Source organism: Pinus tabuliformis, chromosome 2_1, assembly GCF_031772625.1.
Source record: "Pinus tabuliformis cultivar Carrire ecotype Pingquan chromosome 2_1, CPIR1, whole genome shotgun sequence".
Lineage (NCBI taxonomy): Eukaryota > Viridiplantae > Streptophyta > Pinopsida > Pinales > Pinaceae > Pinus > Pinus tabuliformis.
Window position 1 is genome coordinate 549,227,678 of NC_142299.1, and position 72,089 is coordinate 549,299,766.

A 72,089-nucleotide genomic window follows, 5' to 3' on the forward strand; every position below is an offset into this window, starting at 1 on the left:
TTGTGTAAGGTTGACAATGTTTAAATTTGGTAAAAATTTATTGACTTTGGTAAACAATGGTTGACTATAATTGAATGTGGTTGATTTACATTGACTGAGGATGATTGCGAGTGAAAAATGTTGACTATCATTAAAAATGGTAAACATAGGGTTTACAAAGCTTGATCATGGCCAACTATTTAAAAAACGACTATCAAGGTTGACATTGGTTGACTATTCTCACTAATGTGGTTGACTATGTTTGACTATTAATATTAATCAATAATAATGATAGGAGATTATGTTTGACCAAAGATGAGTAGTGATGTTTTCTAAGACAAAAAAAATATTTTTTTTAATATCAGAGATTCAATGTTTATTTAAACTTACTCACTTAGTTTAATACTTAAATTATTCTTAATGATATAAATATTATAATTATAATAATTAATATAATATTAAATTCGTACCGTACAACTAATAATTATTAATGTGGTTGATATACGCCTATCAAAGTATATAAACCGTATTGACTAATGTGAATGTGCATGCACTTGATGTATGCCTATCGATGTATATCAACACATACACTAATGTTATTGTAATAGTTAATTAGTATTAGAATAATTATGATTAATTAAAATATCTAAATATAAGTTGAATATTATCTTTATTAAAGAAAAACCATGTTACAATGAATTCTCTACTTATTGTCTTTGCTTAACAAATAAATAAAGCCCTATCAAATAATCTATTTGTGGTTTTTTTATAGGTTTTCTCTCTAGAAATGTGCCTCTAAATTAATGGGTTATTAACACATTTACTAACCTCTTATAAAAATAAAATCTTAAATAAATAAAAACATTTTTAATTTATATATTAATACTAATACTAATGTAACCTCATATCTTAAAACAAAAATACATATGGACACTATTTCTTTTCTGTAAGTTTATTTCTTTGATGTGTTTTTACTTCTATTATGAAAAGGAATAAAACGTTCTCAAGTTTATCAATTATATTATTTTTCCTCTCCTATGATGTAGGAAAAGAAATAGAAAAAATCCAAAAGAGATCAATCTAATTCTCATCTAACATCCAAACGATGAGCCACTTTTAGCATAAACTTCCTTTTCTACATCTGGATGAAGAGAAGTTGGGCATTAAATATAAGGTCAAAATGAAAGGCTAGTAGTTAATCTCTTAAAAACCAATGGAAACACACTTTATTAGAAGGTCCAAATGAAAAATGAAATATCAATCTCTAAAATATTGTGAAGACATGGAATATTTACTTTTGAAAGTGATCCAAAAATGGATCCTGGATAAACATCTAAGTCTAAAAGACTTCACATAAGAGGTGAAAGGTGCCAAATGGTACAAATCCTTTATAAATCAGAGGAAAATCAAAACCATAGGCTACTCTTAGAAATAGTCTCATTGTAGAGATCTTCTCATTCTGAATCCAACACTATTTGAACAGACCAAAATGGACTCCGGATGAAGGATTTATTGTAAAATGAAAATTTCCCAATGTCCTCAGAAAAGGAGGCAATTTCATTAACTTTTGCACTATATTGAAAATTTTGATTTTTAGTATAGGCTCATGGACCAATCCATAGCTGACACATGGCAGGTTGAGATTGGGTCACATGTCATTGTTTGATTGGTCTAAGAGGAAATATCACATCGGAGATATGTATTATATGGGGTCGGATCGCAAGTCTTAAGGACATGCGATATGTGATCATCATAAAATATCGCATCGCAATTATTTCAAAGGGGAGGACCTTGGGTCATCAGTGATTGCGATAATCGACTACCACTTTATCGCATCACACGTATCCATGGGAGAAGGACCAGTGCCCCGAGGCCTTAGGATGTGTGATGGGCCAATCTCCATGAGCGAATTATAGCCATCGAATTGGCAAAGGGAAGAAACAGTCAAGATCTAACCACTGATTGGCGATAGGGGAAGCTTAAGGGTTGTGGACCATGGAACCGATGATATGTCGATGGGCCGATACACTGAGATGCGATAGTGCTCATCAGAGCGATCGGAGATCGGAAATCGGATCGGAGCAAAGAAAAAAGGGAGCATTAGGCCTTTAGACCATGCAACATGCAATATGTGATGTAAACCAGACCTGAAAGGGTTCTGGAATGGAAATGTATATAATTACAAATCCGCCCAAAGCTATTTCTTACGTTAATTTCACCATTTTTAATATATTTCCAAAATACAAAGGGACGGACCGTTTCGGCATGCAATAGCGGCTTGTAAGAGGACCTGATAGGAGAATAAGGTGGATTTAAGGACTTTTGAAGTTCAAAACATTATTTTTTGGTGGATTTTCTTCGTTTAAAATGCATTTTCTCGTGTAAAACAGAAGGTGACTACGTTTGGGATTTTGAAGGATATCAAGATGCGCGAGGCACTCTTATGTTATATAAATGGTGGCCACCTCCCATTTTGGCCTTAAGCAATGACTGTATAATGCCTGGAAGAGGAATCTAAAATGAACAGGCAGCGCAACTTTGGCTTTGAAGCCACAGACAAAAAGCCAAGAAAAGGGGGCGACGCTGAGACAGAACATGGAGAACGAGACACTCTTATGTTATATAAATGCTGGCCACTTCCCATTTTGGCCTTAAGAAATGACTGTATAATGCTTGGAAGAGGAATCTAAAACGAACAGGCAGCGCAACTTTGGCTTTGAAGCCGTCGACAAAAAGCCAAGAAAAGGGGGCGGCGCTGAGACAGAACAGGGAGAACGAGAAGAAAAAGGAGGCATGGAAATTCGTAGGGGCCGAGAGGAAACACCAAAAGCATAATTGATTCATTTTCTTGGAGGTTGGGCGAAGCACTGATAACATAGAGAGTGGTGAATTCTCATTTGTGGAGGCAGCGTGATGCTCAAGAGAAGTTCTGAGAAGCTCATGGAGGCCCGTAATGCTCAATGAATGTGTGGGAAAAGTTGGAGCGCTAAGGAAACCATTGGGAGGCTCGGTGTGCCAGAGCGCTTAACAGAGCGAAGCCACCAGAGGTTGGAGGCAGTGCATGAATACTTCAATGAAGTATCAAACAAAAAAGAGACCAAACGACCCAGCTATTGCTGGTGTTGTTTGTGTTGAAGATAAAACAAGGAGTCTAGAGACAATAAACAATTTTGAGGGAGTTAGAGAAGCTGAAAGCTGAAGAAGCTCAGAGCATTGACTGAAGGAATTAGTCCAGAGAATCCTATATTTGTCTACAGCTGAAGCACAGTCGGGGTTAAGATGGTATTCTGAGCCCATTGGTTCATTTGTAAACCATATAGAGTTGAGTCACAGACTTGTAAAAGAATTCAACCATAGTTCCAAAGGGCCTAATTGACGTGATTAGAGATCAAGGAGACGTAGCCCAAGATATCAGGGTGAACTCCATATTAATTTTCTCTCTTATGTGCTTGTTTTTACTACTCCATTATTCATTGTTATATATATTTATATATCAGTTTAATAACATTCACATATCAGCACAAACAACAAATTTTAAAGAAAATAATCAACTTAAAACAAATACAATCATACACCTATATTTTCAAGCTTTTCTTAATTCCACATTGGTTAATCATTAAAGACTTGGGAATATTCAAGCTTTGGAAGTGGGAGAGGTTCTTGTAAGCTAGACACATAACCTAAGGCACCATTTTTAGATCAGGTGGTATCAGAGCCTGAGTTTTCATTAACCCCACCTTCAAAGAAGGTTATCTCAGAATGCTTGATTGACAAAGCAAAGACTACTTGTCTGAAAGGTGTTGAACAACAAGAGGCTGATTGTATGCTTGTTTTGCAAATTGACTATTTTCTGAAGTTTGCAGAGGTAAAGGTAAAGTTGTTAATAGCTCAGTCCAGAAAGGACAAATAGGAAGAAGGGCTAAAGGCATTCTTCTATCCCAAGGACCTTAAGGCAATCCAAAGCACAAGAGGTTTGTTGCAAGAGGTTGCTTAAATAAGCTCGTTATTTATCTTGTTGAAGTTTTCTTGTTCACTGGCATAATGAAAACTTCTACAAGTGAGTCTTCGAACTCTTCTTTCTTCATCACAAGACTCTTTGATGAAGACATGAAACAAGAATTGTCCACCATGATGGATATGGTGAGAGAAATGTATGAGGATGGAAGGAAGAGTAGCATACTTATAAAGCAGTTGAATTCCATGAAGGAAGAGAAGCAGTTGCTTGTTGACAAATTGCAGGAAATGGAGAGGCAACTTCCTATTGAAAATATGAACCTGAAAAGAATGCATGAGTTGGAGTCACAAATCTTTGTTGCCAAAGAATCCTTAGTCAACTATCAGCTTGAAGAAGAGGTAAGCCATTCCAGTTTGTCTTCAAATTCTTCTAAGAATGCTCATATTGGTTCTTTTGAAAAGCATACTAAAGGCATAGGTTCCAAGCTAATGTCCAAGATGGGCTATGAAGGCAAGGGCTTGGGAAAGCATGCACAAGGTATTATTGAACCGATAATGGTTGAGGAAAGGCCTAAATATTTAGGTCATGGCTATGGACAGTCTTATGGACAGAGCTCCAAAGTTGCCATGAATGCCATTGAAACAGTCCCAAGAAGGAGTTTCATTTCATGTCCTCTAACTCAAAAGTGTGAAGGTTGCTGTCAAGAGGAATGCAATGGCTTGAAATATCAGTTGCAAGATGCAGATGTTCAGAAGCACACACTTGAACCAAAGAGTTTTGGAAACTTTGACAGCCTTGAAGAGAGTGATGGTGTTCCAAAGGAAACCACTCCTTCATTTGCTTCACCTCCTCATGAAGGCAATTAAGGTGAAAGAGGCAGGTATAAATCTGGTTCTAAACATTTTCCTTTTGATTTTGCAAAGCATGGTAAATTTCCACATAGATATGGGAAAAGAGTTGCTTGTTCCTTTTCTGGTTTGGTTAACCATCATGTTTATAGATGTTGGAAGAGAATCACCACATACAGGAAAATTTTGAAGGAAAAGAAACAAGCAGTGAAAGGTCCACTGGATAAGGAAAATCATGTTATCAAGAGGATGCACATGTGTTGCACTTACTGCCATAAGCAAGGGCATCATGCTGAAAGGTGTTGGACTTTGAATCCAGCAATGCTTCCACTAAAAATGAAGGAGAAGATGGAAAGAGAAGATGGTAAAAATGGAAAGGAAGATTCCATGAATGATGTGTCTCAGGATGATTCACATATTGATGCTGATGTACAGACAAAGGAGGGACCTTTGAAATGGATTGGTAAGAAATGGTTATAATTCTTATCCAATTAAAAGTTGCATGCCTATGGATATGATGCATCTCTTTTCATTTTGCGGTAACTGAATGGAAGTTGCAGGTTTCCACAAAGAAGGTCAATGGAGAAGTTGAGTAGGAGACTCACTTTGTGTTGCAACATTATGTGCATTTCAGCTTCGAAAGTACAATGTACTTAAGTGAAAGTTGAAGGATGAAATGCATGCATGAGCATGATGTGCATGAACACAGGAATGTTGATGCTTTCCTTGTATTTAGACATGTGTGTGTGATTAACTTGCAGGGTTGATTGCTTTGACATGCATGTGATGTTCACTTGAGAGATGTTAACTTCGTCTCCAAAATGGAGATAATAATGAAGTGTTTCATCTTAAAAAAAAAAAAAGAGTCCAAATGGTCTTTTTCTACATGCTTGACTTGAAGGGTCATTTGTTTAAAGGCATTTTTTGTGGGCTTGTTATCTAGTCCATCATTTGTATGCAGATGTAAGACATATAAGTGTTCACACGATTGAAAATCTGTTTCTTTTGTTGAAGTAGGAGTTTAGTCTATCCAATTGTTGCCTATATGCCCGTTGTTATTAACAGTGTTGTTGGCAGCTTGTCAAACAGGTACAAATGAAAGTTTTGTGGAGCAGATATACTTCACATTTGTTGCGCCACCTTGGATCAATGATCAAGGAAAAGAAGCTCAAACTACCTTCTATGACCACTTCAGTAGAAGTTCTGCAGGAAGGCAAGGAGGAAGATAATTCTTCTCAGGAAGACCAGCCCATCCAGAGAAGAAAACTGGTCAGAAACTTTGGTTCAGAGGCACTATGCAAAGGAAAGTGTAGGGAGGCTGAAAGAAGAGGGTGAGTCACTCTCATTTACTATTCAGATCAGTATGTCAGTCTTTTGGAGACCAAAAGCTCTTTTAGTGGCAAGGCATGATCCAAAAATGGATACTGGATAAACCTCTAAGTCTAAAGGACTTCACATAAGAGGTGAAAGGTGCCAAATGGCACAAATCCTTTGTAAATCAAAGGAAAATAAAAATCGCATGCTAGTCTTAGAAATAGCCTCATTGCAGAGATCTCCTCATTCTGAATCCAATGCAATTTGAATGGAAAAACGGGGACTCTGGATGGAGTTATTGTAAAATGAAAATTGCCCAATGTCCTTAGAAAAGGAGGCAATTTCATTAAATTTTGCACTATATTGAAAATTTTGATTTTTAGTATAGGCTCATGGACCAATCCAAAAATAACACATGGTAGGCCAAGTTTGGGCCACGTGGCCTTGTTTGATTGGTCTAAGGGGAAATATCGCATCAGAGATATGTATTATACAGGGTCAGATTGCAAGTCTTAAGGACATGCGATATGCGATCATTATAAAATATCACATCGCAATTATTTCAAAGGGGAGGACCTTGGGCCATTAGCAATTGCGAGAAGTGATTGCCGCTTTATCGCATCGTAAAGATCCATGGGAGAAGGACCAGCGCCCTGAGGCCTTAAGATGTGTGATGCACAGATTGCGATGAGTGCATTACAGTCGTCGGATCAGAAAAGGGAAGCAACGGTCAAGATCTGATCGTTGATTGGCGATCGTGGAAGCTTAAGGGCTGCGGACCATGGAACCGACGATATGCCGATGGGCCGATACGTCGAGATGTGATAGCGCCAATCAGAGTGATTGGAGATCGAAGATCAGATCAGAGGAAAGCCAAAAGGGAGCATTGGACCTTTAGACCATGTGACATGCGATATGTGATGTAAACCAGACCAAAAAGGGTTCTGGAATGGAAATGTATATAATTACAAATCTACCCAAAGTCATTTCTTACGTTAATTTCACCATTTTTTATGTATTTCCAAAATACAAAGGGACGGGCCATTTCAAATGTGATGGCGACTTGCAAGCGGACCCGATAGGAGAATAAGGTGGATTTAAGGACTTTTCAAGTCTGACACATTGATTTTTGGTGGATTTTCTCCATTTAAAATACATTTTCCTGTATAAAACAAAAGGCAACTACGTTTGGGATTCTGAAGGATTTCAAGATGCTCGAGGCACTCTTACATTACAGAAATGGTGGCCACCTACCCTTTTGGCATTAATCAATGACTGTATAATGCCTGGAAGAGGAATCTAAAACGAAGAGGCAGCGCAACTTTGGCTTTGAAGCCACAGACAGAGAGCCAAGAAAAGGGGGCAGCGCTGTGACAGAACAAGGAGAACGAGAAGAAAAAGGAGGCATGGAAATTCATAGAGGCTGAGAGGAAACACCAATAGCATAATTGATTCATTCGCTTGGAGGTCAAGTGAAGCACTAATAACACAAAGAGTGGTGAATTCTCATTCGTGGAGGTAACATGATGCTCAGGAGAAGTTCCGAGAAGCTCATGGAGGCCCGTAATTCTCAGTGAATGTGTGGGCAGAGTTGGAGCACTGAGGAACCCATTGAGAGGCTTGGTGTGCTAGAGCGCTTAACAAATCAAAGCCACTAGAGGTTGGAGGTAGTGCATGAATACTTCAGTGAAGTATCAGACAACAAAGAGATCGAATGATCTAGCTGTTGTTGGTGTTGTTTGAGTTGAAGACAGAAGAAGGAGTCCAGAGACAGTAAACAATTCTGAGGGAGTCAGAGAACCCGGAAGCTCAAGAAGTTTAGAGCATTGACTGAAGGAATTAGTCCATAGAAGCCTAGATTTGTCTGCAGCTAAAGGAAAGCTGGGGGTAAGATTGTATTCTGATCCCATTGGTTCATTTGTAAGCCATATGGAGTTGAGTCATGGACTTGTAAAAGAATTCAGCCATAATCCCAAAGAGCCTAATCGAGTTGATTAGAGCTCAAGGAGATGTAGCCCAAGATATTAGGGTGAACTCTATATTAATTTTCTCTTTTACGTGCTTGTTTTTACTACTGCATTATTCACTATTATATGTATTTATATATCAGTTTAAGCACATTCGCATATCAGAACAAACAACAGATTTTAAAGCAAATAATCAGCTTAAAACAAATACAAGCATACACCTATATTTTCAAGATTTTCTTAAATCCGCATTAGTTAATCATTAAAGACTTTGGAATATTCAAGCTTTGGAAGTGGGAGAGGTTCTTGTAAGCTAGACAAGAAGCCTAAGGCACCAAGAGTTGGCCCTACATCCAAGAACACTACATCGTGAGAACACAACAAAAATGAATATGAGAATATGCAAAGGGGAACTAATAGACACACATGGAGAAGATAGCCGAATAAGATAAACGTGATATGATTTATTATTCATAATATGTACATTTATAATACATTGGTGAGACTATTGGATTCATATTGCAATGTCTCTTAGACTCCCTTTGACCATTCAACTCCCACACCTTAACCCTTGGCAGATTAGGTGTCCAAGATTCCCCCCTTAATCCGAAGGGGTATGTATGCGTCCAAGAAGAGAGTTGTAATACAAAATGTGCAAAAATGGATGGTAGCACTAGGATGAATATGCTATCTGAAATGCTGGTATAAGGTGGTGGTATGAGCTATCAGCTGGAACTACTGGTTATCTATTGGTGGTTATTGGCATTGATAGGACTCTAGGGAACAGATACATGTTTTCATCATCCTATTATCGAAGGAAGGGGAATCTCGGGAATAGATACATGCTTTTTTCATGCCATTTAGAGCCCATCTCACTCATTCAAACCACGCTTTATTAGTCTCGCTAGGTATATAAAGAGCAAGAAATCCACTTCCATTTCCTTGCCAATTGCATAGTCAACCAGCTTGTAATTGCAACACATTTGTGTCCCCATTCTCTTGTAAGAATCATGAAGAAATATCACGCCATCATGAAGAATGGAAAAGGGGCCTTTGGGACTATGACTCATGTACATTGGCAACTACATGAGCATGTACAAATTTTAAATGGTTTTTTTTTATCGTTTACATGATTTTATATGGTTTACCAATAAGCACTTTTCATTCAGGATTTGGGCCTTCATAACTTGAATATCAGTTGAAGGCATAGTTATGCCTGCAGCAACTGCTCTCCTCACTTGGGGATTTAGGAATGGATATAACAATTTTGCAGGGTTGGAAGAGAAAGAACCTAAATTCTATCCCGCCTCTATGACATTTAAAGAACTGCATCTCCCATGCTTAAAGAACTATCTACAGGTTCACATGCACATGGCCGATTTTTTGGCTCTTCCTGCAACAAGTTGTTTGGTTCCTCCCTTAAGTTGACTTGTTATTCCAGTAAATTGTCCTTCAAATCTTGTCAATGTTGTTATCTTGTTAATGTTTTTAATGCGAGCATGGGATCTAGATTGCAAGCTGCAACAGGCGTACAAGATAGAGTCTTCGGCCGACGGACATGTAGAAAGTGGTCGCCACCACACCAATTAAGTAGACACCACCACACAAGTGCATGCACACATCCATGTGGTGTGTCATGTGTATTGATGAAAGACAAGTGTGCCATGTGTATTGATGATGGACAATCTTTTACGAACCAAATACCAAATGTTTGAAATAACGTTTAATGTTTATTAACTAATGTTAGCATTAGTTTTGGTTTTTAAAATACAACTTCCAAAAACTTATGAACTCCAACAATTATATGAATAAGATAGCCTATCTAGCCTACTTGCCTCGGGAAGAGGCAAATAAGATCATCAAACTATTTGATTGGTCTATCAAATAATTGTACATTGTGATTCGTCGAGCAACCATATTTTATAAAGACAGATAAAAAACTTTATCTTAAAATGAACACTAACTAATGTTAAAATCTAAAACTGATTACTATAGTCCCATGCCGCAGGTGGTAGGGACTAATAAGATTATTAAGTTTTGTTGTAACGTGCAAGATGATAGGTGTTAGAGAAATAACAATCATTAATGTGCTCATACGAAGAGGAATATTTTGTTAAGATCCAATATTATCTATCCATTTAATAAAAAATAAAAAATATGCAAGCCCTATTCTGAAATAGATATTCTTCTTAGTGTAATAATTGTAAATTATAAGTTGAATAAGTAATAGGCAAGGTAACTTAGTTAAATAATAGAATAAGGAAAATTTAAATAATAGAGTGAGTAAGAAAAAAAAAATATAAATAAAGTCAATTGTTTAACTTAGGTTATATCCACCATACTTTAAATATATTTTAAAATATTTATATATTTTTTAATTAAGTTATCAAATAAAAACAACAAAAAATAATAATTTAAATTTTAAATCTTATATATTCAATCCATAAATATAATAAAAATTATAATAAGTTATAATTTAAAAAAAAATTAAAACCATCTGATCAAACCAAAAAAAAGTCAAAATTTCTATCAAACTAACAAGTTAAAAATATTTGATAAGCTCTTATATCACAACATTTATATATAAAATCTTATCGCATGATATATATATCCAACTTATAATAGAAAACATAGTACATTTGTAAGATCATTTTTAACCTTTGAAAGTGACACCACCATGAGATAAATTTTTGCATAAACACCAAATTCTACTATTATATGCATGGGGACTTCACATTTACTAGCAAGTAGTGGCATGTTATTAAAAATGATTGCAGTACACTAGCTTTGCCTTCATAGTGTAAGGATGGGGCCATGAGTTATTAACAAATAAATTGTTGCATGAACATTGCTATGCACACTGACTTGTTGAATAGAACAACTCACCATATCAATTTTTATGCAATGAATATGGTATCGAATATCTATGATTACTGACTTCACAACCACTCATATACACATAGACAATTATAGAGGTGATGTATATAACTACATTACATTAATAGGTGTGGTATATTTTAGAATATTCCTTCAATATTTTTAACTTTTTGTAAAGGGGATGGTGAGATTAGAGAATGAAGGAATATTCATAGTCATATACAAGATTGGGTGGTTGAGATTTATTTTTGACCATAATTTTATGTTTTTCACTCTTTTTTTATTATATGGATATTTTTATAAGTGGAAAGGGTATACTGGATTGTGTGTTTGTCCAAAATGTTTTCGTTCTCACTCATTCCTTTTACTAGTTCACTGATTTGATTTACATAGTTGTTTCATGATTAAACGATTTACATAATCATTTCATTTCTAGACAACTAATAATTTCATTTCGTTACTAGTTATGTATGGAAGAAAATTGTACGTATGTATGGAACTTTTTTTAACAATTTTGAGTGTTGCATATGCATATTTGTGTCAGTAACCGAAAGGTTGGATGCAACATATATCAACCACATAGGATCCATTTCTCTACAAGTTATAGAAACATATATTTTAAGATTATGGCTTGAATGTTACATAGATACAAAGCATAAATACTTTAACCTTGCAACATTAATTTTTTACCACTTCTGGCATGATATCCTATGTTCAAAGGGGATCTTATTTAAATTTAGGACATTTACAAAAGTCATTTATCTTAAATTTTGATTTAATATTTAGTTAATTATATTGGAATTATCTTTCCATTCTTCATTGCACCTATGAAATTCTTGGTGTGTTCCAATTTTCCCCATGGTGGTAGAGCATACCCATCTTGCACAAATGTTGTTGAATACAATACATTTTAGTCTTACAAGGTTAAATGTTGAAGGTTATATTATTATTTGCAGTGATCGATCTTTAAAATTAACAATCTTGTGATATTTTTATTGCAATTTCTTTTAAAAACATTATTATTTACTTCTAAATATTATGGAAATGTTGGATGTGGGCCCAAGACTTAAGCGTATTGATTTATCTAAACAAAGTTTATAGTAAATGAATACTTTCTTTCTCTTAGAATTGATAAAATAAATGACATGTGAGTATTTTAGACTCCTTGATAACCAAGAAACTGTTAAAATGGTTAAGTCCAAATGCTATATGGAAAAGTGGAAACTAACAAAGGTCATAGTTTGAATCTTACAAAATTCTTGAAAAAACCCAATAGAAACATTTCCACTGGGAAAAAAATTAACTAGAGAGAGATGTTATGTTGAGTGGAAAGATAACCTTAGCTAGGGAGAGATTTTAAGTTGGGTAAGAAAATAAGAATAAGAAGAACTAGAGAGAAAGACATTCTTATGAAGGATAAATGAAATGTTTTTTCCTATTTTGGAAAAGAAATAAAAAAAAAAAGAAATTGGTAAAGTCAAAAGGAGGCAGACCTTAAAAGTAGTATTCTATTAGGAAAAATCTATTGAGAAGAAAACAATATATACCACTAAATGGAGATATTTTTATAATTGTTGATACAAGTAAGGATGAAGAAAGAAGTTTGAGCTTGGGGAAGATGCTTGGAGTGCAACTCGTTGGTTGGGAGGAACATGCCTTCTCTTATGGTATTTCTAAGGGAGTCATTTTTAGCTAAATAAGTCAAATATTGGTTGTATTTTAAAAGGATTATATGCTTTGTTTGTTAGGATTGGTTTAAATAGAAGATAGTGGTTTATTTATGAAAATATGTAAGCAATAACTGGTGGGTTGTCTTATTACTTTCAAAAGAGTCTAGAAAGTAAGGTTAGTGCATTTAGTAGCTATGGAGGGGATTATTATGACCAATGATATAGATTTGAACCAATGAACAACATGCGGGGCAATCATGTTACAAAACATTTGTGTGGGTATAAATAGTGATTACCCTATTCTCGTATAGTAAGGTATATCATTAAAACCCTTGGGATGCAAGGATGCACGAGTTTAATACAAATGATGCTAATTAAATATGATATACATGTAGTTTATTCATCTTCTAATTGAACATGATATATAAGGAGTATAATGATTAAAGGAAAAATGAAATTATAGAAAATTGACAAGTTAATCTTGTGTTATAGACCTTTCATCATACATTTCAGGAAAAGCTTAATTATGCATGAAGTCGAATATTAAGGGATCAAAATATTGTAATACTCTCTATAAGGAAAGGTCATATGACCATAATGACAAGCATTATATTACCTAGTTAAGCTACACTTATTGAGAATTTGATTCATATCAAACATATTAAATGTAAAAATAAAAATAAAAACAGGTTAAGATTATTGTCAAGTTTGAGGTGATTTCAATAGTGAGAGGGGGATTTTATGGGTTTTGAGACAATTTTGTTCATGCTAAAATGATAACATTGCCAAGAAAGGAAACAAATCCTTTAGGCTTACCAACTATATAGAGGAAATTAACATATAGCCCAATTTTTAATTAGGGGTAAATTCCACAGAGGGAGAAATACATGAGAAATACACCTAAGTTCTCTCTTAGGAAGATACATAGAAAAAATGAGACAAAGGCTATACACGAGGACCAACAACAAGAAACACCATCCTAAATCATTGAATTGAAAATAAATTAACCTAGTGAAAGATAACTACAGACAATATACAATAGCATCCAAACTTATTAATTTGGAGTTAGATTTTCCCATAAACATAGGGTTGAAGCACTTATGAAATATATAGATAATAAAACCTAAAATAAATAATTCTTCATCAATGTTAACAGAAAAAATACAGTGGGAGAACAAACCACAAAGTAAATAATAGTTGATATTGAAAATCATAATATGAAGAAAAATCATATGAGCTATTGTATTATTGGTATTACAATCATAAATTATAATTTAAAATACTAAGAAATGGAAAAGTAAAACACAATGTATGTAATTGGCTATATATTTAATATCCTTCTCTTGTCTTCCATCTTCTCCAATCATCCTAGGGTGTGGTGTATTTAATATAATATACAACTATTTTGCATTAAAAGCCCTCAATGAAGCTTTGATTAAGGAAATGTCAACATTCCTCTCTAGTTTGGGAATATTTTTCCATTAGTCATCCCAGAAGTATGTTGAGGTCCCATCATTTATTTCCTAGAAGAAGTGGGCATTAACAACGTAACTACTGTTAATAGAGCAGCGTGACCTGCCATATTCAATGCCCAAAATTTCAGTTGGATAATCTCTTTAGAAGTATCCTGCACACTTCCTTCTAGCATGAAATCCTTAAGGGATTGGCTACTAAAGGGACCTCTACATTTTTGTCAGAAGTGTGTTGATGACAAATCCCATTATTTAAGCCATATTTTATTGAATAGGATTTGGAGTGATAAAAAAATACGTACAATTTTTCTCTTTATTGAGCAACATACATAACCCTTCTTGGAACTCTTACAAAAAATTTCTTAGGTCTTAGTTTTTGTGGAATGACAGTTGCCAAAAAAGCAGGTTATCATCCAAAAACTATTGGTGGGTAATTGAGAGTTCTTGGTGGGACTTTCAAATCTTTTACTATATTGAGTTGTTTCATGGATCCAACAACCCAAACCTTCCACTGTTATGGTGAACAAGGGGATATTGGGTCACCTTGAAATAAGCCTCTGGAAGGGCGAAAAGGACATGAGGGAGATCCATTAAGTAGAATGGGGAAGATGTGTTTAGAGATCAACGAGTTAATCGAATGGATCCAGTCTTCAGAAAAGTTAAAGGCTGCCAAAATTTGCATAAGGAAGGTCTAGCTCAAGCAGGCATAGGTTTTTGATGGATCAAGTTTCACCAACATTCCTCATTTCTTGTAAATTTTTAGGGACTGAATGATCTCGTGTGGAAAAATGATCCCATCTAATATTTGGAAACCTCCTATAAAAACTAGATCATTCTAGATTGATGATGTGATGCAACATCAGTTTCATCCTTTTGACTATGACTTATGATATAATATTGTAGATTAGATTGCATACCACAATCAACCTAAACTCGTTGGGATCAATTGTCGCATTTGCTTTAGCAATCATGGTGAAGAATGTCACATTTAACCTTGACCACATTTTCTTCCTTCTTATAGATTCCTACACCATGGTGAGTATCACTTCCTCGAGGAAGTCCCAAAAAGATTTGAAAAAATGTGGGGTGCATTCAACTAGCCCTAGAGATTTGTTATTTGGCATTTCTTTAACCGCCATCTCCACTTCCTCATATGATATCTCTCTCATAAATGTTACATTTTGTTCTTCTAGTATCACTCTTGGAATATGAGTTTTCACATGATCAATAGCTTCCGTCTAATCCTGATCCCCTTTAGATATAAGGTTGGAAAAGTGGTAAATTAACTCCTCTTCCATGTCCTGATGATTCACCACCCTCAATCTAGGGTTGAAAGTTACTGAGAATATCCTATTATGTTGTCTATGTTGAATCATGGATTGTAGGAAGGATCTAGTATTTTATTCCCCTTCCTTTTGCAATTAGATGTGGAATTTTTACCTCCATAGCATCTCCTTCTTCTTTTGACGTTCTTCAATAAACCAACCTTCTTCTTCTGCTAGTACATTTAATGATACCTCTTTGATGATATGGCTTTGTATGGCTTCCATTTTGTCCTCTAATTTCTTTTCCTCCACGAGGATGTCTCCAAACTCTTATTTGTCCGGAGTTATAATTTTGAGCTCCATTTCATTCAAATTTCATTGGAAAATTTGCATTATGGTTCTTGTTGGGACCACAATCTACTTCCACCACTACTCCAATTTTTCTACAAACCCGGGGTGTCGAAGCCAAATTATTCAAATTGGAAAAGCATGTTATCGGGCATTGTCTTCATATTGATCTCTATTTGAATGGTTCAGTGGTCATATAACAGGCTTGGTAGGATCGTTTCTTTCATAAAGACATTTTGAAGGAGGACTTCCTATGAGATTAGGAAACAATCTAGTATACTAGCTATTTATTGTCAGCGTCCTCTTGGGTTTTTCCTAATATGCACACAATTGCAGTTTTTTATTTTCATCAACTTTAGATCTTGGATGGTGTCATCGAACAAGACTAAAATGGGGTCTAGTTTTCCCGCCACTTCTTGTTTCTCCTGTAAGTTTTGGATCATGTTTAATTCTCCCCACACAATCTAGCAGTCATCTAGGATGGACTTAAAAGTCATTCTTAGATCTCTCAAATTGTTTTCTTTCTAGTTTGGGATTAGGGGATCATAGATCATCATCAAGCTAGTCCAGAAATCTAATCCTATGCATCTAAATGGACCTTTCAAGTTATGGGACATTCTTGTCCAATGCTAAAAATTAACTTGATTAGGATTCCAAAATACTAAAAGGCCTCATGTAGTTCCTTGGTCATACGTGGACATTGTTGCACTTCCTTTCCAACATTTTTTTTCATTATTCCTCCCACCTTATCACCTAATACTTTGGTCTCCTGCAACAAAATAATTTCTGGTATTTGCTTGTTTATTTTCGATTTTAGATAGCAAAGATTACTTTGAATATTTAAACCCATAATATTCCTTGAGACATTTTTCATTGGGTAAGATAGGGGATTTTAGGAAAGTACTCTATGAGCTAACTCATATGGCTAGATTTTAACAAGAATTCCCCTTATTTCTTCAACACTTCCTTCAAAGTTTTCCTTCCCTTTTTCCCTTTCTCAACTGTTAGAAGTTTCGTTTGTGAAAGGCTCTCTTGTATACTATCTTTGGTTAGGATATTTGGCTTTGGGTCCCCATTCAAATTTGATATTTTAGCACACCATTATCCAAATAGATTACGAAATTACACCAACTAATTGGATGGTATGCCTTTGAAATATGCCTTAACCCAGACTAAGAAAAATTCTAGCATTGTTTTTTCAACTACACCTAGCTCGTTATGCTTTTTTTCCACCTATAGAATCTTATTGGTGTGGATTAAGTCTTCCTTAATTTTATATTCTTCTTCCGGACCTTCTAGTGAATTATTCATAGGGTTCATATGTTAATTTTAGGTATGTTCTATGCTAGAGCAATTTACTTAATTTATTTTCCATATTAGCAATCACATCAGCACAAAGTAAACTATAGATAGAACATAAATATAAATAACAGAAGACAAACCAAGACAAGAGGACACAAGATGTGGCACTAATAAGGGACAAAACCCACAATGTGTGGGGAAACCCTTTGATCAAATCTTCTTTATCTTCAAAGTTCAGCAGAGAAAGAGAGAGAGAGATAGTACATTTACATTAGAAGTCAATACTTTGACTTATCTAGATCTAGCATATATCATTTCATATAATGATGAGATCAGTCACATCTTCACCTATCATAGTGCTGCATCTGGTCCACTTGCTGCACCACTGCATGCTGCACTAATACTGCATGTTGCCCATGTCCATGATCTTATTCATCCTCATGCTTCATGCTGCCCATGCTCCTCATGATCTCATCATGCTTCATGCTGCTCATGCTGCCCATGATCTCATCATGCTTCATGCTGCCCATGCATCGTCATACTTCATGCTGATCATGTTGCCCATGCATCTCATACTTCATGTTGCTCATGCATCATCATACTTTATGCTGCTCATGCTACCCATGCATCATCATACTTCATGCTGCCCATGCTGCCCATGATCTCATCATGATGCAACATAATTATACAACCAAATGTATATTTGCCTTAGCTCCTTGCTATGGCTTGCAGCCTAGCAAAGCAGCTAGGCTATAGTTCCATGTAATCCCATCTTAAACAATCCTTCTATTTTCACGCTATCCCCTACAGTACTACTTGAGACCTTGTTAGTAGTGACTGGAGCCTTCATCAAATAGTGTATAGATGAGATTAAGACCTTGTCATACACTTCAATCAAAATCATCAAATTTGTTAGACAATGATAATGATGTTCATTAGGAGTTTTCCTTTCTACGTGAGAAATATCCTCTTGCACTAGTTATTGTATATGTCCTATTTATCTAGCCTCTAAGCTTTACACTCATTCCTATGCTCAAGAGATTCCTCTTGATATTGATAAGAGGTGGTCCCAAAAGAGACTTGAGTGCATTAACAATACATGTTGACTAACACCATAAAATTTGTTACTTGATAGATAGAAGAGAAAGATGCATGAAGTTGTCTACAACAATATATGGGTGATGGGGGTGTGAGGCATGAGAAGGGGGATCTAAGTGAAGTGGAACAAAAAGGAGGGTGAAGGACCATGGGAGGGAGGGGTACATATCACCAAGCTAGCACTAACATATGAACCTAGTAGGATTATAGACGACAAGAAATGGGAAAGGGAGACGGAGGATCAAATCCTTTGCAAAGGCCCAAAAAACAGAAAAGGAAACAACCATACAGTCCTTATTTTTGGACATGGTGATCGAGTGGTGACACAAAGAAAACTAAGAGACAACACATAGATTGAAAATAACCCAAATTACTTGCACCGTAGTGCACTCGGAAGAGAACATATGAATCATGTTTAGCTGTCAAACCAAACATGACATTGAAATCAAGTGCTTGCCTTTTCTACTTGTGTGTGGGGTGTTGGCACTATTCATGATGCAAGCATCCCACCTGCAAAAATGACCAATGCACATAAGAGGGTCTGACCAAACTAAGACGTCAAGTGACCAAGCACAATTAACCATCTCCCAATAGAATCTCTATAATCGCTGGTGTGAATCTCACATTAAATCATGTATGGAGAAAAATAATTCAACTATCTCATAAAATTTGTGATTCATTAAACTATGAGATTGATCTAATGTCTGTGATGATTAATCCTAGAGTATGAAGTGAGGGGTGTTTCACTTCTACATATCTCTGCCTCAATGCCTGGTAAGCTGTAATGATGTTTTCCTTACCTATCTTATCTCAAGCACCTCATGCGCAATATTACAAAAAAAAAAAAACAAAACAGAAACCTTCTTATAGTTTTCATCATAAATATTTTTTTCAATAAAAGTGAACTTTTAATAATATTTTGTTATAAGACTAAAAATTGTTATTGCAAATTAAAGTTAAAAGAAATCAGCCACATGTATTGAAAAGTTATGATATTAATATACTGCACAACTGATTTTAATTCTCTATAGGCTTAGAGGACATGATTGATTGATTTAAGACGGGAAAGCAGTCATTTTGTCAGAACATATCTCCAACCATTGCCGTAGAGAACAACCAACCAACCACGTTTAGCACCAGAGCTAGCAAGCACATGCTCAATAGCTAGCCTCAATAACTAGCCATGTGTTTTGACGAAAGGTATATGCTAACAATCAGACAATGAATTTCCAATTAATTAGCCATGTGTTTTGACGAAAGGCATGTGCTAACTACGGTACAACGAATTTCCAAGTTAGGTCACCCCAGAATGAGGAACACCAGGAATGCGGGATCGATAAGCAATTGGGTAAAACTGCTCTCTCCTTTAGGAGTCCAGCATTTATGCCAATAGTAGATATTATGTTAATGAGACCTCTAACATGAGGGTGAGGGATTACTTATAATTATTCCCGTTACCCAAATCGAAAATGATAAATTTACGATAAACCTGGAATTTTGGTTCTTCTCCCTAGTATTTTTTTTATTATATTTCTTTTTCTAATTAATATGCGTAAGAAGGGGCAGCATGCTCAGCATTATTTCGAAATATTTTTTAAACCCAAGAAGCGGCAGTATGCTCAACAATATTTCCAAATATTTTTTAATTGCACGTAACTAAATAAAGTTAAAAAATCTGAATATGATAATCTTTTAGGACGATAGCTGACGCAATTTGTAGATACCACTTTCACCTGTAAATTTATAAACCTAGATTTCGAAATTGATTATTTCAAAATGATGTGTAAATCCATCTTATTATCTTTTTAAACTACAAAATTAGTCAATTTTATAATTTTATTTTTCTATTTTCTTTACTATATTGTAATATAATTTTATTGTAATATAATTTTTATTTTATAGAAAAAAACAAAAATTAAATTAAATAATAATAAAAAAACTAAATTATCTTTATTATAATGATTTGAAAATTTATAATAATTATAATTATAAAATTTAAAAATAAAATACATTAATAAAAAATCCCTGTATCTGGAAGTTTTGAATTATTTATTTATAATTTTATATCTTAATCCTGGTAAGTACTGATATAAAATAAATAAATAAATAACTTAAAAAATATTTGTTTTTCAAAATTAGAATAAAATTGAAAAAAAATAATTATAATATAATATAACAGAAATAGTTTTATAATAAAATAAAATAATAGAATAGAAAAGAAAAGAAATAGTTTTATAATAAAATAAATATACATGAATTTTTTTGTTGGTTAAGTTATCTGTGTTTTTGAGTGATGATTACAATCTTAATTTTTGGTTTGAGAAATTTTGACCCAATGGAATTTAAGGTGGAGATTGGATCGGTCACCCTTTAACATGACTTAAAACTTGTGACTTTCACATCACCAAGTGACTTAAAAGTACACCCAATCATTGTTTGTTCTAAGTCCATGAGATGATATACATGAACTTTAAAACAAATTTATATTTATATATTTTAAGTGAAAATTAAAAATAAGAAAATATCATCAATTTTAGCTATAATATTAACAACAAATATTCACTTTTGAATATGTGTTAGTCTTTAAAATAAGAAAAAACGTCTACTTAATTTGTTTGGAATAAGAAAATGTACAAATAAGGTAACATGAGCTTGGGTGGGATGGAGTGGTGAGGGTAATTATCTCCCATGATGAAAAAGGAGAACTAATTTATTTTTACATTAAACAAACAATTATGTAGAAGCATATTCCTTCTTCAGGGTCTAATGTTGAGATCAAATGTTTTCTCAAGAAATAAATATCTCTAGTCCCTCGATTATTGGAGATTAGCATATTATTTACAATTTAATTGACGTGATTATTCCAAAGGATTTGGCTTTAAAGGTACCCATCTAAAGGCTCTTAAAAGAGCTTAATACTTATGATTTCCATCATATTTTGAGACAAAATAATAATGTGGTTGATTCCTGGCTTAAAGTAGGCACCTCATAATCCCATGGGACATTAAAAATTAATGGAACTCAAAACTTTAAGTGCTTAACATAGTTTATGATTGAGAATTAAATATTTTTTGGGAGTAAAGGGAACTAAGATATTGCAAGACTCTTTATGAAACAATGTGAAATAAACAGAATTGACATGCCCCTATATTTGGCATCACTGCTACAAAAGTGTGCAATGTACAAATCCGAGATGGGTGTAGACTCTTCCCAGGTTGAATCGAAGAGTGGGATCTTAGAAGAGGCCAACATAATATGATCTCAGTGCTACCTCAATACTTTTCCAACAATGATTTGATTATGATAATTAATTGCGTTATGTTGGATGATCTTTGGTTCAACATTGATAGGAAAATCATGTGTGAAAGTATTCAGGGTGATGCAATTCACATTGTAGAAATGACATTGGATAATTTGTAGTGGTGTCTTTAGCCATCATATAGGAAATCTACCAAAAATGCACAACATTCCTGAATATTTGATGGAAGGGTGGTGGCCTACAAGTTTGGACCATAAGTTTGGTAATTCACTAAAAAGTTAGAGGGGTAAGGGAAATTTGGAAGGTTTTTCTTTTTTTTGGTAGCTTCCTGTACTGCTTTGATTTGCATTTAAGTTGTGAAGGGAAATTGGTTAAAATTAAAATTTGAAGAATTTGTAAGGGTTTTCATGGCAGGGAAAGTTTTTTTTATGAGTTTTCTCATGGCCATCATTAGGCTTGATATGATCCAACAAGAAGGAGGGAGTACCAAGCCTAACCTGACATGGAAATCACTTTTTGGTGAACTCAAATTGCGGTTGGATTAGTGTTCTATCTTACAAGTATTGGGTATGTATTCGCATCTTCACTCTCTTATTTTTTCTAGGAATATTTCATGCATTTGGTTCTATAATTTACTTTCGGAGACCCTAATATTCCAATATTCTTTATGCAGCGATGGGATATAATTTTGGGGCCTTTAACAACTTGGTTGATAACAGTTTTTTTTTTTTTTGGGGGGCGGGGGTGGGGGGCAGTTACTTATGTTGGGGTAAAGAATGCTTTAGAGCTCAAACTTGCAAATGCCCAATTCTCCTTCTCCAGAATATTTAAATTAGTACCTTCTTTTTTCTCAAGTTGTAAAGATTGCATTGTCTCAATCTAGGTAAGATTTGTCTCACTAAGACCATGCACAATGCTAGTTGATTTTTAGATGTTGGGAAGAGTGGGCATGTATATGCTTGAGTTCATACATTGGATCTCTTCCAAAAGATTTTCTCTTTCTAGACCACTAGAACGATTATATATTTAGGAGAGAAGTAAATATGCATCCTCAAATTGAGGAGTTTAAACACTTAATGGGGCACATCTCCCATCACATATGGTTTAATCAACTAGTAGCCATTCTGACCATAGTTATGGACCTGTTAATTAAACATTGAACCACTATATGGAGAACTAAAGATGAAGTGTCAATGTCTAGCGAGCAAGTGGAAGAATTGGAGTTTTCTATCAACAACAACCACCATGTAACGTTCCTCCTCGAGTAATTCGAGTGGACAAGAGCTTCCCGGTCTCTTCCTTAGCTTAGGAGCTTCTCATCACATATTGACCTTCCTTCCTAGATGAATTAATATATTTCTAAAATTTCATAAAATTTTGAATTTTGACGTATGGTATAAGAATTTAGTTATAAATCAGAAATTTTGAAAATGTAAATACTCTATGGCTAGTCATACTTTTTTATATTTATGAAGTAAACTTTCAGTAATATAAATTTCTTAAAAAATAGAAAATGATATATATGAATAGATATTTATATTTATGTGTTATTAATAAATTTTAAAAAAAAAAAGTTTTTAATTAGTTGAGAATAAACCAAAAAAATTGTTTTTTTATAATTAAATTTCTATGAACTTATTTTATAACTTAGTATAGGAAAAATGTTATCATGTTATATATATATATATATATATATATATATCTTTTTTATTTTTTATTTAATATTACACATTTTCTTTTATTATTGAATATTAAAAAATTAATAGAGAATATAAAATAAAATAATAAAAAAATACCAGTAAAATTTACTTATTTGATTATGTCCCTTATCATTTATCGAATGATTAGATAAATTAAAACGCATCCCATTTTAATCCAAGGGCATTAGGAATCTTAACTATTTTTTCTATCTTACTTTATAATCGAGAGCAGTCAAACAAATGCTACATTGTTAGAGAGGACGCATAGCATATGCAATTACAACACTACTGAAAAATCATTTCTGATATCCGAAACTTCAGCGAAGATTTTGATGTTAATTTCTGATCGTAAAGCGTCAGTATTTCATTTCACCCACTCTTGCCTAACTAATCACGCTTACATTGAAACCATCAGACATAAAAATTGCCTGCACCTCTCGTCGTTCAGTGGGAGAGCAGCAGAATTTTCGGATACTAATTTTCGTCAAATTTATCGCCTCGAGCATCTTTTCCTCGGGTTCTGGTCACATGGGACGTTCTTCAGCTCCACGCCAGAAGCAGGTTTGTGGCAGGTCTGTCAACTGTTTTGACAGAAACGCCATAATATACGTTTTCCCTCGCATCCTTCTCAGGACTCCTGAACTGCCATTTCAATTTTTTTAAGAACAGCCAGACGCTGAGAATGCAAACATTACTTATCACATATTTACAATCAGATAACGGGAGACTAGGCAAACATTACTTAATACACAAACATAGGTATATATATTCATTCAAACATTAAACCCACAAGTATATATACATTGAGATAACAGGAGACTTACATCCGGATATATCCTTAAACAAGTAGTATTTTCTCAAGTCCAGAGAAGTATGATTATCTAAATACAGGCGAACCAACAAGTACAGAGGCAATGGAAATGCTCTATGATAAACCGTTACAATAATTAGAATAGTATGATGTTACTATTCTATCGAAAATTTATGGTGGAATTTACGTAGGACTTTCCTTTAGTTCCAGTAGTTCGAAGGAACTTCCTGTATTCATTAAACGTCATCTGCCCGTATCTTGGAGGGCTGGATTCATCGATCAGCTCCTTTATAGGCCCGACTTCCTTTTCCCCATTAGGGTTACAGAAAACTACAATCGACATTCGTTCCTTCTTCTTGTTAACAACGCAACAGTGTTCAACGCTTTTGTAAATTCCGTTTGTCAATATCTGCGCAAAAGATAATAAGAAACCTGAAAGCACTTTGTCCACTTGAAACAAAATATTATTTGAAGCACTCACCTCTATTTGATCGCCTAGGTTTATCGTCAAAGCATTAGCAACAGGGCGCACGGGCACCCAATAATCTTTTTTTCGAACCTGCAAGCCAACAACATCATTCTGTAGTAGAACGGTTATTCCTCCAGGGTCGGAGTGAGGGGACAGTCCATAAGTCAGTTCCGGCTGTGGACACACGGGATAATAATTGATTCGAACGCAAATTCCAATGCTCTCCTCATTGCCAAAAGCTTCCTTTAGATAGTCCGGAGGAAGGCCCAGATTCTCTGAAAACACAGATAGCAAGGTCTTGCAAAGCTCCAACGTTTCTTCACAGTACTCCTTCATTCTAGCCCTGTTATTTAAGCAAATATCACAAACTGAGAAAACATTATCGATGTTTCATGACTGCATACACTTATAAAAAAGCTTTGAATCCAAGCCAGCAGATTGTTATTTATTGTAATTTTAGGTTAACCGGTTGAACAAGGATGTTAATAAACATGTGACTAATTTTGTAAAATCTAAGTTAACGAAAATGGCCAATTCAAACATACCGGTGCCTATTAACTAAAATTCTACCCACGAAAGCATTTATATTTTTTATGTCCAATTCAAATTCATTGTAGCTATTTTTTTTTAATGTGATTTAATGTAGTTTAGTGATATGAGTTTAGGTAGAGATCTTTCAATAAAAAAATACTTAATAACAAAAAGTCTCATTAACTAAATCCATTCTAGCTCATTATGATGTTGACTAATATATAACGGAAAATACTATCTACAAATATAAAAACCAGAAGTTCAGATCTTAATATATTAACAGAAAATACTATCCACAAATAAAAAAACCAGAAATTCAGATCTTTTATGAGTTCAAATGTCCGAAAGTGTCTAGGTACGAAAAAATTATATTTAAAAATATATTGTAACTCCTTTCCTGTTTCCTATACATCTTACAAAACCACTTATAGAGTATAAAACAAATAATATATTATGCATAAATCTGTGTAAGTCCTGTTCCATGAAGCGGCATGCAAAAGAATGTCCCCAAACTGTCCCAAACTGAGAAGCACATCATAATAATCAATACCGATATCCAGGCTTAATAAGGTACTGGTTCTTCTTCTGATATGTCGGACCAAATGTGGAAAATCAAATAAAAAACAAATCGGTCTACAGTTTTGTTCAATCCAACCTATAAATATGATTTCCCATGAACTGTAATAATTGAAATCAAACAAACAAGTAGAAACAATCCAAGAAGAAGCACGAAAACTGCACTATTCAAAGGGGCCAACACATAGATGAATCCATAAAAAAACAAATCGGTCTATAGTTTTGTTCAATCCAACCTATAAATATTATGTCCCATAAACAATAATAATCGAAACCAAACAAACAACTAAAAACAATGCAAGAAGAAGAACGAAAACTGCAATATTCAAAGGGGCCAACACATAGATGAACCCTTCGTCACCTATATTGCTCTGGTTTAGAAGGCCATCTGTGCTCCTCTCGTATGCAAAGCGGCAAAAAATGATGATAATAGTAATCCCCCCAATCGAGAGTGCCGCCTTTGTGCACACCAATTCGACTACCATATCCAACATAAGTCACAGGATCATTGGCGTGCTTTTGCTTCTCCTCCAATGGGAGACGAAAGAACTCCCTCGACGCCTCACTTCCGGCCTCGAGCTGCTCCGGAGAAATCCCATGGTTAATCACTTGGAAGAATCCCCACTCCCTGCATGCATTTGCTATTTCTTCCATGGTCTTCCTGCGGCGTCCGTCATACAGGCCCGAGAGGTCTATGATGGGTATTTCCTCTTCCACCACCCGTTGCCAGATGGGCTTCTCTTCATCAGGCCTGATGTATCTCGAAGGCAAGCATTGGATGCCGCTTTCTGCAATACACTGAACTCTCTGTATTGGTTCCGGCCAATCCATTGGAAAACGATGCCCAAAACTCAGTCTACCTTAAATAAGTTATTGGATATCAAAGCAATGACGAGGTTGCTAAATCAGTGATGAAGCTGAAACCCTACAGGTAGCCATCCTGTATCACTTCTCGTGCGAGATTGCGAGATATATATTGTATTGGGAAGTCTAATTAGAAAAGCATTGTGTTGGATTACTTTATTTCAATTTTGTTTGATTACTTTATTACAATTAGTAATGGAATATGTATTTTATAATTTTTGCCATTAAATATATGTCTTCTTATCTCATTAAATATATTAAAAAAGAATTTCAGTGGCCTCCTCATACTATTAGATTTATATGTTAAATAACTTAAATGACTACTTTATTTTTTATTAATAAGCTAAATTAAAATATCAAATGATTTTAATAATTATTTTGACTCATCTCTCTCATTAAATATATTAAAAAAGAATCAGTGGCCTCCTCACACTATTAGATTTATATTTTAATAATTATTTTGACTCATCTCTCTCATTAAATATATTAAAAAAAATCAGTGGCCTCCTCACACTATTAGATTTATATGTTAAATAACTTAAATGACTACTTTATTTTTTATTAATAAGCTAAATTAAAATATCAAATGATTTTAATAATTATTTTGACTCATCTCTCTCATTAAATATATTAAAAAAGAATCAGTGGCCTCCTCACACTATTAGATTTATATGTTAAATAACTTTAATGACTACTTTATTTTATTTATTGATAAGCTAAATTAAAATATCAAATGATTTTAATAATTATTTTGACTTATTTTTAATATTTGTCTAGTTTAGCATCAGGTCAATTTATTATTAATTCAAAATTTAGTAAAAAACTTATCAAGGAAAATAGTGGAAATTATAAATTTTTGTTGAGAGTAGTTTATTAAAGAAAATACTGGAAATTCTGATATGATTTTTGCAAAAATCCTAGTCACAATTATCTAACTTCAAGATTTTGCATACTCAACAGATTTTTTGATACCCACCAAAAACAATAAACAATTGAAACATTCTTATAATCAAGTTTTATGAAAAAATTAATAAATTCCAGCTAAAAATAACTTTCCAAACAAATTTGTAACCTCCATAAACAATACTTTGTATTGTGAATGTACAATGATTTACTGAATTATATTCACTCATTTACTATAAATTCAAAATATCTTAAACAATTATTACTTTTAACTATTATGTGAATTATCTAAATTTCTATTATACTTTACTGTATACACATATTTATGTTCAATATCAATTGAACAGTAATAAACAATTATCACCCTTACCTTCATTATCAAAATTTCTGTTTGTGCTTTTGTGTGGTGGTATTCCAAATATTACTTTTAACTATTATCTAAATTTCTTTTTCTATCAAATATTACTTTTAACTATTATCTAAATTTCTATTTCTATTATACTTTACTGCATACACATATTTATATTTACCATCAATTCAATCCTAGTAAACAATTATCACCCTCACATCTCATTATCGAAATTTCTGTTTGTACTTGTGTGGTGGTTTTCTATGTTGTATTTCCATGGACCACGGTTTACAATACTTTGCCAATGAGATTCGTCCCGTGTCGTAATTTGTCATTACATGAGATCTTCAAAAATCAATGTATTTCTCCCCGGCCGTAATTCGCCCTTAAATCAAATACTCAAGGTTATTTGCATGGCATGAAGTGATGGGTACTCCACTTGGTTAAAGTATCCGTCTCTGATGAGGTGGGTCATCGTAGTTGAGTCAGATGGTGTGCGGACCATTAGGGTAGGCCCGCTAGACATGTTGCGTGGAAAAATATAAAATGATAACGAGCAATTTTTGCGTTTCAAAGGTAATCATCACATTCTCCAGCGATCAGAAAAATATATTTTAGGGATTTACATTTTATAATAGGTTAATATAGGTTATTAATTGGAATTGAATTATAAAAATAATAAATTCTTCTCCATTATTAAAAATAAATTTAATTAACTAAATAATATTAGTCATATAGATGTGTAATTAACAAAATAATATTAATCTTATATCAATATTGATTTATAATTTTTTTTGTTTAAATATAATTTTTATATTAATTTAATTATTTATGTTTTTCACATGAAATTTTTCTAAATTTAATAAGGTATTTTGGAATTATAAATTTGAGCTATAAATTCTTCACAAATTTAGTGCATAATTTTTTCAAAGTATTAATGCATTTAAAAACAAAGTTTAACCAACAACAAAATCATAGTTTAACAAAAATTAATGGCAAATATTATATTCATTTACTATATGAATTTTTTATATATATAAAGATGACAACTTTGGCCCGGCTGACCGCATGGGCTTTGCTGCTTAGGGTTGATCAAGACACTCCATATCTTCAGCTGGTTGTTCCACTATAAATCTGGTGGTGTTTGAAGTGGCCTATGATGTCTACATCTCCTTTTGTGCTAGTGGGGCAGGTGTGGGTGGAAGAGTGGACCGAGTTCCTAATTTCAACGCCACTAGAGGGGTCGTGTATCTCTAACCTTTGTTGAGGTTTGATGAGGGAGGTCATGCACCTCACGTTTTGTTAGGGTTTGCATACAGGTCAACCTAGTTATGTTTTTTTGTGACCTGGTTCGAGTTTGCCTATGGAGTTGCAAACCTGGGAAATGGGTCTATGTCATGCAAACCATGAGCAGATCCATGTTAATGTAATTTGTGCAGGTGCATATTTGACGCAAGGCGATGCGTTTTGATCGTAGTGGCCTGAGATACAACCAAGGCCAAGGCCTCAAATAATTCATGGAGAAATAACATTCCTCCTCAAATTATTCCTGGAGGAATTTGAGACCAAGGCCTTAGTCTCAGCTCACTTTTGCCCTAAAAATGGAAGAGGTCTGTTGATGATACTTGTGTCATATGGCCACATGGACAAGAGAAGTTAGATTTGTTTCCTAGCCATATTAATTCCCAATCAAACTCCATCAAGTTCACAATGGAAGCTGAGATGATAGAGTGTCTTCCCTTCCTTGACATTCTCCTCTCTAGAATGAATTATGGTACAACTTCTCACCAAGCTTTTTGTAAAGACTCACACATAACAATATCTTCATGCTAGTTCTCATCATTTTCCAGTGCAGAAATTTGGTGTTCTTAGCACTCTTGCAACTTGTGCTCTCAAAATCTCGTATGAGAACCACGTGGAGTAGGAGAAGACTCATCTTCTTGAAGTTCTTGAAAATAGTGGATACAACAGAACTCAAGGCCTAAGGGCTTTCAAAAATCCTATAAAGAATTAAGGGTTAAGACTGCTCATGTTGATCCTATCTTTAAGGTTCATCTCCCATTTATCCAAGGGACCACAGATAGGTTTTCCCATATCCTTAAAAAGAGTAATGCTTCTTCTTCGTTCAAACCTCTTAATACCATTACAAATTCCCTTGGATTTGTTAAAGACCGTGTAGACTCTAAAGACATGAAAGGTGCCTACTTGATCCATGTCTCCTATGGGATTCCCTACATTGGATAAACTGTTCACTCCATTAACCAAAAAATACATGAGCATGCAGTAGGCATTAGACACAACCATTTCTGCTCATTAGCTCTAGCTGAACATGGGAAGGAATCCAAGCACCATGTACACAACCATTTCTGCTCATTAGCTCTAGCTGAACATGGGAAGGAATCCAAGCACCATGTCTGGATTGGGGATTCCAAAGTCATTGCTAGGGCTGATCACTTCCACCATAGGAAGCTTAGAGAGACTATCGAGATTGAGATACATGCAAGAAATCTCAACACGAAGGTTGGTTGGAAATTAAGAGCGAATTAGATTTCAGCCCTCTCTTCTGGATTTCAGCGCTCTCTTCATGATTCCACCCGTACCTTCTTTTTCTTTTTTGGGGGGATTAATTTTGTTTTTGGATTCTCCTTAAAAAAATAGATTTTCTAATATTAAACTTATTTTAGTAAATTTTCTATTTTAACCCTTAGAGTATTATTAATTGTTATAATTTAATTTATTCTATAAAGATTCATATAGTTTAAAATAAATGAAGACTATATTTATAACTAAATATTTTTGTATTATTTAATAAATTATTTACTAATTCCTAATTCTAAATCCCTATAATTTTATCATTTAATTCTTACTATCTTATAAATTAAGTTATTTAATATATAAAATTAAAATAAACAAATTCTTAACAACTATTATATAACTAAATAGTATTTTGGTAACTAATTCTTAACCTAGTTGTCTTTATTGCGACTTTTTGGAAGCTTCTCCGGTCCTGTGTAATTTCTCTAAAATTCGGCAAGAATTCATTGAAATCACAAGTTTGATGAATAACCCCTGCACAATAAAAGTGCCCTAGGGGTTTTTGAGGGTGCTCAATCCATATATACATTCAAAAAACTAGATTAAATAACACAAATGAAGATTTCACCACAAATTTAAACATGGAATTCAAACATCGAAAACTCCAAAAATTCAAACAACTCTATTCCTAACAACTAAGCTACTTATTCTTGAAAATCAATTGATTTTTTCACCTTTAATATTAATTATTAATTAATAAAGTGAACCAAATACTAATAATATGAAATCCAAAAACATTACTATTTATAACCATATTAGTGATTCCAAAAACAAACCAAAACCATGAACATAAATGTTTCCTACTAAGTCTAAAGAGATAGATATATCTTCATGATGCAACTCCAGCACCTTGGCATATCTCACCTTCAGTGAGCAAGATGAGCGAGCCGGCAACTTGACAATGCAACCAACCGTAAAAGGACAAACAGCCCATATGTCTCACACGGCTTTTTATGACCTGTCAACATAGTCCATCAACTTCTCTGAGTTAGGTATAGGTTTCCTCAATATCTGCGAGCTATTGGTACGCTGCTTTATCATGAGAGAAAATTACAGATTCGGGCCATGTGTAGGCGGACAGAGACGGATGCTAGTTTAATATTTGATAGGAAATTCAATACAACATGGGAATCTCAGCCATTAACAAATTAAATAATTGAATGTCCTGGTAGATCATTGAATCAGAAGGTTCATATTATCCGATGAATATGGACATGTATGGGAAAAAGTGAAAAGTGGATCTTAACTGCGCAAAAGAAATCTGAGGTATATTTGCGATATTTTACCTATCATTCTGTACAACTTGCCAACAATTCAGAAATATATGGCTACGTACAACCGTAAATCTTAGATGATAGCTGGTGATAATTTTTCTCATTATCAAAATTCATAATTAAATAAAGTTAAGTGGTCTCCTAAAGAGATGAGCACTTGTAAATAAGTTATTCATGATTAAATAAAGGTAAACGGTCTCCTAAAGAGATGAATACTTGTAATTTGTAAGTTGAATAATAAAATTAGTCAAATAAAATAAGTAAATCTTAAATAATAAAAAAATATGTAAAATTTAATGTGTATCTCAGTTTTTTTTGGTATTCGGAAAATATGAGGAATATGATTGAATTATTCTTTGCCATTGGCTATATGTGTGATATTTCAACAATATTTTGAAATAATTAAATTAGGTTGTAGATTGGTATATAAAGATTAAATGCTTAAATATAAATTAAGTGTTTTAGTTAGAAAAATAAAATGGGGTAGATTTCAAATTATTATTTTTTTAATACAGAATTATATAATTGTACACAAAATTATATATGATATTTACATAAATAATTTCATTATTAAAGACATTTATAATTAAATAATGGTTATTTTTAAGTATAATAGGAAAATAATATATATGATATTTACATAAATAATTTCATTATTAAAGACATTTATAATAAAATGATGGTTATTTTTAAGTTTAATAGGAAAATAAGAAAGGTAATTTGCAAGTTAAATAATAGAATAAGAAAAGCTCAAGGTAGATTGTAGATTTTGGAATATTTTAGAAATCTAATTGATATGTTGAAATTCAATTTATTCTATATCAATGTTATTAGAACCGAACCAGAACCGGTGGAACTCACCGGTTCGACATTTTTTTTGCCCAAAACTAGTGTGAATTAGACCTCTCAAGCGGAATAGGACCAGTAAGTAAAAGTGACATTCTCCTTAATATTTCATTTCCATCATTTTACTTAATTTTTTAACATTACCATGAAATGACTCACACGTTTGAGAGTAGTTCCAACCTCATTGGATTTCATAGAAAGAAAATAGAATTTTAGATTTCACTCAAAATAGAACAGAATTAACAATTTTTCAGGATATCAGTATTGTGGGGAATCACAACGTTTCCATTGGGTTTTCTCATGTGTGAGGGTAACAAACTATTATTTAATAAATATCAGCAATGTCTATATGTACTTTGATGTTAGTGACATTAGTTGTCAGACTCCTCTATCATGACTCTACTAAAAATGTACCCAACGCTCAAGCAAAATCTTGACTTTACATGCTACGCCTTTTCTATCTTATTTTAATGCTTAGAGGGTTATATTGACGATGAAGATCCTAATATAGGCAATGATTTTGCTAATATGTAGGTATTTGTTGTAGCATGATTCTTTTTGGATGCTAGAGGCCATTTAGAGCCTATTTATTGATGTGTTTTCGATGTTTTTGGTTTGTTGTTTGATTGCACTCAATGCTATATAAATGAGAAATTTTGCTTATCTGTGTACAAATGGTTTGGATTCATATGAATGCACATGTGTGTGTGTGTGTATATATATATATGTTTTTCATTAAAATATGAGTATTTTATGTGTTTTTGGTAAACCGGTTCCTAGGGCACAAGTTTTTTCAGTTTGATCGCCAATTTGTTTATGATAACATTGTTCTATACATTAAATAAAACGGAATATGTGATGGAATTACACTCAATTATCTAGGCCTTTATGGAAAAATTAAGTGCTCCAAACTCAAATTAAGTGTTTCAATTTAAATGTGAAACAATGTGGTGTAAATCTCAAATTAAGTAGGATATTTTTCTTATAAGTCAAATGGATAGTCATAAATAATGTGATTGATAAATAATTTCATTATCAAAGTTATTCATATTTAAAGTAGCACAACCATATTAGTAAAAGTGGTTGATATACACAGATAGACATATATTAACCACGTTAATAATTATTAGGTGTATGATACATATTTAATATTAATATTTTGGAAATTCAAAATCATTGCCACAAAAATCTACAAAACCTAATTAATATTATTATTCATTATTATATATTTATAATAATTATATAAGTGTAAAGTAAGTATTCAATTAAATCAGTGAATTCTAAGATTTAAATCTACAATTAAAACCTAATATTAAACCACAAAATTATTAATATTATTTATTAATATTGATAAACCACAAATTAAAACGCAATATTTTAATCCTAATATTAAACTTGAATGCTAAAAGCATAATATTTGAAATATAATATTATGAAGTGTAATATTTGAAACTTAATATTATAAACTATTAATAATGTGTTCAATAATAATAATAATAATAATAATGATAATATTATAAACTATTAATAATGTGCTCAATAATAATAATAATAATAATGATAATAATAGAGTAGTCAAATTTAATATTAATATTAATATTAAGATCATTATTGTTATTATTATTATTCATCTTCCTCAACTTTGTTAATATTTATATTATTATTATTATTTATTTTGATTTTGATTGATTAAGGATGACCTTAGCTATGTAAAGTTGAGAATGTTTGGCTTTGGTGAATCATGGTTGATTATAATTGCATAGAGTTGAGCTATATTGACTCAGGATGACTATGATAAACATATTGTAAACATAGGGTTGACTAAATTTGATCATGGCCAACTATTTAGAAAATTATTACCAATGTTCACTTTTCGTAAATATATTCACTAATGTGATTTACTATGTTTAACTATTAATATTTATAAATTTAACTAGAGATGAGGAGTGTTGACTATCAAACATAGTGAAACATAGTCAACAACATTAATAAATGTTGATGACTATTGTTTTAATTCCGCAATGTGACGTTGACTAAGCTACAATCTAATGTAACATTCCAATAATATTATCACATTATGGCAATGCTAGTCATAGTGCAACATTAAATTGATTTTTCTACTATTCCAATGTCACAACATGTTTCGTTATTACTATTAATCAATAAGCCAAACATAATCAAATATAGTTGAACATATTAAATATGGTTGACTAGATTTAAAATCTAATATTAAAACCCTAATATAAAAAACCAATATTTTACTCTTAATATTATAAAACCTAATTATTAGAAAGTAAATAATATTAATATTATTTATTAATAGTAATATTAAAGCCCAATATCGAAACCTAAAATTAAAATCCAATACTAAAACTACAATAGTAAAACCTAATTATTAGAAAGTAAATTTTCTAATACTGTTAATAAATGGTAATTTTAGTAAACCTAAAATTATAAATCTTAATAACAAAACCTTGTTGTTGTTGTTGTTGTTGTTGTTGTTGTTGTTGTTGTAAACCTAAAATTATAAATCTTAATAACAAAACCTTGTAGTTGTTGTTGTTGTTGTTGTTGTTGTGGTCGTTGTCGTTTTCTTTTGGAGTTCTCGCATCCATAATTGTTTGAATTGATGTTTTGAACCATCCACCATGGCTCACTAGGATAGATCAGTAAGTGTGTAAGACATATTTCATTGGACTGAATAAATAGAATTAAGAGATGTAACAAGAATGGAAGTCGGCCGCGCCATAATTATTTTATAATATTTGGATTTAATTTAATTATATAATAAAAATAAAATGATTTAAATTAAAATATTTAACTATATAATAAGAATGAAAATTATTTTTAATGATTTTTAATTAATTTCAATTTATTGAGAATAAAAGTAAATTTAAAGGTTTTTATATTTGTTTTTATTTATAATTTGTTTTATATTTTCTTTTATTTTATAATTAATTTTATTTTGGATTTGTTCTTACTTTAGAATAAATTAATTAGATTTATTTTAATATTCATCTAGAATTAATGTTAAGATTTAATCTCAGTGTTAATTAATATTAATTTTTAATATTAGTGTTGTTCCTAGAATTTTTTAATAATTTTTATTTTATTTATGATCTATAAACTGATTTTAACTTTAACTAAGAATCCTTTCAATCTTCTTAAATGAAATTCTTATAAAAATTCCTCTAATTTAAATTAATTTGAATTGGTTTTAAAATACTATGTTTAAATAATATAAATAAGGATTAGTATTAATATTAATGTTAATATTACTAATGATCTTATTGAAACTTTGAAACTAATTTAATAATTTGCTAAAAATTTTATTTACAATTATCTAAGATTCTTTGTTTTAACTAAGAATCCTATAAATCTTCTTAAATGAAATTCTTATAAAAATTCCTTTAATTTAAGTTAATTTGAATTGGTTTATAATAAAAATACTATGTTTAAAAAATAAAAATAAGGATATTATTAATATTAATTAATATTATTGTTAATATTAGTAATGATCTTTTGAAACTAATTTACTTATTTGTTAAAATTTATTTAAAATTATCTACGATTATTTGTTTTTAGTTAAACTAATAGTTAAATTTTAAGAATGGGAAATTAGGATCAATGTTTAATACAAAGTGTAGAGAGAGAGAAGTGAGGTTGGAGAGGGAGGTGAAAGGTCAAGCGTAATGGGGGAAGGGTTATGTTAGGAAAGGGTAATTTTAGGATGTTAAAGTAGGAATCCAATTGTCACTTACTTTCCATCCTTCATCTGGATTGAGGTTGTTAGGCTGTTTACCTATTTCTATGGCTTCTCTAAATTTTCTATGGCAATAATGATCAATTTTGGCTACTACACTAGAGTTTTCAATAGAGAATTGATGATTAGCTTTACTAGAATGTTCATCTAGGGCTAAGGTTTTTGAGCGGTTATGTTTTATATTGGCGACATGTTCTTGAAGCCTAGTACGAATAGATCGACTAGTTTCTCCAATGTAGGTTTTCTTGCATGAACACGGAACAATGTAAACTCCTTTGTGGAAATTTGGGATTAGCGGGATCTTTTACATATTTTAGGCATCTGCTGATGGTATTCATGGGTTTGAAAGTAGTTATAATTTTGTTCTTTTTTAAATTGTACATAATTTTATCTGTTGCACCTAATATGTAAGGGAGGTGAACCTTGCCTAAATGATCATCTAGTGGTTGTTTGTTTTTAGGATTCTTTGTTGGCATTTTGGCACAGGTGTGGCGCTATGATATAGGTGTTGTCCTTGATGGCAACTCTCTTTGATGACAGATCTCCGTTCAGACTACAGAATGAAGAGAAATCTCTTATACGCAGGTTAATTAAGTCCAAGTTGCGTATACACGCCATCTATCTGCATACTAAGTAGCGTATACGCATGTTAAATATATACGAAGGCGCGTATACACGCAGATATATGAACAGAAAAGGGCGTATATGTCGGGAAGCTTCCCTTTGGTCCGTGGTAGTTAGTCCTCGGTACTTGAGCCTATGTATTTGGACCAAAGTACCTCGTCAGACGTGTTGATCCCTAGTTTCTAAGTTGATGGTATTGGATTTCTATGGTTTGGCCCTTGGTATTGAGCAAGGCCTAAGGCTATATAAGGAGAAGAAGATCATTAGGCAAAGACATCTTTTAAAAAGGCTTGAATATCTGAAAAGGAAAGAGATCTGGTATGCAGGTTCTGGGTTGCTTGATCTAAGCTAAGGAGAGATCACTTCAGTTGATGGAAGACTAGATCTAAGGATAGATCGGGATCTAATGATTTGAAATGCACTATTATGATATGGTTGATTATGCGTATTTCTAGATTTGCATACTGACGCAATGTTATGTTCTGGGTCTAACTGATGTCTGGTACAGCTGCAAGTTGAGAGAATTTATTTTTTTTTATCTGTACGCAGGTTGGCTTCGGTAAAAGCGCGTGTATACGCGGTTTTCTCTCATTGAAGTAGCGTATATATTCTGAAGCTTGATTTTTGGGTTTACAGTTGGGTCTGACTGTTATTGCAGAGTTCTGTAGTCTGCTCTGTGTTCTGGTAACTGGTGATTGACAGGGTTTCAGTGGTTCAGTGATTGATGATGCTAGTATTGGATGTTTTGTGCTTCAATGATCTGTTGTGAAAGTTGAATGAATTGTGGTCTTCAGATTGTAATGTTATGCTTCAGGAATATCCAGTCTAAAAATGTATGAAAGGTGGTACCTGAAAGAAAGAAGATTGTAGGCCTGCACCTACGTACTAGTATCTTGGCTAGTACAAGAGCAAAGGGGGTTGGAGCTCCCTTCCAAGGAAGTTTCGAGAACGAGAGAAGGTTGTAGCCTTCTGCAGGTTGTAGCCTGCGTACTGGTATAAGGCTGCACCAGTACAAAAAGATTGTAAACTGAAGTTTCATATTAAAGAAAGATAGAGATGACTTGCAGCAGGTGGTTTTCACCAACATTGGGTTTCCACCTTATATCATGGTGTTCATGTGTGTGGTTTTTGTGTGATCTATTCTACTGCATCTGTTTACTCTTAATATGGTGAATAATGTCCTTATGCACTTAACTGGAGATAAACTAACTGAATTATAAGATTTCTGGTTATACGTTGTTTTCTTTAGACACAGTTGCGTGTACACGCTGGTTCACTTAACGAAAGTAGCGTATATGTTTCTGAGCATTGAAAAAGTTTTATAGTTCTGATAATACTGATTCACCCCCCCTCTCAGTATTATTTCCAACAATTGGTATCGGAGCAGGTCCTTCAGAGAAGCTTGACCGCTTGAAGGTAGATCGTTCATCATGAGCAACTACGAGAAAGAAGCATCAATCAGGCCACCGGTTTTTGATGGGACAAACTTCAATTATTGGAAGGTAAGAGTTACTGCATATCTTCAATCTCTTGGTACAGAAGTTTGGAACATCGTAGAGACAGGCTACACTTTTCCTTCAGCTACTCCTACAGATGCAGCCGAGAAAAAGAAATATGAAACAAATGCGAAAGCAGTCAATACTTTTTTGGGATGCATCTCTCAATCAGAATTCATGAAGGTAATGCACTATAAATCTGCAAAAGAAACATGGGACAAAATGGTCACGAGCTATGAAGGAGACGATCAGGTAAAGCGTGCTAAACTTCAAACTCTCAGGATTAAGTATGAGACTCTCAAAATGTATAATGATGAAAGTGTGGCTAACTACTTCCTTAGGGTAGATGAGATTGTCAATTGTATGCAAAACTTGGGTGAAGAAATAAAAGAGGCTATTGTGGTTGAAAAGGTTCTAAGATCTTTGTCCCCCAAGTTTGAATCTAAAGTGTCTGCCATAGAAGAAAAAGAAAATTTGCAAATTCTTACTATGTCTCAGCTTCACGGAATTCTAACCGCTTATGAAATGAGAAAGGGAGGTCCATCAAACAGAAGAGAAGCTGCCTTCAAGGCTTCAGGCAAAGAAGATTATTATGAAGCAAGTCACCTGCCAGAAGATGAAGAAGAGGAATCAAATTTTGTCAGAAATCTTCAAAGGGGTTCTGGAAGGTTCAGAGGTAAGTTACCTTTTAAATGCTTTGCTTGTGGAAGAGTAGGTCATTATGCTGCCAAATGTCCTCACAAAGATAAGAATGACAAGGGAAAGGAACCTGTTAAATGGAACAAGAAACAATATGAAAAGAAGAAAAGCTATTACACTCATGAAGATAGTGATGGACTTTCAAATAGTGATGAAGTTGAACAAGGTAATAGATATAAACTTTTAATGGCTTTTGAAGATGATGACTACATGGATGCTATAGATGTAGAAGGCTTTTATGAAGAAATGAATGATCTCAAAGTTAGTTTAGAAGAGAAGAGTGCTATTATTGATTCTCTACAAGGTCAACTAGCTGAAAACGAAAAACATCTTGAAAATTTGGAATATGAGATTGTTTGTCTTAGAAAGGAGATTGAGAAAACCAAAGCAATTAATCTTAAGTTTGTTAAAGGATCTGAAACCTTGGATGAGATTATCAATGTGCAGCGATCTCCTCTGATCAAGACAGGTCTTGGATATAATGGAGAAACATCTCAAGCCTCTACCTCTAAAAGTTATCTTGATGCAGCAAGGAGAAGCGAGCAAAGGCCAAATAAAAGTCATCAGGTGAATCAAGGACAGTTTACCTCAAGAACAAATAAAGACCATCAAGAAATTCGGGGACAAACTGCCTTAAGGACAAACAGAAGCTATAATCAGCCACAGGTAAAATCTTCCCAATTTGCTCCAAGAATGAATAGAAGCTACAATCGGTTGGATGATAGATCTGATTATCGCAGAAGTTTCTTTAATGGCCAATGCTTTTCTTGCCATAACTTCGGTCACAAAGCAGCTCAATGTGTCGCCTACAAAACAATCATGACTAGAGAAGCTCAAAAGCAAGGGAGAATGACTGGAACCATGAAAAGGACTTATAACAACTTTTCGGTTCTTGAAAATGAAGTTGAATGCTCTATTTGTAATAACTTTGGTCATGAAGACTCTGAATGCAAGAGCAGGTTCTGGAAGACAACTCGAAAGGAACAAACCTCAAATGTTAGAACATGGAGAATAAAAGAATCACAACCAGAAAGATGTGGGATAGCCTTTTATGCAGAAGGTCAAGAAAGTCTATGGTACATTGACAGCGGATGTTCGAAGCATATGACAGGGGACAAAGAAAAGCTTGAGTCATATACTGCATTAGAAAAGGGGAAGAAAGTTTATTTTGGGAACGATATCTCTGCAGGCATAAAAGGAAAAGGTGTTGCTCCGTTGAAAGAGAAGGTCAAAGCAGGAAATGTTTTATATGTTGATGGATTGAAGCATAATCTTCTGAGTGTCAGTCAGATGTGCGATCAAGGAACTGAGGTAATATTTAGATCAAATGGATGTTGTGTTCGCGATCTTGATACAGGTGAAACAGTGATCAAAGGAAGAAGGACTCCAAATAATCTATATATCTTTGAGGAAAGACAACAATGCTACTTAAGCAAGGATGATGAACATTGGCTATGGCATCAGAGGTTGGGGCATCTAAGCTTTTCACAAATAAGGAAAGCATGCAAATATCAGGCAGTTCGTGGTCTTCCAGATATCAAAATTCCAGACAATACCATATGCAAATCTTGTCAGTTTGGAAAACAAACCAGAACTAACTTTCCAGAGAAGGAAGGATCAACTAGCATGCCTCTCGAGCTAGTCCATACAGATGTATGTGGTCCATTTAGGAAGAGGACACCTCGAGGAGAAGAATATCTGATATTATTCATTGATGATTTCTCCAGATTTGTTTGGTTAGGGCTCATGAAGCACAAAGATGAAGCATTCGAAAAATTCAAATCCTTCAAAGCCTTGGTTGAAAATGAATCAGGACACAAAATTAAGTGCCTCAGATCTGACAGAAGTGGGGAGTTTACCTCAAACGAATTTTTCGATTTCTGTGAAGAACATGGGATAAGAAGAGAATTCTCTACACCTAGAACTCCTTAGCAAAATGGGGTTGCGGAAAGAATGAACAGAACAATCCAACAAATGGCTCGTGCTATGCTTGATGAATCAGGTACTCCCGCAACTTTCTGTGGTGAAGCTGCACATGCTGCGGTTATTATTCTTAACAAAACAAATGTCCGAGTAAACAGCACTCAAACACCTCATGAGCTCTGGAGTGGTGAGACTCCTTCGGTGAAGCACTTCAAAATCTTTGGGAGCAAATGTTATATTAAGAATACTGATGAGCAACTTGGCAAACTTGAACCAAGAGCAGATGAGGGCATTCTTCTTGGCTATTCTCCACATAGCAAAGCATACAAGTGCTACAATAAAAGACTTGGCAGAATTGTTGACAACATTGATGTAGTGGTTGATGTGAAGGGATATATTCCTAGGCAAGTTCATCATGAAGACATTGAAGAAGATGAAGGCTACCCTCAAAGACGGAATGATGAAGAAGAACCTCAAGAAGAACCAGAGGAGCAAACAAGAATAGAAGAGAAGACTCCATCCAGATATGTTCAAAAGAATCATCCAGAATCTCAGATTGTGGGGCAGAAAGAAGCAGGAGTACAAACAAGAAGGACACTTGCAGAAGCTTCAAGCTATTTGGCATTACTCTCCTCCACTGAACCACAAAATGTGAAAGAGGCATGCAAAGATGAATGTTGGGTCAAAGCAATGGATGAAGAACTTGAGCAGATCGAAAAGAACAACACTTGGGAATTAGTTCCTAGACCAAAAGATAAGAATGTAATAGGAACAAAATGGGTCTTCAAGAATAAATTGAATGAAAATGGAGAAGTAATTAGGAACAAGCCCAGACTTGTTTGTAAAGGGTATGCGCAGCAACAAGGAATAGATTTTGAAGAGACCTTTGCTCCTGTGGCAAGACTTGAGGCCATCCGAATGTTCCTTGCTCTCTCAAGCTTTCAAAACTTCAAGGTATTTCAAATGGACGTGAAATCAGCCTTTCTGAATGGAGACTTAGAAGAAGAAGTATATATTGAGCAGCCAGATGGTTTCATTCTTGGGAATGATCCAAACCTTGTATGCAGATTGAAAAAGGCTCTCTATGGTCTCAAACAAGCTCCAAGGGCTTGGTACTATCGGTTGGACAAATATCTTCACCACCAAGGCTTTTCAAAAGGATCAGCAGATAGCAATCTCTATATAAAAGTTGAAAATAACAAATTGCTAATTCTTGTTGTTTATGTAGATGATATTATCTTTGGCAGCAATGAAGAGACTATGAGTCAAGACTTTGCCTTGGTTATGCAGAAAGAATTCGAAATGTTACTACTTGGAGAATTGACATATTTTCTTAGATTGCAAATCCAACAAAATGAAGGAGGTATCTTCTTGTCTCATACCAAATACCTCAAGCAGATCTTGAAGAAGTATGGCATGGAAGAGTCAAAGCCAGTATGTACACCCATGGTTACAGGATGCAGCCTCAGTGCAAATGATGAATCAGCAGCAGTTCACCAACCCACTTATAGATCCATGATTGGGAGTTTGCTTTATTTGACAGGTACCCGACCAGATATTACACATGCAGTAGGAATTGTTGGAAGATTTCAAGCCAATCCAAAGGAAACTCATCTTCAGGCAGTCAAAAGAATCTTCAAGTATCTTCAAGGGACCCAAAACTATGGCTTATGGTATCCTAGAAATACAGATCTCACTCTTCATGCTTACACAGATGCAGATTGGGCTGGAAGTGTGGATGATAGGAAAAGCACAAGTGGTGGTGCTTTCTTCATGGGTTCCAGATTAGTATCTTGGTTCAGCAAGAAACAGAGTTCGATTGCCTTATCTACAGCTGAAGCAGAATATGTGGCTGCGGCATCTTGTTGCACACAACTTCTTTGGATGATGCAGACCTTGCAGGACTTTCAAATCACTTGCACTCCACCAGTCTCTATCTTATGTGATAATACAAGTGCAATCAACATTTCAAAGAATCCAGTCATGCACTCAAAGACCAAGCACATACCAATCAAGTACCATTTTCTTTGGGAACAAGTGCTTGACCAGAAGGTCAAGTTGGAGTATGTTCCTTCTAAGGAACAAGTTGTTGATATTCTCACAAAACCACTGCCCAGGGAAACTTTTGAATATCTCAGACAAAAGCTGGGAGTAGTTGATGCTTCATCCTGCTGTTAAAGCTTGTCTGTTCTACAGAAAAGTTGGTATACGCATGTTACATAAGGGATATCCGCGTATATACGCCGATTTGTGCGGGGTAAGTCGCGTGTATGTTGTACGCTTGTTGCAGAAGTATATCCGCGTACATACGCTGGTTTATGCAGGATAAATCGCGTATATGGAGTTCTGAACAGCAAGGGCAAACTCTGGTTTGAAAAGGTCTGAGATGGGTATGTCAGAATTCTTCAGACACAGTTTCAGGGGGTGCAGCAGGCACAGGTTCAGGGGGAGCAGCTTAAAAGTCTCATAAAGCATTGTTGGCATTTAGATGTTTTGGTTGTTGGTTTCAGGAGAAGGAGCTCAGAAAGAAATCCTGGTTGCTGATCTAAAAAGATGTTTATCAGATGCTGCTGGTGACTTTCATAAGTCTTGGTCTAGATCTGTTGTCTCTATGTCATGTATCTCTTTTGTGATATCTCTTTTATGGTGTCAAGGTCATGTAACGGCCTATGTTGGTTTCCCCACTATGCCTGGGATGAATGATGTAATATAATTGGTTGGTTCTAATGTGTCCCCTCTTGGTAGGGAGTATGGATGTATGTATTGAGTCTTTTGGTGATAGGAAGGTCCCTTATGGTGTATAACTCTTGGTTCTTGTTGAAGAACATCTCTTGCAGATCTGGCCTACAGTCAGGGGGAGCATGATTCAGCATAGCCAAGCAGAGGTATCAGCATGTACTCAGGGGGAGCACAGCCCTTTGCCCTTGATGACAAAGGGGGAGAATGATTCTAAGGATCTTGAGGTTGCCATCAAGTCCAAAGGGGGAGATTGTTGGCATTTTGGCACAGGTGTGGCGCTATGATACAGGTGTTGTCCTTGATGGCAACTCTCTTTGATGACAGATCTCCGTTCAGACTACAGAATGAAGAGAAATCTCTTATACGCAGGTTAATTAAGTCCAAGTTGCGTACACACGCCGTCTATCTGCATACTAAGTAGCGTATACGCATGTTAAATATATACGAAGGCGCGTATACATGCAGATATATGAACAGAAAAGGGCGTATATGTCGGGAAGCTTCCCTTTGGTCCATGGTAGTTAGTCCTCGGTACTTGAGCCTATGTATTTGGACCAAAGTACCTCGTCAGACGTGTTGATCCCTAGTTTCTAAGTTGATGGTATTGGATTTCTATGGTTTGGACCTTGGTATTGAGCAAGGCCTAAGGCTATATAAGGAGAAGAAGATCATTAGGCAAAGACATCTTTTAAAAAGGCTTGAATATCTGAAAAGGAAAGAGATCTGGTATGCAGGTTCTGGGTTGCTTGATCTAAGCTAAGGAGAGATCACTTCGGTTGATGGAAGACTAGATCTAAGGATAGATCGGGATCTAATGATTTGAAATGCACTATTATGATATGGTTGATTATGCGTATTTCTAGATCTGCATACTGACGCAATGTTATGTTCTGGATCTAACTGATGTCTGGTACAGCTGCAAGTTGAGAGAATATTTTTTTTTGATCTGTACGCAGGTTGGCTTCGGTAAAAGCGCGTGTATACGCGGTTTTCTCTCATTGAAGTAGCGTATATATTCTGAAGCTTGATTTTTGGGTTTACAGTTGGGTCTGACTGTTATTGCAAAGTTCTGTAGTCTGCTCTGTGTTCTGGTAACTGGTGATTGACAGGGTTTCAGTGGTTCAGTGATTGATGATGCTAGTATTGGATGTTTTGTGCTTCAATGATCTGTTGTGAAAGTTGAATGAATTGTGGTCTTCAGATTGTAATGTTATGCTTCAGGAATATCCAGTCTAAAAATGTATGAAAGGTGGTACCTGAAAGAAAGAAGATTGTAGGCCTGCACCTACGTACTAGTATCTTGGCTAGTACAAGAGCAAAGGGGGTTGGAGCTCCCTTCCAAGGAAGTTTCGAGAACGAGAGAAGGTTGTAGCCTTCTGCAAGTTGTAGCCTGCGTACTGGTATAAGGCTACACCAGTACAAAAAGATTGTAAACTGAAGTTTCATATTAAAGAAAGATAGAGACGACTTGCAGCAGGTGGTTTTCACCCACATTGGGTTTCCACCTTATATCATGGTGTTCATGTGTGTGATTTTTGTGTGATCTATTCTACTGCATCTGTTTACTCTTAATATGGTGAATAATGTCCTTATGCACTTAACTGGAGATAAACTAACTGAATTATAAGATTTCTGGTTATACGTTGTTTTCTTTAGACACAGTTGTGTGTACACGCTGGTTCACTTAACGAAAGTAGCGTATATGTTTCTGAGCATTGAAAAAGTTTTATAGTTCTGATAATATTGATTCACCCCCCCTCTCAGTATTATTTCCAACATTCTTTGCATTCCTAAAGGCTTTGATCACTTGGTGTTTATTGTATCCATTCTCTGTGAATATATTCATAAGATGGTTCTTCTCATCTTCAAAGTGATCTTGATCCGAAATATGAAAGGCCCGGGTTCCTATAGTGTTGAGAACACCGATTTTTTGGGATGGATGGTGGTGAGAGTTGGCATGTAGGTAATGTTCCGTGTGGGTTTTCTTACGATAGACCTGGTGTGATATGGAGCGATCTTTTTTTATTTTGATTAGGATGTCAAGAAAGGGAAGGCTATCATTTTCCTCTATTTCCATGGTAAATTTGATAGAATTAGATAGTTTAGGTGTTGTAGGAAAGTGTTTAATTTTTCTTTTCCATGAGGCCAAATAATGAAAGTGTCACCGACAAACCTTTTCCAAAGTTTAGGTTTTGATGGGGAAGATTCAATGGCCCTAGTTTCAAAATCCTCCATAAAGAGATTGGAAATGATAGGAGATAGAGGGGATCCCATGGCTACACCGCACATCTGTTCATAAATTTCATCTCTAAAACTAAAGAAGGTAGATTTGAGACAGGGCTTAATTAATTTGGTTGTGTCAGAGTTCATGACTTTATGGATCACTTTCATGGCTTCATCTATGGTAATGTTGGTATAGAGAGATTTAACATCAAAACTAACTAATATGTCATTGGCATCTAGGTTTAGATATTTGATCTCATTGATGAAGTGGGTGGAGTCTTTGACAAAGGAACTAGTGTTGCCAACTAATGGTTTTGATTTCTTAGCTAGGTATTTTTCCAACTGGTAAGTGGGACCTCCTATAGTATTGACAATGGGTCTTATGGGGATGCCTTCTTTGTGTATCTTCAGGGCTCCATAGGTTTTGGGGGTGCATGGGTTGTTTTCTAATAGATTTTTAATATTGTGTTCTTTGCTTGATTTTATTAGATTTTATACATTTCTGGAGATATTTTTTAAGGGATCCTTATTTAATTTAATGTAACAACCATTGTTGGTGAGGTGGTCTATCATCTTTTCATTATAATAATTTGTGTTCATTATGACAGTTGCACCACCTTTGTCAGCTCTTAGGACTACAATATCAGGGTTTTGATTTAAGGTTTTGAGTGCTAAATATTGTTCTTGTTTGGAAATGTTTTTTTGGGCCGGTGGGATTTTCTCAGGATGATGGAGTAGTCTTATCTGATAGTTTCTTTAATGTTGTCCGGTAACTCCCTGATCCCATACTCTATGTTACAAATTATGTCTTCTTTGGGGATTGCCCGAGGGGAAATGGAAAAATTTAATCCTTTTTCAAGGAGATCAAGGTTGTTTTGGTCAATTTGTTTGCTTTATAGATTCACCACGTGTCTTCTTATTGAGGTGGGTGGATGCGTTGTTGTGGTCCTATTTACTATGGATTTCTCTAACCCACCACTTAAGATGGCAGTATTGTTAACTTGCACCTCTTCTTTAGTGATTGTGGCCAACACTGTAGCCTCCCTTGATGTTGATGACATCAAGTCATGCCTATCTACTACGATTTCGTTTGAGATGGCAATGTACCTATATTTGTTATCTGCTACAACCTGCACTGGTTCTTGACCAACCATAGCTAACGCTATAGCATTACCCATTAGGGTCACACTGTTGAGGCTCTCATTGTTATGGCCTTTCTAAATATTGCGAAACATTGACTTGTTGGTCATAGAGTCTTCAGCGGATATACTATTGGTTGCTGCTTTAAACAATGTAGGTTGAGTGACTGCAAAATTTTCCTTTAAGATGGTAACGTAACCGGAAGCACTGTCTACTACAACCTGCAGAAGTCCTTCTCCAGCTATGGCTAATGTTGTAGCATTAAATGTTGGGGTCACGCTGTTACGATTCTCATTGCTTCGGCCTTCAGGAATGTTGTGAACCTTCGAGCCTTCCTTGGATGCTAGCAAGACAATCATAGAGCCTCCAGTCAATATACCATTGGTTGTTGTTTCGATCAGCGTGGGTTTTTGGTTGACTACGAAATGTGTTGGAGCAATATTAGTGTGGCTAGAGGGATTGTCCATAACAAAATCGTATTGTCCTGATGTCTTCAATTGGTTATTGGTTTTCGCTATCAATGGATCTTCTATGTTGGTTTGAGTTGTAATGACCAGTTTGACAAATGGTTCGCTTGGGTTTTTGTCATGCACAGAATTCAAGATTAGAGAATTAAGGACCGAAACTTGTGTGGAGCTAATCTTGGATAGTGAAGGAAGGTTATCAGTGTCATCTAGAGGTTTATGTGTAGGGTTTGAGATCTTGTTTAGTTTCTCGAATTTACGTTCAGTTTTAAACATTTACCTTCTTCATTTTTAAGGGCCTTCAGAGATGAGCACCCATCTATTCTGGACCAAAGTTCTAAGTCGATTTGTTTAGATAAACTAAGGTGCAGACTATAAGATTTTTTATTTAATGTGTCAAGATAAGCACCCGTTTTGGCAATTTTTGAACGGGGAAGGGACTGGCTGGCTTTGGTAAAGATGTGATTATTTCTAGGGTTTCTGAGGTTGTGTTTGAAGCTAGCGAATGTAGGAATGACGGAGGTATCCCTGCAGTTTTTGGGGAATGTGAGATTTGCCTTGTTCTTAGCAATCATAGATCTTAGATGTTTGAATACCCAAACCTATTTCAGTTTCTCCCTTCCGTATATGGTTAGAATTATTGTTTTGAGGCTTTTGTGATTAGTACTTTGTGTGTAGTTTTCTTTCAGAGTTCTCGCATCCATAATTTTTTGAATCAACGTTTTGAGCCATCCACCATGGCTCAACATCAGGATAGATCAGTAAGTGTGTAAGACAGATCTCATTTGACTGAATAAATAGAGTTAAGAGATGTAATGGGAATGGAAGTCGACCCTGTCATAATTGTTTTATAATATTTGGATTTAATTTAATTATACAATGAGAATAAAATGATTTAAATTGAAATATTTAATTATATAATAAGAATGGAAATGATTTTTAACTAATTTCAATTTATTGAGAATAAAAGTAAATTTAAAGGTTTTTATATTTGTTTTTATTGATAATTAATTTTATATTTGCTTTTATTTTATAATTAATTTTATTTTGGATTTGTTCTTACTTTAGAATAAATTAATTAGATTGATTTTAATATTAATCTAGAATTAATGATTAAGATTTAATCTCAATATTAGTGTTAATTAATACTAATTTTTAATATTAGTGTTGTTCCTAGAAATTTTAATAATTTTAAAGATTTTTATTTTATTTATTATCTATAAATTGATTTTAATTTTAACTAAGAATCCTATCAATCTTCTTAAATGAAATTCTTATAAAAATTCCTCTAATTTAAGTTAATTTGAATTGGTTTTAAAATACTATGTTTAAATAATATAACTAAGGATTAGTACTAATATTAATAAACATTAATGCTAATATTAGTAATGATATTATTGAAACTTTGAAACAAATTTAATTATTTTTTTAAATTTTTATTTACAATTATCTAAGATTCTTTGTTATTGTTGTTGTTGTTTCTCCTGCTGCAGCTATTGTCATCGTCGTCACCATTGTTGTTATCGATTGTGACCAACCAAGGATGGCCTCAGTTGAGTACTGTAGACAATGTTTGACTTTCGTCCACCATGATTGACTATAATTGAATATGATTGAGTTATGTTGATTGAGAATGACTATGATAAAAAATGGGTTGACCAAGTTTTATCATGGTAGACTATTTCAATTTTTAGGTCCCTATACTACTAATGTAAGCCCTTATTGTTAATAGTGCAACCCCCTTATTATATTGTTGTGCCCATCTAGTCCCCATATTGTTATTATTGTGCTCTGTAGAAGCCCACTATTGTTATTGTTGTGCCCTTACATTATTATTGTTATGTCTGCTCTGATTACATTATGACTGCTTAGGCTCCTATATATAGAAAAGAGGTCTTGTCATTTGTATCATGCAAGAATTGTTCATTTGTATAATGTAAATGAGGTTTCCCCCTCGAAGAGGCTGATTTATAAGCTGTTGATCTATCTTTTTGTGAGCTGGTTTCACAACATTTGGTATTAGAGCTTTGGATTTTAGATTTCGCTGCTCCAAACATGTCATCGTGGAATTTTCGCTATAACGTTTTTCTGTGATGTTTCATAAGCTAAAAAGAAAACCATTTGAGAAGAAATCATGCTGTACCTTGGGTCCGAATTTCAGATCTTGTGTCATTATAGTTTCAGAGATATGATATGAGAATGTTAGGGTTTTGGCAGGTTCCATAATTCCATCTCAAATCGGTCATTGTGGAATTTCCGCTATAATTGTTTTGCTACAAAGTTTCAGACTATGAAAGTAGAACATATTTGAGTCGAAAACTTGGTGAAGCTTAGGCCCACATTTCAGATCTTGTTTTGTTATATTTGTAGAGATATAGTCCAAGACATTTAGGGTTTCTGCAAGCTCCCAAATTACATCCCAAATAGGTGACCTTGTAAAAATCATCATAACTTTCTCTTTGAGCATCAGATTTTAATTTCGTAAGAAGTTACAGAAAGTGAACAGACTGTAGTTTTCTATGTATCCATTTCAAGTCCTAAGGTTGAAACAGTGACATGTGGAACTTCATACAAGTTCACTCTATTGAACCATTTTATAACCAGGTCATCGTGAGAGATTTAACATAACTCTTCCTTGCAGAATCCAATCTTGATTAGCCTTGCGGGGTTAGAAAGAGGAATTAGAGGGCTACTACAGAACACAATTTCAGAACTTGGAGATCTGAAATTACAGAGTTACAGTTGTTTCAAGATCGAGCTCCTAAAATCAAGAAAAATCGATATGAGGAAGTTTGATGGCAAGGATCTGTTAAATTGGGTACTACAGATGGAGCAACATTTTGATCTACATGAGGTGCAACTGTTACAAAAGGTATGTATTACATATTTATATTTAGAACCAAATCAATTTTTATGTTATGAATGGATTTGTTCCATAAACCACTTGTCACGTGGTTAATTTTCACAGAGGAAATAATAACCCATTATGAGGATACAAAGAGAAACACCTTCTTTAGCCAATTGATAAATCTCAAACAAAAGGGTTCAATGGCAGAGCACATTGAGAACTTTCAAAAATTGAATATAAGGGTAAATGATATTCAAGAGAAGCAAAGGATTGACGTCTTCGTAGGGACTTTAAAGGATAACATTTAACATTAGGTTCATCTTTGGGAACTTGATTCATTGAAGAAGGCATTCAGGTTGGAAAGAAAAATTGAAAGTGAAATCATGGAAACAAGGAATCCCACCACTCACGACTATAAATATGGAAGTTTTTTTGCTCCTAGCCTTCCATAACCTACAAGGTTTATGCCAAAACAATTGGAAGAAAAAAGAGAAAAAGGACTTTGTTACATTTGCGATAGCAAATACACTAAAGGTCATAAGTGTGCTACGAAGAAATTATTTTACATAGATTGTGAAGAGGAGGAAGAAAAGGATGAAGAAACATAAAAATAAGAGGATATACACTAGGAACCAACCCTAGAGAAATAAGAAATGAATACGACCATATCTTGTAAATCATTGGCAAGAATTATCACTCCTCAAACTCTCAATATAGAAGGACATATCAAGAAGAAAAAGGTTCAAGAAGTGGAAGATCACATCAAGAAAGAAGAAATGAATCTGACAATATATTGTAATGCATTGGCTGGAATTATGACTCCTCAAACTATTAAGATAGAAGGACATATGAAGAAGAAAAAGGTAATTGTGTTGATTCATTTAGGTAGTACCCATAATTTTATTCATTGTAAGATAGCCAAGGAATTGAATTGCTTCCTATATCCAACACCAGAGTGCCAAGCAATGGTTGCAAGTGGAAGAACCATAAATTGCTATGGAAAGTGCCATAATATCAAGATATCCATGGGAGAATATGTATTGAATAGCCCAATGCTTTCCATTCCAATGGGTGGTGCTGATGTTGTACTAGGAGTCAAATGGCTACAATCCTTGGGTACAACAGCTTTTAATTTTCAACAACTTTTCATGAATTTTTTTTCGGAAGGAAAGGAAGTTAAATTAAGGGGTATCACAAGGAAACCAAGAAATATAATCAGCTCCAATGGAATTACAAATCTTCTAAATAAAGAACAACATGGTGTAATTGCACAATTATGTTCACTAGAGGTTCCCACGTTGAAATCATCTATTTCTCAAGATATCCAAAAAGTCGTGGACAATCATTCCAAGGTATTTGAGACTCCCAAAGTCCTCCCACCTATTTTTGATCATGATCATGCTATTCATTTTCTAGAATGTGTTCCTCCAAACATAAGGCCTTACAGATATCCCTTTACACAAAAGAGTGAAATTGAATGTATGGTTGCAGAAATGCTAGAGGCTGGTATAATCCAACCTAGTCAAATTTCTTTCTCTGCTCAAGTAGTATTGGTGCACAAGACGGATGGATCATGGCACATGTGTCTGGATTGTAGAGAGCTCAAAAAACTCACTATTAAAGATAAATTTCCCATTCCTATCATTGATGAATTATTGGATGAACTACATGAAGAAATTTACTTTAGCAAGTTGGACCTTCATGCAGGATAACATAATATCAGAATGAAGACTAAAGACATTCTGAAAACAAAATCTAGAATTCATGAGGGTCATTATGAATTTTTGGTCATGCCTTTTGGCCTTACCAATGCACCTTCTACATTCTAAGGTTTGATGAATTCCATTTTTAAAACCTTCCTTAGAAAATTTGTGTTATTAATTTTTGATGATATACTAATCTACAACAAGTCTTGGAAGGATCATGTTCAACGTGCTGATAGAGTGCTTAGACTACTAGACAAGAAACAATCATATGCTAAAACCTCCAAATGTTTCTTTGGAGTACAAGAGGTGGAATACTTGGATCATATTGTATCTCATGAAGGTGTTAAGGTAGACCCTCAACAACAACAAATTCTCCAACTCTTAAAGGATAACCTCAATTTGGCACAGAATCAAATGAAACAACAAGAAAATCAACATCGCAGCGAAAGAAGTTTTGATATAGACGAATGGGTATTTTTACGAATACAACCATACAAAAAAATGTCCCTCAATCAAGCTAAGAGGTATAATAAATTATCACCAAAGTACTATGGTCCTTACAAGGCACTGCAAAAGATTGATACTATGGCATACAATTTGGAGCTTCCTTCATCTTCCCGAGTGCCCCCAGTTTCCCATGTTTCATGCTTAAAGAAGTTTATAAGTGACAAGCTCCCAGTTCAAACAATATTATTAGAACTTGACGAGGAAGTAAAAATCATATTGGAACCTGAAGTAGTCACAAAAAAAGAACCCAACAGCTACGAAATTGATCAATTTCAGAGTATCTCATCAAGTGGAAGATCTTACCCACTGAAGATTCCACATGGGAGGATAAGAATTTTATACAAAAGCATCTAGAACTACTCAAGCATTGAGGACAACACTTTTTGAAATAGAGGGACATGTTAGGTTGCTATACTACTATTGCAACCCCTTATTGTTATTAGTGCAACCCCCTTACTATATTGTTGTGCCCATGTAGTCCCCATATTGCTATTATTGTGCCCCATATAAGCCCACTATTGTTATTATTGTGCCCTTACATTATTATTGTTATGTCTGCTCTGATTACATTATGACCCCTTAGACTCCTATATCTAGAAAGAAGGTATTGTCATTTGTATCATCCAAGAATTGTTCATTTGTATAATGTAAAGGAGGTTTCCCCATCGAAGAGGCTTATTTGTAGGGCGTTGATCTATATTTTTTATCGTTTTGTGAGCTAGCTTCATAACATAAAAAATGACTATCAAGGTTGACTTTGTTTCATTATGTTCACTAATGTGGTTGACTATGTTTCATTATGTTCACTAATGTGGTTGACTATGTTTCACTATTAACATTAATCAATAATAATAGTAGGATATTGTTTGAACGAAGATGGAGTGTTGATTGTCAAACTTAGTCAATAAAATAATTAAACATGGCTGACTAATTTTGTAATGTCACAATGCGACATTAAATAAATTGCACTTTAATGTCATATTGCAACAATGAATATCATATTGGTTGTCACATTGTGACAATGTTTGTCACAATGTGACATTGGATAGATTTCTCAACCATTCCAACATTACAACATGTTTGATTATTAATATTAATCAATAATATGATTAGGAAATTATTTTTAACCAAATTTGAAGAGCTTTTATTGCAAAAAATATTAAAATATCCTAATCAACCATATTAATATTTAAAACCCTAATATTAAAACATAATTGTATAAAACCTAATTATTAGAAAATAAATATTATTAATAATATTTTTAATATTAATGTTAAAAAACCTAATATTATAAACTCTAATATTAAAACTCAATATTATAAACTATTAGTAATACATTTCATCATATAATAACAATAATATTAAAGTAGTGAAATTATTATTATTATTATTATTAATCTTGATTGTGACTGACCAATGATGACCTTGATTACGTAAGGTTGACAACGATTAAATTTGGCAAAAAGTTATTGACTTTGGTAAACAATGGTTGACTATAACTGAATATGGTTGAGTTAATTTTACTAAGGATGACTATGAGTGAAAAATGTTGACTATTGTTAAATATGGTAAACATGGGGTTGACAAGGCTTGATCATGGCCAACTATTTAAACAATGACTACCAAGGTTGACATTTGTTGATTATGCTCACTAATGCGGTTGACTATTAATATTAATCAATAATAATGACAGGAGATTGTCTTTGACCAAAGATGAGTACTGTTGATTTCTAAATCTATTTTTTTTCTTTTAATATTAGGGATTCAATGTTTATTTAAACTTACTCACTTAGTTGAATACTTAAATTATGCTTACTGATATAAATATTATAATTATATAACAATTAATATTAATATTAAATTTCCTCCACACTCCTAATAATTATTAATGTGGTTGATATATGTCTATCAACATTATAAACCGTATTGACTAATGTGCTTGTGCATGCACTTGATATATGCCTATCGATGTATATCAACCACGTGCACTAATATGATTGTGATAGTTAATTAATTTTAGAATAATTATGATTAATTATGATACCGAAATATAAGTTAAATTATTATCTTTATTAAAGAAAAACCATGTTACATTGAATTCTCTACTTATTGTCTTTGCTTAAAAAATAAATAAAGCCATATCAAATCATCTATTTGTGGCTTCTTTCATAGGTTTTCTCTCTAAACATGTGCCTCTAAAATCATGGGTTATTAACACATTTCCTAACCTTTTATAAAAATAAAAATATTTTTAATTTGTATATTTACGCTAATGTAACATTATCCCTTCAAATAAAAATACATATGGACACTCACTCTTTTCTGTAAGTTTATTTCTTCGATATGGTTTTACTATTATTAAGAAAAGGACTAAAATGTTCTCAAGTTTATCAATTATATTATTCTTCCTCTACTAAGATGGAGGAAAAGAAATATAAATAGAAAAAATCGAAAAGAGATCAATCTAACACTCATCTAACATCCAAACGATGAGCCACTTTTAGCATAAACTTCCTTTTGTACATCTAGATGAAGAGAAACTGGGCATTTAATATAAGGTGAAAATGAAAGGCCAGTAATTATTCTCTTGAAAACCAATGGAAACACACTTTATTGGAATGTTCAAATGAGAAATCAAACATAAATCTCTAAAAGATTGTAAAGACATGGAATATTCACTTTCAGAAGATAAAGTCCAAGATTCCCCCTTTAATCTGAAGGGATATGTATGCATCCAAGAAGAGAATTGTAATAGAAATTGTGCAAAAATGCATGGAAGCACTATGCTAAATGTGCTCTCTAAAATGTTGGTATAAGGTGGTGGTTTAAGGATGACCACCAACAACGGAATGCTCAGTGCATTTCTCGAAACTATTCCATGTCTGGTAAGAAGATGAAATAATCTACTAGAGGAAGTGTCCCTAATGCTTTGGAGAAGGAGAACTTAAACCTGGACAAGGGAGGTCTACAACCTGGAGTGGCTTAAGGAAGGCCACCAACCAAAGGAACACTACTGCTATTCCCGGAACTCTTCCAAAATGGGAAAGAATATGAAGTCTTTTGCTAGAGGTAGTATTCCGAATTCCTTGAAGAGGAAGAATATCAACTTGAAGAGGGAGATCTCAACCCCACATATATGGTTTAAGGTTGAACACTAACCAAAATAATGCTCAAGAGCATCTATGTCTCTCGATACAACTCTGAATCTGGCATCGCGGTTTGTGGCTCAGGCTCACTTGATGTGGCTTTGAATCTTGTAGATGACCATCACTTCCTCCCCTATTAGGTACAAGGTGAGAAGATGGAGAAAACTCAACTGCAAAAACTTTAAATATTTAAGAACATTTTTTGTTGCATGAGGGAAATCTATTATTGGTTGTGGAAGCCCATTGCCAAGAATTGATCCATCCAAGGTGCATCTGTGTTCTTGTAGCCAGTTTGTTTTTGAAGCATCTGTCTGAAGAATGAGTGGTTTTATGATAGTGCTCACATGGATGAAGATCAAAGCAATGATCTTCCATATGACCAACTTGGTCACAATGATTGATCTGAACTTAATCAGAAATGCAACAACTTACATATATAATCATAAACATAGAGATGCAACAGAAAGACACTTCATTTCATTAATAGAAAATATTTAACCATGCTTACAAACAAAATGGAAATAAGATAGCTTGGGTGATGGTAGCTTATCTCTGAGAAGAGATGTGGCAGCTACATGCCCCTAAACTGTGTTACAATGAGGCTCAAGGACCTATTTATTATCAGAAAACATGATTAAACCTTAAACAACCAAAATCCTAACCCCAGGAGTTGTAACACCAAGAGTTTGTGGGCCCCATCAGGTTTAGTTGGGTAGCCAACTTCCCGGGCTAGTAACTTGATTATATTATCTTTGTTTTGCACATACGATACTTTTTAGGTAAATTCTCTCTAATTAATACAAGTTTTTCGACATGCCCTTGCGCACCATAAAGTGCCTGCCATAAACCCTAAAAAAGTGTCGTTGAGGGGGTCAAAATTTCTCCGGAAGTTGAGGACCTAAAAAACTGGTAAAAATAGTAAATGCTAAAATGAAGAAGGAAACAAGTGAAACTAAGAGGGGCGTCTAGGTGGAATAGGTGGGTGGCCTCCAATATCCACCTGGATCATCGTTGGAATTTAACAACTTTTTGCTGTAAATGTGAAAGAGTAGAATATGGAACAGGTGAAGGTGAATTGTCATAAAGAAACCCAACACTATGGAACTAGATGGACTTTGAGGAATATAGAATATGAAAGGTTACATCCTTGTCATATCCAAGACCAATTTTTTGCTTGTTATGGACAATCTCTCCCTAAGGTCTAATATGGGCTTGGGAAGTGCAGACTAAACTTCTGCATGTGTATGCAAATCTGCTCTTGAACTAGGCATTGAATGTGAATCAACCTCAACTTTATCTTCTTGCTACCAATTGGAATCTATCTCAATGTTATGAAAAGAAATATGTTTAGAATGGTGTCTATGTTGTTGTAGCTCTTCTTGCTAGAATTGAGATTCAAGTTGCATAAACTCGATCTTTTCATGTGTATCTTGTAAGTACCTATGAATATTGGTGAGAAAATACTTGTTGATATTGACTCTATTATCCATACTAGAGAGTATTGGATTGTCTAGTAACTATAATATTGCACCAATTGGAGCCATTTTTCAGCAAGTAAATCTCAAATAAATCTATAAGATTATGGTAGTAACTTCAAATAAATCTTGGTAGCTTGCAATAGAGGCAACGCACAAATAAAGTTGATACCCAGGAAATAGGTTTTCTATTTCCAAGAATGTTTTCCCAATCGGAGTTCTGCCCACCAATGTGTTGACTCCAAATGATGTTGGTGATATTATTTTAATATCTGGTGGTTGCCTCCCTGAGTGTGTTTTTTTTGTTTATTTAATAAGTTGTCGTTGCCTCCTTGAAATTGTTCTGAAGTGAATTTGTGTGGACTCTGAAATAATTTAGGACAACTCCATCTACTTTCTTCTTCGTGCTTTCATATCTCGTGGGTTTCTTCATGATTTATCTATGAATTCAGGATTCGCATATTTCGTCACCCACATGGCTATGACCAGTGATTAATATTTGGTGCCTCTATCATTTATTTTTGTTTTATTATTGAAGCTACTTGCTACAATCCTTTTCCTTATGTTGCAGGTGATACAACAAATTTGAGACTAAAGCAACTGAATATAAAGCATTGAAGATATGCTCCTCTAGTGAGACCAATATTAGGCATTCAAATGGGTGATACTCTTTTGTTGCTATGTTCCACACAGTAACTCAAACCACCACAATATTTCTTTTGACTCGATTTATGAAAAGGAAAAATCACCTATATTTTCACTTGAATTAGCTCGAACAAGAACTAAAACTATAAGCTGAATAAATGAATAACTGGCCTCGACCACAATTATCGTTTTAAAATGAATACAAAAAATAATCTCTTTGGTAAATGAGCCCCTGGTCAGTAAATACATAGATATATATATCCAGATCAAGGATATTGCCAAAATTTTCGATATATTTGATTTTGAGCTTTAGGTTTGTAATTCTCTTATTTAACTTCTTAATCTTGTGGACCATCTTATGGCGGAAGATCGGGTTCCAAGAGTTCCTTGCCACTAGACATTCCTCCCATATGCCAACAACACCTTCGAGATTGTCAAAACAAATGAAAACTAAAGTGGAATTCCTCTTACCTCTAGCATCTTTAGTGAACTCTCATGAAGGGTGTACCATACTTATCCTCCATGCCCTCGCCCTACATCTTCATCACCTCAATGTAGTCAGTCTGAATCAAACCAGTGTTTCTGGTCATAAGACTGTGAACGTAAAAAAATTTAACTATGTTCTTGACCAGTTTCAAGGGTTGGGCACTTCTCATAGACTACGAGCTTGTCGAACTACATTGATCATTGCAGTAAGCTTAAATCCATGGATAGAATCCATGCATTTCTCATTGAAGTAAGGTTAGTGCATTTAGTGGCTACAGAGGGGTTATTACGATCCATGATATAACTTTTAACCAATGTACAACATGTAGGCTAATCATCATAGAGAACATTTGTATGGGGATAAATAGTGATTATCCCATTATCGTATAGTAAGGTATATCATTAAAAACATTACAATGTAAGGATGCATTGTTTTAAAGTAAAGTTGTTAATTGAATATGACATACAATTATTTTACTCATCTTCTCATTGAAATTGAAAATTGTATACATGGAGTATAATGATTAAATAAAAAATGGAATTATAGAAAAGCACAAAAGAGTCTTGTGTTATAGACCTTTGAACATACATTTCAGGAAAAGCTTAATTATGCATGGAATCAAATAGTAAGGGATTAAAATATCACAATTTTTTATAAGAAAAGGTGATATGAACATAATGACACGTATTATATAACTTATTTAAGTTACACTTATTGAGGAATTGACTTTATATCAAACATATTAAATGTAAAAAAAACACATAGGCTAAGATTATTGTCAAGTTCGAGTTGATTTCAATCGTGAGAGGGATATTTTATGGTTTTGAAGATAATTTTATTCATATTAGAATTATAGCATTGTCAGGAAAGGGAAAAAATCCTTTAGGCTTACCAACTATAGAGAGGAAAGTAACCTATAGCACAATTCTTAATTAGGGGTAAATTCCATGAAGGGAAAAATCCATGAGAAATACACTTGAGTTCTCTTTCAAGGAGAAACATAGAAAATTGTTACAAAGGCTCTACGCGAGGATCAACAGTAAGAAACAACATCCTAAATCATTGAATTAAGAATAACTTAAGCTAGTGAAAAATAACAACGGACAATATGCAATAGCATCTAAACTTACTAATTTGGAGCTAGATTTGACAAAAAATAAAGGGTTGATGCACTTATGAAATATATTGGTCAGATCAACTAAAAGAAATAATCCTTCATAAATGTTAATGCAAAAACTACAGTGGGAGAACAAACCCCAAAGTAAATAAGGGTTGATCTTAAAAATCATAATATGAAGACAAATCATATGAGCTAGTGTTCTCTTCATATTACAATCATAAATTATAATTTAAAATAATGAGAAATGGAAAATTAAAACATGCTAGTTGTGACTGGGTGTATATTTAGTATGCTTCTCTCGTCTTCCATCTTCTCTAGTCATCTATGGTTTGGTTTATTTCCTATACTCCACAACTATTTTTTCATTACAAGCCCTCAACGAAGCTTTGATAAAGGAAAGGTCAAAATTCCTCTCTATTTTGGGAAGTTATTGCCATGAGTTATCCCAAAAGTATGTTGAGGTCCCATCATTTATTTCTTAGAAGAAGTGGTCATTGATGAGGTATCTATTTTTCCTCACTAGATTAGGAGACTGATTTTAACATAGTATATTGACCTGCAAGATTCAACGTCGAGAAAGTCCAGTTGAGTAATCTCTTCATAAGTTTATTGCACACTTCCTTCTAGCATGAAATCCTTAGGGGATTGGCTACTAATGGACCTCTAGGTATTTCTTCAAAAACTTGTCAATGAAAAATCCCATAATCTGAGCAAGATGTTATTGAATAGGATTAAGAGTGATAAAATAATAAAGACTAATTTTCTCTTTATTGAGAAACATATCTAAGACTTCTTGGATCTCTTCGAGAATTTTTCATAGGGCTCTGTCTTTGTGCACTAACAATTCCCAAAAAACCATAGTATCATCCATAAACTATTGGTGGGTTATTTATAGTTGTGTGCTTGGGAATTTTAAACCATTAATTTGACGAGTTTGAGTCATTGCATTGATTAAATGACCCAGGCCTTTTGCCATTATGATAAACAATAAAGGGGAGATTGGATCTCCTTTGTGTAAGCCTATAGAAGGGAAAAAGGGAAGCGCGGGAAATACTTTAAGTAGAATGGGGAAGAAGGGTGTCTATATCAACGAGTTAATCCAATGGATCCATTCTTTAGAAAAGAAAAAATCTTCTAGAATTAATGTAAGGAAGGTCCAACTCAAGCAGTCATAGGTTTTTTATAGATCATGTTTTACCAATATTCTTGGTTTCTTGCAAATTTTCAAGGAATGAATGACCTCATGTGAAGAAACGATCCCATATAAGATTTGGCGACCTTCTCTAAAAACCATTTTTTTCCAATCTGATGATGTGATACATCATCAATCTCATCCTTCTAACTATGACTAACGATATAATTTTGTAGATTACATTGCATATGACAATCTTCCTAAACACCTCTACATCACTCGTAGCATTTTCTTTAGGCATCATGGTGATGAATGTTTCATTTAACAATGACCACAATTTCTTCCTTGTTGTAGATTCCTCCACCATTGTGACTATCTCTGAGGACGTCCCAACAAGATTTAAAGAATTATGAAGTGAATCTGTTTGCCCCTGGGGATTTTTTATTTGTAATTTCTTTGGCCACCATCTCCACTTCGTCATATGAGATCTCTTTAATCAATTATGCATTAGTTTCTTCTAATATCACTCTTGGAATATGAGTTTACACATGATCAATACCTTCCATCCGATCTTGATCCCCTTTAGATATAAGGTTGTAAAAGTGGTAAATTAGCTCCTTTTCCATGTCCTCATGATTCACAAACCTTAATCTATAGTTGGAAGTGACTAAGAATATCCTACTATGTTGTCTACATTGAGTCATGGTGGAAGAATCTAGTATTCTTTTCCCCTTCCTTCTGCTAATAGATGTGGGATTGTTTCCTCCATAGCTCTTCCTCTATGATTTTACGTTCTTTTAGTTCATGGATAAGCCAACCTTTTTCTTCGACTAGGACATCTAATCATCCCTCCTTGATGGTTTGGCTTTCTATGGCTTCCATTTTCTCCTCTAATTCCTTTTTCTCCACGAGGATGTCTCAAAACTCTTTGCTGTCCCGAGTTTGAATTTTGAGCTTTAGTTCCTTCAACTTTCATTGGAAAATTTGTATTCTGGTTCTTGCTGGGACCACCATCTACTTCCATGACCACTCCAATTTTGCTACAAACCCTGAGTGTCGAGGCCAAAAGCTTTCAAATCAGAAAAACATGTTCACGGGAATTGTCTTCATATAAATATCTATCCAAAAGGGCCAGTGGTAATATCCCAGGATTGGGATAACCATTGCTTCCATAAAGACATCCTGAAGTAGGAATTCTTATGAGATTAGTAAAAAATATAGTCTACTATCTATTTATTGTTGGCCTCCTCTTTGGTTGGTTTTCTATTTCCATTAGCTTTAGATCCTAGATGGTGTCATTGAATGAGAATGAAATGGAGTATAGTTTTATGACCCCCCGTGATTTCTCCTATAGGTTGTGGATCATGTTTAATCCTCTCCCCATAATCCAACACTCATCCAGGAGGGACTTCCAAGTCATTATTAGATGTCTCTGAAATTTTTATTTCTGGTTTGGAACCAAGGGATCACAGATCATCGTTAAGCTAGTACATGCATCTAAACTGACCTTTCAAGGTATGGTTCATGTCTTTCCAATGATAAAACACCAGTTGATCAAGGTTCCAAATTAATGCAAGGCCTCCTCTAGTTACATAAGAATCTAGGGACATTGTTTTGCTTCCTTGCCTGCATTTTTTCATTATTCCTTCTAGGTTATCACCTAATACTTTGGTTTCGTGCAACATAATAATTTCTGGTATTTCCTTGTTTATTTTCTATTTCAAATAACAATGCTTACCTTGAATATTTAAACCCCTACTATTCCACGACACAATGTTGATTGGGTAATATAGGGGGATTTAGGAAAGTAATCCATCAGCTAACTCACCTAGCTAGAGTTTAACAAGAATTACCTTGCTTCCTTCAACACTTCCTTCAATTTTTTCTTCCCTTTTTCCCTTTCTCAAATGTTAGAAGTTTCGTTCTTGAAAGGCTTTGTTAGTCGTTATCTTTTCTCGGGTATTTGGATTTGGATCCCCATTCAACTTTGATAATTGTGAACACCATTATCCAAATAGATTATGAATGTGGACCATTTGGTTCGATGTTATGCCTTTGAAATCTTCCTTAACCTAGACTCAAAAAAATGCCAACATTATTTTTCATCTGTGTCTATCCTATTGCACTTTTTTCCACCTATAGAATATTATTGGTGTGGATCAAGGCTTCCTTAAGTTTATAGGCTTTTTCCATACATTTTACTCATTTTCACTTAGGGTTCATCTTTTCTCCTCCTTTATTTTTTTTTTATCCACAATCATTAACTATAGTGACACTCAATATTCTTGGTTGTCGATCTTCCCAGTATGGTCTACTTGCCCCAAAATTGTGAAAGGTTATGATCCGTTAGTTAATATTTTTTATTTTGTGTCTTTTTTTTTATGGTGTCGTAGTAGGTGGGGTCTCTGGATTACCTTGTTGTTTCCGTTAATTCCTAGAAAATATGTTGGGTCCCTATAATACTAGTGATTACCGCATTACTATTGTAGTTATACCCCTTATTTATATTGTTGTGCCCCATTGCCCCCATATTATTATTAATGTGCCCATAGAATCCCTCTATTGCTATTTTTGTGGCTTTATATTATTATTGTTAGGTCGGCTGGATTATATTGTGACTTGTTAGACTCCTATATATAGAAAGGAGGTTTTGTCATTTGAATCATCGAAGAATTGTTCATTTATGTAATGTAAAGGAGGTTTCCCCCTCGAAGAGGCTGAATTCTAAGGCGTTGATCTATCTTTTCTATCTTTCCTTGAGCTGGTTTCATAACATTTGTTATCAGAGCTTTGGATTCTAGGGTTTCGCTGCTCCAAACAGGTCATTGTGGCATTTTCGCTATAACTTTTTCTGTGGCGTTTTAGAAGTCGCAAAAAAAACCCATTTGATAATAAATCGTGGTGAACCTTGGGTCCGAATTTTAGAGCTTTTCGCATGATATTTTCGGAGATATGATTTGAGGAAGTTGGTCTTTTTGCAGACTCCTGAATTACATTCAAAACAGGTGACCTGGGGAAAATCATCATAGCTTTCTCTCTGAGTATCGGATTGAAATTACATAAGAAGGTACATAAAGAGGACAGACTGTAGTTTCTTGTAATCAATTTTCAGATCCATAGGTCGAAACAATGACTCGTGGCACTTCATACAAGTTTGCTCTACTGAACTAGTCTATAAGAAAGTCACTGTGGGAGATTTCATATAACTCTTCCTTGGAGAAACCAATTTGGGTCAGACTTGTGGCATTGGAAAGAGGACTCAGAAGGCTACTACAGGTCAAAATTTCAAAACTGTATTATCTAAAATTACAGAGATACAACAGATTCAATATCAGGCTTCTACAAAGTGAAAAAAGGTGTGTAGTTTTTTTTTTAATTTTTGCATAAGCTTGGTTTGAAGGAATTCAAAGGGCATAGTAAAGCATTATTATCGGTAACTGATGCCCCGAGGAAAGAAAATGCAAACACCTAGTAAGGATCCTGAAAGCTCTAGCATGACTCATGAAGAAGAGGAAGAAATGCTACATGATATATCAAAATTACAAGAACAAGTGCAACAAATGTCACGCTCACAAAAGCTAACAGAAGCTAAGATAAATGGCGTGAAATCTAAGATAAATGGCATGGAAGCTAAGATGAATGGCATGGAAGCTAAGATGGACAACTTGAAGATAGATTTGAACACAAATTTGAAGACAGGCATGGTAGATTTGAAGACAGATTTGACAAATTTTCTACAAGAAATACTTACTAATGGTGAAAAGGTGGTAAAGGAAACTCATGATGCGAACAAAAGAAATGTTAATCATGATTTCTTAGACTCTAATGTGGGATCGAAGACCCACCATATTCTAAAAATCGATATGAGGAAGTTTGATGGCAAGGATCCCATAACATGGATATTACAAATGGAGCAATTTTCGATCTCAATAATGTGAAAAACACACAAAAGGTACGTATTGCAACTTTATATTTGGAACCAAATCAGTTTGTATGGTATCAATGGCTTTGCTCTCGTAAACAAATTATCACTTGGGCAATTTTTATGGAAGAATTGATAGCACATTATAAGGATACAAAAAGCAACACTTTTTTTAGCCAATTGATAAGTCTCAAACAAAAGGGTTCAATAATGGAGCACATTGAGGAGTTCCAAAAATTGAACATAAGGGTAAAAAATATTCCAGAGGAGCATAGGATTGATGTGTTCATAGGGACTTTAAAGGATAATATCCAACATGATGTTCGCCTTTGGGAACCTGATTCATTAGAGAAGGCATTCAGGTTAGCAAGAAAAATGGAAAGCAAAATTATGGCAACCAGGAAGCATACCACTCACAACTATAAAGATGGAAGTGTTGTTGCCCCTAGTCTTCCACAACCTATAAGGTTGACACCACAACAATTGGAAGAAAAAATAGCAAAAGGGCTTTGTTACAGTTGTGATAGCAAATACACTAAAGGTCATAAGTGTGCTGAGAAGAAATTATTCTACATAGATTGTGAAGAGGAAGAAAAGGAGCAAGAAAGGTCAAAAGAAGAGATATGCTCCAGGAACAAAGCCTAGATGAAGAACAAATAAATCCGACCATATCTTGTAATGCATTGGCGGGAATTACCACTCCTCAAACCATCAAGATAGAAGGACAAATCAAGAAGAAAAAGGTAATAGTGTTGATTGATTCAGGAAGCACCCACAATTTTATTCACTGTAGGGTAGCAAAAGAATTGAATTGCTTCCTATATCCAGCACCAGAGTGTCAAGTGATGATTGCAAATGGAGGAACAATAAATTGCTCTGGAAAGTGCCATAATATCAAGCTATCCATGGGAGAATATGTATTGACTAGCCCAATGCTTTCCATTCCAATGGGAGGTGCTGATGTTGTACTAGGAGTCCAATGGCTACAATCCTTGGGTACAATAGCTTTTAATTTTCGAGAAATTTTCATCAAATTTTCTATGGAAGGAAAGGAAGTTGAATTAAGGGGTATTGCAGGGAAACCAGGAAAGATAATCAGCTCTAATGGTATGACAAAGCTTCTAAAAAAGGAGCAAAGGGGTGTAATTGCACAATTATGTTCATTAGATGTTTCCACATTAGAATCATCTATTTCTCCAGATCTCCAAAAAGTCCTGGACAATCATTCCAAGGTATTTGAGACTCCCAAAGGTCTCCCACCTATGTGTGATCATGATCATGCTATTCATCTGATTCCAAGAAGTGTTCCTCCAAACATCAGGCCGTACAGATATCCCTATGTCCAAAAAAGTGAAATTGAACGTATGGTTGCAGAAATGCTAGAGGCTGGTATAATTCAACCGAGTCAAAGTTCTTTCTCTGCTCCAGTAGTATTGGTGCACAAGAAGTATGGATCATGGTGCATGTGTCCGGATTATAGGGAGCTCAACAAGCTCACTATTAAAGATAAGTTCCCCATTCCTGTCATTGATGAATTACTGGATGAATTGCATGGATCAATTTACTTCACCAAGTTGGATCTTCGTTCAGGATATCATCAAATTAGAATGAAGATTGAAGACATTCTGAAAACGACATTTAGAACTCATGAGGGTCATTATGAATTTTTGGTCATGCCTTTTGGCCTTACCAATGCACCTTCAACATTTCAAGGTTTGATGAATTCAATTTTCAAACCATTCCTTAGAAAATTTGTGTTAGTATTTTTTGATGATATACTTATCTACAGCAGGTCTTGGAAGGATCATGTTGAACATGTTGACAGGGTGCTACAACTATTGGAGGAGAAACAATTATATGTAAAAAGATCCAAATGTTTCTTTGGAGTCCAGGAGGTAGAATATTTGGGTCATATTGCATCTCATGAAGGAGTTAAGATAGACCCTAGGAAAATTAAAGCCATTAAGGAATGGAAAATCACCACATCCATAAAGCATCTGCGCGGATTTCTTGGGTTGACACAGTATTATCGCAAGTTTGTTAAGAATTATTGGAGAATAGCAGCACCTCTAACGACATTATTGAAGAAAGATGCATTTTCATGGACTCTGGAAGCAACAAAGGCCTTTGAACATCTTAAAGAGGCAATGTGCCAAGCACCGGTCTTAGCTACACCGGACTTCACAAAAACCTTTATTGTGGAATGTGATGCTTTAGGAAATGGAATTGGTTCTGTTCTAATGAAAGATGAAAGACCCATTTCTTTTGAAAGTCGTCCAATCAAGGGAAAGTTTTTAAGCAAAGCTATTTATGAGAAGGAAATGTTGGCAATACTCCATGCACTTAAGAAATGGAGACCCTACCTAATGGGAAGACACTTCAAGGTAAAAACGGATCATGATAGCCTTAAATACTTTTTAGAACAAAGATTATCCTCTGAAGAGCAACAAAAGTGGGTCACAAAGATGTTGGGTTATGACTTTGAAATCATCTACAAAAAAGGGAAGCAAAATGTGGTGGCAGATGCACTCTCAAGAAAGGATGAGGATGTGGAAGCATTGTTGTGCGCTATTTCTATCATCCAACCAGATTGGATAACTAAAGCAAGGGAGGAATGGAAGAATGACGAAGAAGTGTGGGCACTTAATCGAAAGCTACAACAAGATTCCAGTACATCTGATACATTTAGCTGGCAAAATGATTCGTTATGGTACAAAGATCGCTTATACCTCTGTAAGAATTCCCAGATAAAACAAAAGATTCTTATGGAATTGCACACTTCTCCCTTAGGAGGGCACTCAGGATTTTTAAAAACTTACCACAGGGTTAAGAAGGAATTTTTTTGGGATGGCCTTAAATCAGATATTCAAAAGTTTGTGGTAGAATGTTTGGTTTGACAACAAAATAAAGTTGAAACATTAAGACACCGGGTCTATTACAACCTTTATCCATTCCAAGCCAACGTTGGGAGGAGGTATCAATGGATTTTATCACAGGTTTACTCAAGGCTGAGGGAAAGAGTGTCATCATGGTGGTAGTTGACAGACTTACCAAGTATGCACACTTTTGTGCATTATCACATCCATTTAAAGCCAGTACAGTTTCTACTGCATTTATGGAAACAATTCAAAAGCTACATGGAAACCCAAAGATTATTGTAAGTGACAGAGATCCCATTTTCACTGGAAATTTTTGGACAGAATTATTTTCTTGTCTTGGTACTCAGTTAGCTCATAGCTCATCTTATCATCCTCAATCTGATGGGCAAACTGAGATAGTAAACAAATGTTTGGAAGGATATCTTCGTTGCTTTGTATCTGATAAACAGACACAATGGGTCAAATGGTTTCCTCTGGCTGAATGGTGGTATAACACTTCCTTTCATACAGCAACAAAAATGACCCCATTTATGGCACTTTATGGGTATCAACCACCATCCATCACATCATATTTAAGAGAAAATTCTAAGGTTCAGGCAGTGGAACATCAACAACAAGTCCTCCAACTCTTAAAGGATAACCTCGTGTTGGCACAGAATAGAATGAAACAACAGGCAGATCAACATCGCAGTGAAAGAAGTTTTGATGTAGGTGATTGGGTATTCCTACGGCTACAACCATATAAGAAAATGTCCCTCAAGCAAGCTAAGAAGGATAATAAATTATCACCAAAGTATTATGGTCCGTACAAGGTGTTGCAAAAGATTGGTACTATGGCATACAAATTGGAGCTTCCTGCAGCTTCTCGATTGCACCCAGTTTTCCATGTTTCATGCTTAAAGAAGGTTATAGGCGACAAGCTCCCAGTTCAAACAATATTGCCAGAACTTGACGAGGAAGGAAAAATTATATTGGAACCGGAAATAGTTATAGAAACAAGAACTCGACAACTACGAAATCGATCAATTTCAGAGTACCTTATCAAGTGGAAGAACTTATCCGCTGAAGATTCCACATGGGAGGATGAGAATTTTATGCAGAAGTATCTAGAACTACTCAAGCGTTGAGGACAACACTTTTTTGAAGGCGAGGGGCATGTTGGGTCCCTATAATACTAGTGATTACCCCATTACTATTGTAGTTATACCCCTTATTTATATTGTTGTGCCCCATTGCCCCCATATTGTTATTAATGTGCCCATAGAATCCCTCTATTGTTATTTTTGTGGCTTTATATTATTATTGTTAGGTCGGCTGGATTATATTGTGACTCCTTAGACTCCTATATATAGAAAGGAGGTTTTGTCATTTGAATCATCGAAGAATTGTTCATTTATGTAATGTAAAGGAGGTTGCCCCCTCGAAGAGGCTGAATTCTAAGGCGTTGATCTATCTTTTCTATCTTTTCTTGAGCTGGTTTCATAACAAAATATGCCTCTTCTCTTCCTATGGGCTAGAAACCATCTGCATCCTTCAACATTGTCTTTCTTTTCTCCTCGGCTACTATGAGCGGGAAATATCGAAATATATGTCCATAATATTAGCATTGAAGGCATTTAAAAGGAATGTTCTCATAGTCTAGAGGTTGGTTCCATATGGTGTCATGATATTCCAAGTCGTTTGAATCCAATAATAGTTGAGAGATATTTATATGAACGTATATCTGGGCATATGCTACATGGCACCTTCACTTCATGATTTTGGAGATTTTCACAAATTCCCCTATGGAATTACAAATACCTTCTAAGATATTAGCTCCTAAAAGTGTTCCGGTTGTGAGAAGAGGCAAACCCACAATAGGGCCGCCAGGAATTGTTCTTTCTCTAGATTATAGAATTCTTCCCAAAAACAGGTGAATTACCACAAAATTTTCATGAAGTAAGGCCGGTTTTGAAAAACCCATTTTCAATCCATGAGACCTACAAATATAATCATGACTAAAGCCTTTGTGCATAATATAACCTCCATCAATCCTTTCATGTTCCATTTGATATGGACCTATTGAACATTATCTTGCTCTTTAGGCGATATCTCCATGAATTTACAAATCAGGGCATGTATTTGATAAATCGACGAGTATTCTCCAATCAATTATTGGGAATCACAAATTTTGGCTTGGGGGGATTTTTGGTAAGTTCCGCTCGCAATTTTTTACTTTCCATTGAGCTCCCATCGTTGGCGCTTCTTCTAGTTTCACGCCCCATGTAGATGATCCCTAAGCACCGACTATTACCCTCTGAGAGGCATTCATTATATTACAGAAGGAGGAAGGGCTTCCCCCACACCCCACCTCGACCCCCACAGGGTTGTTTATTGGACGCCCAACCTAGATATCTTTAGCTCATCCCATTCCCTCCAAGCCTAAAAGTGATAGATACTTCTGATACAACGTACAAACAAAATTACTGAATATGACTTGCACTTGAAACCCTATGAGACATCCCTCACGAAATGATGCTCATTTCTATTAAAAAGTTATTCAAAAGCTTCTTGTAATTTGTGAGTTTAATTTACTGTCAAATTTTATAAAACAAATTTAATGACATGAAAAAGATTAATTTTGAAAAAGAAAATAGTAAGTAAACAACAAATTTAATGTATATTAGTGGTTAAATTGGATGGCCATTTACCTGTATTTCACTATTTTGACTGTCATTTACTAGCATTTTTAAAATTTCCACGTCATTAATGACATTTAATTAATTTTTTGATGAGAACATTTAAAATTTACCCATGTATACATATGGAAATTATCTTCTCTTAACTATATATATATATATATATATATATATATATATATATATATATATATATATATATATATATATATATATATATATATATATATATATGTATATCCACTTTCTTGATTTTTCCGTAAATTAACAAAAAAAAATTAATATTTTAAATATCAAGTAGTTTTAATAATAATTTTTTCATAATTAATAATGGAGAATTTAATTTTTTAGATAGCTAATTATTTTCTTGAGAGGATATCGAGCCTCAAAGATCTCTTGTAATTCCTTGACATAAACATTTTGAGAATCAAAATCAAATAAAATAACAAAAGGAAATTAATAACTTAATATTGAGTGTTTTTAACTCAAGGTTTTGAAAACCCATGGTATTTAGTATGTTCAAACCTATTTAATGCTTAAGAAAATCCATTACGGAATCTAAGAGTAGCGTAACCCATTTCTATATACCAATTCAGTCAAGGACACCACACCCACATGATGGAAAGTTTGTAAGTTTTAATGTTATCCACTAGTTTAGATTTTCTATAAGAAACTTTTTTCTCAAGAATTTATTTATTCTGATTTGAATTGATATTAATGAATTTTATTTGAAGCTACCAAGTTCTTCAATGGGAAAGTTGTAGCCAAAGGAGAAGAGACGTTTGAGGAGGAGCATATAAGTTGTACTTGCGAGTTAATTTGAATTTATTTATTTCTAAAGTCATGTTTATCCATAAAATTTTAAGGGTTGTGTAACCCTGAATTTATGCTTTAAAATCATAGAGATTTACTTTTAATTTGAAGTTATTTATTTATTCATAAAAAATTAATGGTTGTGTAAGACTGAAAAGATGCTTTAAATTTTTCTTATCATTTAATTAATTTAAATAAGTAGCCTCTCTAGTCTCATAACAAAGGCTATGGTTATACAATGAATCATTCTGCCATGTTTCATAACTTACCCAAAAAAAATTCTACTAGTAATTTGAATTTATTTATTTATAAACTTATATTTATTCACAAAATTTTAACTATGCTTTAAAATCATAGTAAATGAGTTTTAATTTGAATTTGATTATTTTTAGGTCACATTTATTCATAAAAATGTAATTTTTGAATATGCATGAAAATATGCACTAAAGTCATAGTAAATAATCTAATAAGATAAAGATGATTATTTAATAATCAGAGTTAAATCATAATTTTAATTTATTTTTTATTATTATTGAATTAATTAAAATAATTACTCTTTTATGTGGAATTCTATTTTTCTCGAATTTTCTTGTATTAAAGAAAATAAAATGAAAAGTGAGCTATTCACAATTCACTAAATTAAATACATATTAAAAAACCAACTTTCTATTATAAAAAAATACCTATTTGATATTTTTAAAGTAATGTAGAACACAGAAATGTCTTTTACCGTGATACCGTAATTAAAAAAAAATTAAAAAGCAAAACGCAAACTTATACTACTAAAAAGGGAAAAATAAAAACTTGTAAAAAAAATGATGATTAATAATGCCCATTAGTATTAGTATTAGTTATATATATATAATATTTTCATTGATGTGACATGGGGTAATTTAAAATCTTGAGGAGCTTTATTTAACGAAGAGCCAAGTGTGTTCTTCCATTGAAGGACGTGTACTGCAAATATCGTGTGTTATCCCTGTAATGTAAACTTTTTACTTTGATCTTTCTCATGGTTCTTCCACAATACAGAATGCCACATGGCTTGAAGATTAAAGATTGCAAAGTAACTTAAGTTTCGCTTTTTGTCAAAACTTGGTGTAGCTAAATTCCTCAAGGTAATTCCATGGACCGTTAATCTCGATTGGCTTTAATATCCTGAATAGATTTCAAAGTGCAACTGGATTATATATAAACAGAGCCAAGTCCATTCTTTACCACAATGACACCAACACGGAACTGATTAATCGGATCTCACAGTTATTTGGTATAGAATCGAGGTCGATCAAGGATGGTGTAAATTATCTGGGATTCCAATTAAAGGCAAACAGTTACTCTAGTGCGAACTGGCAGTGGTTGATTGACAGGTACTTCAAGAAGATCTCTGC

At 34.1% G+C, this 72,089-nt stretch overlaps 1 protein-coding gene across 1 annotated transcript; it reads right to left on the bottom strand.

Annotated features, from left to right (window-relative positions):
- Positions 1-23,900: 23,900 nt before the first annotated feature.
- On the bottom strand, positions 23,901-26,357 carry LOC149201528 (jasmonate-induced oxygenase 1-like). The gene is made up of 2 exons (XM_089399765.1): positions 25,803-26,357; positions 23,901-24,677 (listed from the first exon to the last, which is right to left on the bottom strand). Exons 1-2 carry the CDS (start codon positions 26,270-26,272, stop codon positions 24,026-24,028), a joined length of 1,122 nt encoding a protein of 373 aa, XP_089255891.1. The 5' UTR covers positions 26,273-26,357; the 3' UTR covers positions 23,901-24,025.
- Between the last annotated feature and the right edge of the window lie 45,732 nt (positions 26,358-72,089).

Excerpts from the sequence above, each read along its gene's own strand:
- LOC149201528 (XM_089399765.1), bottom strand. The coding sequence starts at position 26,272 with ATGGATTGGCCGGAACCAATACAGAGAGTTCAGTGTATTGCAGAAAGC. Across the intron at positions 24,678-25,802 it reads TCTAAACCAGAGCAATATAG|GGCTAGAATGAAGGAGTACT; the intron begins GTGACGAAGGGT and ends CTTAAATAACAG.